At 32.6% G+C, this 72,089-nt stretch overlaps 3 protein-coding genes across 3 annotated transcripts; all 3 read right to left on the minus strand.

Moving 5' to 3' along the window:
- Positions 1–15,154: 15,154 nt before the first annotated feature.
- On the minus strand, positions 15,155–42,779 carry LOC127724932 (uncharacterized). The gene is made up of 6 exons (XM_052231934.1): positions 42,698–42,779; positions 42,055–42,246; positions 40,898–41,142; positions 39,719–39,974; positions 35,290–38,279; positions 15,155–15,821 (listed from the first exon to the last, which is right to left on the minus strand). Exons 1-6 carry the CDS (start codon positions 42,777–42,779, stop codon positions 15,426–15,428), a joined length of 4,161 nt encoding a protein of 1,386 aa, XP_052087894.1. The 3' UTR covers positions 15,155–15,425.
- Positions 42,780–50,811: 8,032 nt separating this feature from the next.
- On the minus strand, positions 50,812–52,098 carry LOC127724599 (ankyrin repeat domain-containing protein 50-like). The gene has a single exon (XM_052231618.1). The coding sequence runs from the start codon at positions 52,096–52,098 to the stop codon at positions 50,965–50,967; it is 1,134 nt and encodes a 377-aa protein (XP_052087578.1). The 3' UTR covers positions 50,812–50,964.
- A 47-nt stretch (positions 52,099–52,145) lies between these two features.
- LOC127724589 (uncharacterized) lies at positions 52,146–55,206 on the minus strand. Its single transcript, XM_052231607.1, has 2 exons — positions 54,955–55,206; positions 52,146–53,941 (listed from the first exon to the last, which is right to left on the minus strand). Exon 2 carries the CDS (start codon positions 53,835–53,837, stop codon positions 52,146–52,148), a length of 1,692 nt encoding a protein of 563 aa, XP_052087567.1. The 5' UTR covers positions 53,838–53,941; positions 54,955–55,206.
- Positions 55,207–72,089: the final 16,883 nt, after the last annotated feature.

Consider the following 72,089-nt stretch of genomic DNA (forward strand, 5'->3'; position numbering starts at 1 on the left):
ATGATTCAATATGGATTCAAAATTAAATTCGCGGAACTATATAGTGAATAAGGATACATCTACAAAATAAACGCAGAATGGAAACTTTTGTCTGGATCATAAAAATAAACGTGGGTGAAAAAACTGTCCAAATAGGTGCAATTTGGGTACCCTCACGTTAGTCAAGTTTAGAAGCAAAGTATACCTAACCAATGATTCGCAATTCATGAATCAAATTTTGGATTTTTGATACACCCTTGACTGCATGTCGAAAAAGTATCAGATAGCTTAGGACTTTTAGATAAACTCTCTAAAAATAGTTTTATACTGTAACTTACCGTATAATATATAGATATAAGAAGATGTGGTATGAATGCCAATGAGACAACTCTCCATCCAAGTCAAAATTTATAAAAGTAAACCATTATAGGTCACAGTACTGTCTTCAACACGGAGCCTTGGCTCACACCGAACAGTAAGCTATAAAGGGCCCCAAAAAATTACTAGTGTAAAACCATTCAAACGGGAAAACCAACGGTCTAATCTATATAAAAAACGAGAAACACTAATGAACCACATCAACAAACGACAACTACTGAACATCAGATTCCTGAATGCATTGTTTGTGACGTTGATTATTTGTTTCCGTAGAGTTGTATTAATGACGTCTATAAAGAATACAGGTTCACGGAATTTTTACGTGGTCCGCTTCAAATTCAAATTTGATGGATTTTAACCAAAATATTTCATTTTGTGGAACATTTGGAAGAGTTGCAGTATTAAGAGAACAACTATAAAGTAGCTATCTATCTATCTATATATATATCTATCTATCTATCTACCTTACATTGTCTCGAAATATAATATCGAGCGGGAAGATGAATACATTTTTTAGCAATGAACGAATCTCAATCTTTCTATCAAATCATCTTTGAAAAAAACCTTGAAGATGTGCATCTTAAACCTTGTGTCTCATTTGGAGAATAGTAGATCTTCAAATTATAAAACTGCAGGATGTTTTTGATTTACACATTGAAAAGTTTAGGAGACCGGGAAACTGTAAAAGAGGGAAAAGAGGATGGTCAGTAATATTGAGATGGACAATTAACCTCAAATGATAGAAATAACACTTTATTGAAGTACTCTTAATATAAAAATAAGGAGATGAGGTATGGATATAAGAAGATGTGGTATGAGTGCCAATGAGACAACCCTCCATCCAAGTCAAAATTTATAAAAGTAAATCATTATAGGTCAAAGTACGGTCTTCAACACAGAGCCTTGGCTAACACCGAACAGCAAGCTATAAAGGGCCCCAAAAATTACTAGTGTAAAACCATTCAAACGGGAAAACTAACGGTCTAATAATGTATAAAAAACGAGAAACGAGAAACACTTATGAACCACATCAACAAACGACAACTACTGAACATCAGATTCCTGACTTAGGACAGGTGTAAACAATTGCAGCGGGTTTAAACGTTTTAATGGTACCAAACCTTCACCCTTATCTGAGAAAATAGTGTAACATCACAACATAGAAAAACACACTATAAAATATCAATTGAAATGGCTTAACTCAATCAAAAGACATATTAACACCGGCGAACATACACTGAACAAATAAATTTGATCTATGATACAATGCAAATACAAAATAAATAAACTAAGGGAAGAATAATTAAAGTAACATGTTATACCGCTGTGAAATGTTAAACAATTTAAGAAAAACAATATACTTGAACAATAATATCAGCCATTTGCAATTACTTTAAACACAGGTAAATAAAAATAATTTTGTTGTTAGGTATACGTGTACAGTTCAGATAGAGAAAGGAAATATTTTTACAAAATAAATAATTTTGATGTTCATAGTACGAAGCATTACAATTAGTATCAACAGGTCATAAACAAGAAAGTACGATTTGAGAGTACTCGCAGTTACTGACAGCTAGTTAAAAGCCAAAAACAATTAAACAATTAATAATAAAAAATCATGCATCAGAGACTAAAATCAACTAAACACATCCCAGGGATTTAGTATTTTAACATCATGGACAGTCAAAGAAGACATGACTTGTGCAATGTCAAAAATAAATGTATCGACAGGCAGTAGGATAGTTAGGAGTTAACCTCTTTATAGATCAAAATGAACGTGTGTGTGTCTTTATACATCCCGTTTGAAAAGAATACAAATTTAGTTATGTTTTAATTTGCTGATGACAAAATCGATATTAGTGCCAATGTAAACTATATTCAAAGACAACATTGGTAAGATAACCTTTACTAATAAGTTTGTTTAAAGGTTGAACCAACTTCGATGAGTTTACACGGATCACATAGTGATTTCCGCGCTTTAAGTATCTGTTTTAACACTTTTTTCGCGCTTTATGGTCTGTTTTAACACTTTTTTTTGTTTCATAAGATTTCAATCCGGACATTTGAATCTTTTGCAAAACGTGAATAAACTATAATTGATAAGTAACATATTGATAATATATATCTTATTTATAGCATTAATCATATTAAAGGTACTATTGAATAGTTAGGTAAATGGCGATCTCAAAGATTTTATTTAGCATGCGACCTGCATTTCGGAATAAACCCCCAGATATATGTAACTTTTGATCTTTCCGAGATTTAGAAAATTAAATATCAAGAAAATAAGAGTACGAGTGTATATAATTCATTTAAATATGATTTAATGTTACTGTATTTCCCGTAAATGTAAAGTGGTGCAACCAAAATGATTATTATCCTTTTTTTTATTACTTTTTCGTATTCGTTTGGTTTATTCTTTATATATTTACATACGCCGTGCAGATCTGCTTTAAAAATCAAGACAAGACATGATACTATCACACGATATATTGTCATATGCATTGTTTTTTTTTTTATATCTAATATTATTTTTTAATGAGTGACTGCAGGTCAACGTCCAGTGGCTAAAATAACTTATATGTTGATGACCTGTAGTGTAGATACATTTACACACATGTCGCCTTAATCAAATACACTATTTATACTTTCGTCCTGGAGGAAAATGACAGCTTAAGTAATATTGATAGACGGATGCCAAGTGATGACTTGAGACCTACATGACATGTTAGCACATAGGAGACGACGAATGCCAAGTGACGCCCCTAACACATTGTATGTGATCCTGGATACTACTGTGCTTTATGATTACCTCAACACCTCTAACTTAAATTTGGAGATCCTCTTATATAATAGTTTCTTCAAGTGTTGCTCTTTAACCCTGGAACAGCTGGTGCCAAATTATACTCAACATAAACATGTACATGTATATACAACATGGGACCAAACGCTACAGTCTCTCAACTTGTCTTTAAGATGAAGAACCACAATTACTGACCATAAAAAAACCAGAACCAGACAAATGACTAAACCTGACGCAAGTACTTTGACAAATTGATAAGGCTGTTGATAACAAAGGCTTGATAAAGTTTCACTTTTATTATATAATATAAGTTTGCCCTTTGGGAGTCAGTATCTCAGCTGGGAAAATTTTGCTCCAGGCCCTGTCGAAGACACTTGGTATAGTGGGTAGCCAAGCCCCGTGGACATGGACACTCCGCCAATCAACTGGAACGCAGAGGGTTCCAAAAGGGGATGAAGCGATGCTTCATCTCGTAGCAGGGTGCTACGAAAAGGGGTTGAATTGACGGTGGAGAGATGAAAAGTAGTTAATTACTTGGGAATAAGAAGAGAAATTAACCAGTGGTGAATTTCGTAATGGTCATTTATTTATAAAACACCACTGGGTTGCTGAGAACTGTTCCCACATTCAGTGAACTATTGAAGGTGGTAGATTGGGGTGGATGGTGGGTGAAATTGAAAACTTATTCCTATTGAGTAAACGTCCTTTGTATTCAACAGCAAAATCAAAAGTGAGAAGCTGGCAGCCTGCAATTGTAATCTGAGAACCTAATCCTTGATATCAGACAGACCAAATTAGGCATGACCTTTGACCTTATAATGGAATCGACTGCCCCATCTCATGGAAGAAACCATCCCGTCTGAATAAACAACACTTATACTCTGCATAAGTTACAATTTATACTTTCGTCCTGGAGGAAAATGACAGCTTAAGTAATATTGATAGACGGATGCCAATTGATGACTTGAGACCTACATGACATGTTAGCACATAGGAGACGACGAATGCCAAGTGACGCCCCTAACACATTGTATGTGATCCTGGATACTACTGTGCTTTATGATTACCTCAAGACCTCTAACATAACTTTGGAGATCCTCTTATATAATAGTTTCTTCAAGTGTTGCTCTTTAACCCTGGAACAGCTGGTGCCAAATTATACTCAACATAAACATGTACATGTATATACAACATGGGACCAAACGCTACAGTCTCTCAACTTGTCTTTAAGATGAAGAACCACAATTACTGACCATAAAAAAACCAGAACCAGACAAATGACTAAACCTGACGCAAGTACTTTGACAAATTGATAAGGCTGTTGATAACAAAGGCTTGATAAAGTTTCACTTTTATTATATAATATAAGTTTGCCCTTTGGGAGTCAGTATCTCAGCTGGGAAAATTTTGCTCCAGGCCCTGTCGAAGACACTTGGTATAGTGGGTAGCCAAGCCCCGTGGACATGGACACTCCGCCAATCAACTGGAACGCAGAGGGTTCCAAAAGGGGATGAAGCGATGCTTCATCTCGTAGCAGGGTGCTACGAAAAGGGGTTGAATTGACGGTGGAGAGATGAAAAGTAGTTAATTACTTGGGAATAAGAAGAGAAATTAACCAGTGGTGAATTTCGTAATGGTCATTTATTTATAAAACACCACTGGGTTGCTGAGAACTGTTCCCACATTCAGTGAAATATTGAAGGTGGTAGATTGGGGTGGATGGTGGGTGAAATTGAAAACTTATTCCTATTGAGTAAACGTCCTTTGTATTCAACAGCAAAATCAAAAGTGAGAAGCTGGCAGCCTGCAATTGTAATCTGAGAACCTAATCCTTGATATCAGACAGACCAAATTAGGCATGACCTTTGACCTTATAATGGAATCGACTGCCCCATCTCATGGAAGAAACCATCCCGTCTGAATAAACAACACTTATACTCTGCATAAGTTACAATTTATACTTTCGTCCTGGAGGAAAATGACAGCTTAAGTAATATTGATAGACGGATGCCAAGTGATGACTTGAGACCTACATGACATGTTAGCACATAGGAGACGACGAATGCCAAGTGACGCCCCTAACACATTGTATGTGATCCTGGATACTACTGTGCTTTATGATTACCTCAAGACCTCTAACATAACTTTGGAGATCCTCTTATATAATAGTTTCTTCAAGTGTTGCTCTTTAACCCTGGAACAGCTGGTGCCAAATTATACTCAACATAAACATGTACATGTATATACAACATGGGACCAAACGCTACAGTCTCTCAACTTGTCTTTAAGATGAAGAACCACAATTACTGACCATAAAAAAACCAGAACCAGACAAATGACTAAACCTGACGCAAGTACTTTGACAAATTGATAAGGCTGTTGATAACAAAGGCTTGATAAAGTTTCACTTTTATTATATAATATAAGTTTGCCCTTTGGGAGTCAGTATCTCAGCTGGGAAAATTTTGCTCCAGGCCCTGTCGACGACACTTGGTATAGTGGGTAGCCAAGCCCCGTGGACATGGACACTCCGCCAATCAACTGGAACGCAGAGGGTTCCAAAAGGGGATGAAGCGATGCTTCATCTCGTAGCAGGGTGCTACGAAAAGGGGTTGAATTGACGGTGGAGAGATGAAAAGTAGTTAATTACTTGGGGATAAGAAGAGAAATTAACCAGTGGTGAATTTCGTAATGGTCCAAAGATCAGATGTGAAACAGCTGAGTGACCCCCAAGGAATTGAATAGGAGAGTGGTTGTAAGGGGATGGACTTAAAGTTTAACACCTTGGACACCTTCAATACTTCACTGATAATGAAAGATAGAAATAATAAAATATGTATTTAATCATATGAATCAGTTTTTAAAATGATAAAACAAACAAATACATGATATTTAAAATACTCAAATGTTTAATATCTACAGGTATGTATTGTACATGTGCAAATGTACACTATATGGTATAAAATAAGAATAAAAGCAAAAATTATTTTACACAGGATATGACGTAATGGATAGATACAAGAATCATGATGATAACTTTTGTTGTGCCTTTTTAATTACATTTTTACTAGTTCTAATATAGCGACAATAACTATTAGAATTCCATCTACCTAATGTTTTAATTAAGTGATCCTCAATATTAGATTTTCCAGCTGTTGTAGCAGCTCCAATTCGAAATGAATGTCCGTTAAAGGACTGAGGATAATATCCACAGATACCCAAAAGATGCTTTAACTTGCTGATGAAAAATTCTCTTTCTAGAGCTTTACCCGATTCGTCAATAAATAAAGCACTATTATTTTGAAATTTAAACATGGTTTTCCTTACAATCAAATAATCATGTAAAGCTTTAAATGGACAACAATCATGATTTAGCTTGTGAAGTTGAATATCAACACCCATCCTGAAAGGGTCAGTCTTAGACTGCTTTAAATGTAAAATAACATAGTCAGAATAAAACAAAGCATCAGATATACATAAATTGTTGTTACAATCAAATGATTTTGACCTGCGAATTGTAAACTCGCCACAGCGTAAGAAACCATAAAAAGCTACTGTAAAAGCAGTATATAACATCTGGTCAATAAAAGGTGAAAAAATTCCTTCTTTAAGCTTAACACATAAATGTTGAAGGATATCAAAAGTTATGGGTAAGCGATCTTTAATGATCGGTTTCTGTAATCGTTTAATAGAATTAAAAAACAAGGACAGTCTCCCTAAATTGTTACTAGAATTATTGAAAGGAGAACATATATTGTCCTTCAAGCAACTATGTCTAATTCCACATATGTATAGTTTAATTGTAGAGTACTGTAGTTTGAGATGTTGAAAGCAATGAGTAGCAAAATATATCAATAGATCTTCTGACACTGAATGAGGCTTGCTGTCAGTGACACTTATACCATTTAATAGCATAAATTTAAAAAAATGATTATAACCGGTCTCATATGACACTTTTGTCCCTTCAGAAATAGAATAATTCCATAATTTACTAACTGTTTCACTCAGTGCCACATTACTTCTGATGCACTTGGAACTATGCATGGACTCTGTTCTGCTTTTGGGGCCAGCTTGTGAAAACGGGTGATCTGTAAACGAGACAAAGCATCCGAAATTTGGTTTTTATAACCTGGAACATGTTTTGCACTAAAGTAAAAATTTATATTTAGCTGCACACCAAGTCAGCTGTCTCATCAATTTCATAATTTCTAGAGTTTTTGATCTCCCCTTTTTCACAATAGCTACCGTGGCCTCATTATCACACCAGAATAATATTCTTTTACAAGACCACTCTGGCCCCTAAAGCAGTGCTGCTACAACAATAGGATATAATTCTAAAAAAGCTATTGAAAGGTTGTTTGTCAATGATGGTAAATCCAAAGGCCAGGTTGAATAAAAGAATTTCCCCTGAAAATAGCCCCCAAATCCTATTGTTGACGCAGCGTCTGTAAATAATTCCATATCAAAGCTACTTGTAAATTCATTTTCATGAAACATAGTAATGCCATTCCAGTTTGACAAAAAACGTAACCAAAAATCGAAGTCTGTTCTACATTCTGTGCTTAAATGCACAAAATCAGACAAATCTTTAACTGTAGTTGACAAATTAATCAAATAAGAAACAAAAGACCTTCCAGGTAAAATAACCCTGGAAGCAAAATTTAAATGTCCCAATAACTGTAAAAGTTCTCTTTTTGTACAAGATGATTTGTGTAATATTTTGCGAATAAAATTGCATATCCTTTGCACTTTATTATCAGGTAATCTGGTTTCCATTTTTTGTGAGTCTAGTATGATACCCAAATATTCTAAACAAGTAGTAGGCCCAACTGTTTTATGACTAGCAATGGGAATGTTAAGCCGTTTAAATATTGTCATCATAATTGCCATTGTCCTCTCTCCATCTTTGTCGGGATGGTCAATTGTAAGAAATCATCTAATAAATGCAGGATATGCTGTACCTTATAGTTTTTCTCAGCAATATAACACACTGCTTGGGAGACAGTGTCAAAAATTTTAGGACTGGAACGGCATCCAAAGGTGAGCCTAACATAAAAATAATACATAGATTTCCACTTAAAACAAAACAGTGGCCACTGCGTAGGTTTGTAAGGACAAATTTTAAACGCATCGGATATGTCGTACTTGGATAGACTTGATTTTCTCCCACATTTTGAAATGATGCGGATAGCATCATCTATTTTCACATAAGACATAGAACAATCACTTTTGTCTATCATATCATTAACACTCATACATTCATCATTGTGTGGTGATGACAAATCTAAAATTAATCTTTTCTTATCAGAATATTTCCCCGTTGCTACCCCTAGAGGGCTTACTCTAAAACGAGGAAAAGGACTATGTTGAAATGGCCCATACACAAAACCTTTTTCACATTCGTTCTTTATCAAATCTGAAACAACTGTAGATTGCGACCTAGCCGAGTAACTATTTTTGCATACTTTGGTATCCCATGTATCGTATTTTACCATAGAATCGAAACCATTTCTTAATCCATTTATGAAATATGATCTGAAATTTATATCTGGATGATTCTGCAGCTCATGCTCAAGTTTTTCTATGTTGATAGGAGTTGATGCTTTCATCGAATAATCTTCCAAATGTACATGTAGTCATGATTTGTTATCAGGTTTAGTCTGAGTAACATCTTTGCTACTAGTGTTATTTTTGTAGGTTTGTGAATATTTTTGAGGAACATGAACATTGTGATGGTTTTGTCTATTACCTGTACATGTAGGTGCGGGGTGACCTGTAGATCTACAAGTTGAGCAAGCGTGAAGAAGGTTGCATGTTGTTCTGAAACAACCCCTGACATTATTATAATTGTTACATACTTCTTTGCCGTCGTAAAATACTCTACTACGACCTTGTTTATCAAGCTTGTTTGGCATGTTTGGTCTAACTGACCTGTTGTAACCTAAGTTGCTATCTACATGTATACCCTGATGATCAGAACACTGCAATGCACAAAATTCTGTGGCATGATCAACTTGATGACATAAGTTGCATGCATTTACTCTAATACCCCCACTAACTAGTGAAAGAATGTCACGGTCTCTTTTACTCCAATCAACCTTGATGTGTTTCTCTCTTAGGAGTGTAGCTGCCTTTGCAGAGAACAGCTTATGGTAGGTATAAAATTTTTCTCCATAAAATTTATGGATCTGAATCAAATCTGCTTCATATGCATCAAGCTCTTCACGTCTTTCGGGATATGACACACACATGATTCGCTTATATTTGCCAAAGGCCTGAATAAAATCTTGTATATTCAGGTTCCTGTTAAGACGGGGGTCAGGCTTGCTTGATAGATTAACTTTTATTTCATCAGCAGTGATACTGTGTGCTTGAGGGTTTTCGTAATTGGATATTAGCAATGAAGTGAGATTAATGTCCTTACCCTCAATAATATTTCTTTGAATATTGGGCGACACAATATCAACATTGGTGAAAGAATCCGATCGCACTCCATTTCTTGTTGAATCCATTTCGGCACTGTTATGGTGAGAAAACGGTAAGGCACTTGTCGACGGACTATAGCTGAAGTTGAGATATGCGGCGGTTCTTTGGGTTGTACCAGAAACTGGGATAAGCGGGACATCAGAAGCGTTTCTTTGTTCGTACCAATTAGCTAGATCGTAGGTCTTGGTGAAGGAATCCATTGTTGGTCTAATGTTGGAAACGGATGGTTGCATGCTTGCCATACACTGTGTAAACGTGTTAACCATTGTTGATGTAAACAAAGCGGCCATATTGTTTACATTGGAGTCCGCACGTACGTCGTTTCCGGTTACACTATCCATGCGCGGTGATGGGGCGGAACTTCTTTCATCTGTGGGCGGGTCTTGAAGTACTTCTCTCGGTTGCCTAATATGGTCATCCGCTGCGACGGTTGCACCTTCTCGAATTTCGTCAGTGCATAGGCGCTCCTTGTTGTCTAGATACAGTTGTTTAAGTACTGTTTTAGACCAGCTTTTTGGAATGTTAATTCCTAACTTCCGTAATTCGTCCCGAAATCTTGCACCTGTCCAATTTTCTGGATTTTCCATATCCCATTGCGAGCTTTGTGTTGCATTTTCTTCGTTGTGATATGGATGTTGTCTGTTTCTTGAACGACGGTTACGTCTGGTTGAAGAAGCCATGTTATTTACTGAAGTTTTTATAGCCGTAAAATTACGAAACTGTTTAATAAAACTGATTCAAGTTCTCAAATTTCGGGAAATAATAGTCCAATATTGAATGTCAAGAAGTGATTGGAAAGACGAATTTAAACTGCAATGAATATTATGTCCGAGATCACTAATTTACGATGAGGTTTTAAAGAATTGTCTACAGTTCTTCTGAATAATCGTAATCACACTTAGGAAGTAAAGTCGTGTAAAATACCTTGTGTCTCCAAGGCAGGAGAATGAAAATAAAGTTATATAAATCCGATTTCCAGTCCAGACAATCTTCCACAATAAAGTCTCAAGTTTAACAGCAGAAAATCAGTGTAATTAGTAAAACTGTAAAATGAAATTGAAAACTTATTCCTATTGAGTAAACGTCCTTTGTATTCAACAGCAAAATCAAAAGTGAGAAGCTGGCAGCCTGCAATTGTAATCTGAGAACCTAATCCTTGATATCAGACAGACCAAATTAGGCATGACCTTTGACCTTATAATGGAATCGACTGCCACATCTCATGGAAGAAACCATCCCGTCTAAATAAACAACACTTATACTCTGCATAAGTTACAATTAAAGGCACTGGCATAGTCAAATAGGAAACATTTGAAAAGAGAATTTTTACAATTAAAAAATAATTAACGTAATTTAGAATCAGATTTATATTGTAGATATTAATTTCTCACCACGCACAATACGTTTATGTCATAGTCCTTATACTTCGAACTTCATAGTCTTACGTTTACACTTTTCACAATAAACATATTATTTCTAGAACCATGTCTTTAGTTTCTCTAATAATAGATGAATAATTCAACTTAAAAACACGACGCGAATAAAAGTAGATGTTTGGGTAAAGGTAAATGACAAACCAACGACAAAAACAATAAATGACATCTAGAGGTTAACATTCAGTCTTCAACAAAAGACATGTGACCGAACTACAATAAATCAAGCTCTAAATATTTCTGAGTCTCCCTTTGAAAGTTGTGAAAACATTTACCAGAAGCAATCAAAGATCGACCATCGATACCCAAATTATCAAAATAACGAAAAACATTTAAAAGATGTGACGTACATCAACGACGTGTTTCCTCACATAGGACAGGCACATGAAAAGGTGGATGGGTAAAATAAGTGTTTCATCAGATCTCATCCCTCCTTTTGTAATCTCGATCAGTAGATTAACAATACGTACTTAAAAGAGCATAGCTTACCTTAGCTGTATTTGGCAAAAACTTTCGGAATTTTGTGTCCTCATTGCTCTTCTACTTCGTACTTTATTTGGCCTTTTTTAACTTTTTTTATCCGAGCGTCACTTATGAGTTTTCTGTAAACGAAACGCGCGTCTGGCGTACAGTTTTTAATCCTGGTTTGTATGATGATCAATACAGGAAATATCCACCACCCCCCTCCCCCCGGCATAGCAGGTAAAAAAAAATTGACAAAATGTTCGCTTTGTCAATGTATTAAAAACTCATGGGAAAATAGAATGGTTTGATTTTAGCCTACTGCATCGCCCTACACAGACTCAATCAATCGACTTCTCGAATTTATTTTAGCTTCTTTGTAAGCAACTTGGGTTCTTTTTAAATTTTTAACCCAACTCTTTTTTACCATGCCACAAAGCTATGATATGAATGACTGTATTTCCACTCTTCGAAATGATAAGTTTGAAGTTATTACGTTGTAAAATTATTCAATACTAATGCTACACTCCGGATAAAAATACCAGTTTTCATGCAGACGAACAACTTGAACTCAGTGAATATAATAAGGAGCAAATTAGATAATAAATCATTTATTTAAAAATTCAAATAATATAAATTGAGTTCTTTCTGCTTAATTTTGTCTTTACATTGTTTATCATCCATATTTAAAACCGACAATTCACAATATGAAACAAGAATAATAATATAAAGAAGACAGAAGTTTACAGATATATACACAAAAGAGACATGAAAAAATGTAAGCTTAATGCACGGTAGTAATACCATTTAAACCATCTATAAAGATAAAATCCAACTTGCCAATTTCCCTTATTTCATTCTCAGGGTAAAAATCGCAGTGTTGTTGAAACTTGCTGATTTGAATATTATAAGAATCTTCATATTGTTTCTAGAAGATGTTTTAATGATTAAACCCACGAAAATAAATGAATCCACAGTATACATAGATAAATGTTGAACACAACACATTACTGATAAAGGCAATTTTACGGAAGTTGCAACTTTCACATGTTTTCTAAAATTAAGATTTTGTACATCGAAACACACCCAATTACTAAACTGAATACTAGTAAAGTATATGAATGTCAACACAAGGCTTAATTTCGGATAGAATTTTGTTTTCTTTAATTTCCTTTTTACCTGTCTGGAAAAATACAGAGAATTTTCAAAAATCTTTCACAATGTCACTTTTAAACATATTGTACATTATCATTATACAATCAATACTATAAATATACTATAAAGAGTTCATAATTCGACTAAGGAAGACGAATTTAGTTTTGGCAATGTTTGTCCATGACGAGAAAGAGTAAGTTTTCATCGTCTGCCATATAATTCGTTAGAACATATGTCCATCAATTACAGAGAAACATGGTGCAAAATGTTCATTGAAGTTGTGTTTCAAACGTTTATCAGATTTTTGTACTTTCAATGGCACAAGAAAAGGGGATGAATCCTCGTTTCTTAATGGTGACAATTGCTACACTAAGTAGTTTATAGCGAAAATAAGAAAAAAAACCTCTTCCTCTAAAACATTTTTTTCGCGGATACGTTACAGAAATTTTCAGCAAACGTATTAAAATAGTGATTTGAATTTATTAGGGCATTTAGAAGAACATTATAGTGTAGTAATCAATTGCCTTTATCGGAAAATTGAGAGTATTTAAAAGAAATTTGATTTTATATTGACTTTAGCTCCATGCTTGTATACCGTTTCAAAGTATCCCTGTTATACACTTGTGATCAAGCATCTTGCTGATCAAGATCGTGCAAGCAGACAACTCACTACCAACAGATAATGATGATGAATGCCAGTAAATAACGTCGAGCGGCACATTAAATGCATAATCAGGACGATAAGATGTTAATGTTATACGAATGTTAACCCTGTTTTATAATAGACCGACACGCTGAGCCGGATTATTAACTTGCTAGTTGACAAGGTGACAGTCTACAGGAAGACATGTCACCCTACCCGGACACATTACCCTAACACCGAACCAACCAGTTTTTGTACTTACTCTCTTAATGCCGCGTGCTTAGCGGAGAAGCAGCAAATACCAATAAGGTCTTTTATTTGATCCGGCCTGGGTTTGAACCCACGACATCCCGTAGTCAAGGCTAACTCACTACAAATAGGCAAGACCTCCAACACAATACATATAACAATAAACTAAACATCAATATTGCCCGACATGGTACAGGCATATAATGTGGTGTGGTTAAACGACTTCAACACCCCCTTTGCAATGTAGACTATTTGCAGTAAATTCAAGCATAGTACATTCCACCCATACAGCTACAATCAGGGTGACCTCTGACGTGAATAAGGAAATATAAATGGCACATGATTTTAGAATGGTAAACATTTTCTCGCAATGTCAGGAGGCTTGGTTATGTTGCTTCAACTATTTACTTGAATTTTTTCGTTTTAATCTGTAAAAGACATGATGCACGATACAATAATTTAATTCGATCAAAATTGGAAAATTGACAAGTACAGACCTAACAATAAGAAATACATAAAAGAATGTAATGTAAAAGAAAACTGGTAATGCTAAAAGTACTAGTAGCAGAACAAAAATACAATAAAGTTCAAGAAGTCTTATTAAACAGAAAATCTTCTAATCCGTTGTTTAAGTAACGACATTATGGACGAATATTCATCAACATCCAATTCACTGTAAGTCTTTTTTCGAAATGCATATCGTCCATTCTCTAACATTAAAGCTGGCACCTCTCTGAACTCTTCTATGGGATTATTTTTCCATCTTTATTTTGTTTCCTTAAAAACAGATCTGTTTTGCTCAAATAACATTCTTGTGCGTTCCAAAAGAGACACACATTTGTGATCCCGAACATTGAACGAGTTGCATAAATCAAGTAATAATTTTATTTTTTTAGCTCGACTGGTCACACTTGCCTCATTAATAACATACTCTTATGAGTAAATGTCCCCTTTCAGTTTCTTGTCTACTGCATAATTCCAGCTTAATTAAATATTTTAAATCCTTTTCATCAGTGCCTCTAGAAATGAATGATAGAAGATACAAACGACGATTATTATAGTTCATATCTTCAGCTTTGCTAAACACATTTTTAAGGGAACTGGTCTCCGGGAATACTTCAAACTCACACAAGTCTACTAAATACTGAAATAAGTGATGGTATCAGTCTATTTTCTAATGATATAATTTGTTGTAATATTTCCGAATAATTCTTCCACAGAACTATTTGCATAGGTGTTACTCCACATCTGTGTTGCATTTTATAGTCTGCCCCATTTTGGAGAAAGAAGGCGGGAATTTCGAGTCTTCCTTTAAGCAATGCAAATTTGAGTGGAAATTCTTTACTAAATACTCTAGCATTGTTTACCACCAAAGTCTGAACTACATCGAAGTGCCCATTTTCTATTGATACTGAAAGAGGCGATTTGCCTTGTGTTGTACACAGGTTAACATCTCCACCGTTCTTTATCAAATATGAAACAATGTCTGAGTGACCCTTTTCCGTCGCTACAAACAGTGGTGATGTGTTGTGGTCATCGCAAAAATTTACATCTGCACCGTTTCTACAAAAATTTTTACTATGTCTATATAACCCCCTGCTGAAGCTTGAAATAAAGGTGTCATATTACAGAATCCAATTATGTTCACATCGGCGCCCTTTTGGACGAGAAAGTTAGCTATATCAGAACATCCATTCATTCCTGCGGTACACAATGGTGGTACATAGCCACTAATCATGAGAAGATTGGATAGACATTTATCTACGTCTTTCCTACCTTCAACTAAATATTTTACAATCTCATGATATATATTCCCTGATGCAGCATACACTAGAAACTAGTGATCAAAATCTGCCCCAGACCGTATCAATAGCTCTACAATTCGCAGACTACCAGATCTACATGCTGCAGTAAGCGGACTGGATGTTCTATGATGGTTAGCTCTAACGAAGTCGTCACACATATACATAGATGAAGCACTCATGTTCTCGGTTTTTACATACTTAAGTATTAGTTCAATTAAGCCAGGATCACCATAATGAACTGACAACAAGAGTAGCCGGGCTTGCTCTTCTATATTAGAACCGAATACTAAGTCAGTAGACTCGTTATTATCCTGAACATGATTAACAATTTCTTGTAAAGTCGAGTGTGTCCGTAATAGACAACCCAACTGATCACTCTGATTCTGTGAATGATGTAATTGCCGGTTTTGTCTTCCAGTTGTCTTTCGCTTTTATCAGTTAATAGTTCTAGTTCTTTTAGATACACACATCTTTCTTTCTCTTCATTATTTTCTTGGCAATATATCAAATGTTGACAGTTTCCTATACTTGGGGCTATAAACGTAATCTTAAAATCTTCGTACGGTTTCTTTCTCATCAGTTGAATGAACACATTCAGGAACGACTCATATTTTAGAGCCTTGTTCATAAAAACGTCAAACAGTTGTTGTGATTCCAGATCTAAAAAAAGTCTTTCAGCTAATAATAAATACTGACTTGCTTTAATGTTAATTTCTAGATTATCAATTGACGGATTCCCGAAAACAATAATTGTATTTGCTATAAAGTTAGCTGGCATATATTTCAATATCTGTTCTGGAGATTCCTGTCCATAGTGATATGCAACCGCTTCATAAATTGAATCGTGGTTGAATGAATTTTCATTTTCCATCTTATTTATATAAGTACCTTCAATATGAGACAAGGCATCTAAAATCTTTCTGTCTGCAGTTCCTTGATTTAATCCACAAGAGTTGTATATTCTTTTCTTTACATTTTTGGAAGGCAGATTTTCCTTTGACAGCTTTCTGTTGTTTACTAGACATAACACCAAAGATGCATATTGTGCGGTATTTGTCTTTTGTAGTTTGTTCATTTCTTCAAGTAGACATTCAAATGGCCTTGCAAAAAACTTTGAGCCAACCATTTGATATTTTACATTAACTGCAAATAATTGACACAAAAATGGAAACATTATTTTAACATTCGTTAGGGATAAGTTAATATAGAACTTCTTGTCGACGCCTGCCTTTGAACAATGGGTTGTAATGATTTTCATCTTTTCTAGTTCATTTAATTCATTGTTCATGCTTTCTAAGTCAACAATATTTTCGAAAACGAATGGTTTTAATACGATAGCCTCATTATATACCGTCTTTCGACAAGTGAACAAAAGCTTTGACTTTGTATAACTAATTGACCTGATAATGCTTTTCTCGCTTGAAACTATATTATTGAATCTCGTCATATATAGAGAAAAAAAACCTAAGATATCATCAATCAGGAATACTTGTCGAATATTACAGTTTCCATATCGTATGATTTCATCGTCTTTACATACAGGGACTACCTCCCATCCTAGCCTTTCGAACAGCAGTGCAATATGTCTTGCTGTTGCTGTTTTACCAGAACCAGGACTGCCGATAAATGTCACAATATGATGTTTGTTAGCCTTTTCATATGCTGCATTGTATCCCCGTGATTCGTCGCAGAATAGAATATCCTGTCTTTTCCAATCTTCCAATTCTATAAGCTGGCAGTTTAAAATAAAAAAAAAGAGTAAAAATAAACCAGCTATGCTGAATTCGTTGATGATTAAATGTATTTGTATTTGAATGACAAAAAATGTTATAAGAATTATTGAAGGTTTTTCCTTCACTAATGCAGAGAGGCAAAAAGCCTTCCGAACTTATTTAGTTTAAAAACTGATCCAACCTTTTAATTTCATTAACATATATTGTCTGCTTTTAAAATTTAAAAATTGACACCGACTTTGAGCTTAAAAAAAGCAATGAGACTATATATTTATTATTTACTTCGGATGTGACAAGGAACGTGTCGTTCATTTGTTTCTTCTATATCCTTTCTGCAGTAAATAACAGCATCTTTAATATCTTTTATTCCATCCTAGCAGGAAAACAGTTCATTTTGTAGTTCATAAATTTCCTCTTTCATTTTAGAAAGGTTCTGGCTCATACGATCAATTTCATTTTTCTGGGATCCAATAAAATGCCTGTATTGTAGAGCTGCAATCTCGGTTCGATAAGCGTCTTGACTCTATCTGTTTACAGCCTGAATGGAGATACATTACTTTTGAATAATATTTTAAGAATCGTATAAAACATAAGGTAAAAGCAGTTTTGTGTTTGTAGCAGGATATTTCTCTCTAAGGCATATTCACCGGACTTCTTTTTAACGTTACAAGTATGAACAATGTGTCCACTCTAGTGTTGTTTATTCGAATTTTATATGTAAAAGATATCTTGAGACTAGATACATGCTGGGCAAAGACATAATTGAAACAAAACACTACTGATTTAACGGTAATTCTATATACTCTATTTACAGATTTAAAAGAAATTTTTAGTAAATCATATTTCAAATAATAAAACAGTTTTAATAATGAATGTAGAGAAAAATAGCTAAACAATCTGTGAAATCACCTGTTTGACGTTCTTTGTTGAAGATTTAACCTTCAAACTTGCGTAAAAGTAAAAGTCGAACCCGTTATTTTCTTAAATAAAGAATCTACCGATTTAATTTAAAAAATAAAAAGTTTTGGCTTTTCAAATAAATAGTTTTAAAACAACTCAAATATTTGAATACCTTAGAAAGTTCGCTCAATTGGTTTTGATATTGTTTATTAGATATCTTGAATTCTGTATTATGTGCTATTCTGTTTCTATGATAACGGATTCTTTCTATGTCGTCTGCTTCGGATTTATCTCCAGATAACGGCGTTGATCCCCATCCTCTAGTTGGTCCAGCAATTTTGAGATTGAGAGTATTTCTGAATAGTTTATATAGTAAAGATGAGTCAAAGTCAGTACATTTAACTTGACCACCTGAAACTTATATATATAAAAAATAAGTAAAATAAAAAAAAGTATAAATAAAGTGTTTGTTTGTTGGTCTATTTGTAATTTTGGATATATTATTTGTTTGTATAATGGGCCCATTCTGACTGGACTTGACTGCGTACTTGTAAATCCAACCCAGCCATACGGACGACCAGCTTCGGCAAGAGTTTAACTGCCGGTCGGAAAAAGACCTGTAGGACCCATATTTCTATTCCACATCCATCTATTCGATTGTAAAAATACGTACGTTAAAGTTATAAAGGAATTTCTTATGATATGTAGTCATGGTGTATTGAAACAAATTAGGTAACCGTTAATACATGATATAAAGAAATTGAAAAAAAATCCTTAGATAAAGAGTAGAAAGATACGTCTCTAGAATATTTTTTTAATTTTTAAGTCAATATGAATGTTGTTTAAAAAAAAAAGTAAAATCACAAAAATACTGAAATCCGAGGAAAATTCAAGAAGGAAAGTCCCTTATCAAATGGCAATATCAAAAGCTCAAACACATCAAACGAATGTTTTTTTACGTAATGTTGTGAACGACCATAAATGCGTTAATTAAAGCAAATGTTGTTTTCATACTTCAACTGCTTTTGCTTTACATTTAAGAGCAATGGACGAACATAATTTTTTTTCTCTCTGGATGCACGCCTTATGTCTATTTAACTATTATCAAATATGAAAGAGAAACCAGAGAGAGGTAAATAATTAAAAAAAATGAAATGAACGCATTGCAGCAACATTAAGACTTTTGTTTTTTCTACGCTTTACACTACTATTCCCCATGCTCAATAGACCAGTTTCACATAAGCGACTTATCAACCCTGATCACGAAATCATATGCGCGTTTTAGTTTAAATCTCGCGATAATTAATGATATCATACGTGACAGGGGGCTATCCGATTGACTCTAATATTTTGCAACACAATATTAAATTAACCGATAATACACATCTCTCTCTTGGTGTGTGCGTGAGGCAGGTAAACAGATGATACCATCATACCAGTTCACAGTATTTTTGTCACGGAGATCGTAGTTATTTGAGAAGCTGTCACTTACATCATAGATATGATAGCTACTATATCTTTGGCAATTGCTGACATTAAACAATTGTATATTAAAAAATGTAACTGTATTATTATTGGTCCAAGATTATTGAATTTTAAGTTATTAATTATCGTTTATTTTATATATTCAAAATAAATAGTATGACCGTTTAAACAGAATACGAATATTCAAAATCTTATTGAGAAAAATATTAGAATAACATAAATTTAAAATAAGAAGATGTGGTATGATTACAAACGAGACAACTAGCCACCAGAGACCAAATGACAGAGATAAAAGCAACCATAGGTCACCATACGACCCGCAACAATGAGAAAAATCCATACTGAATAGTAAGCTATAAAAGGTCCCGACACAAAACAATTCAAACGAGAAAATAAGTCTTGTTGACGTAAAGAGTTCATAACAGTTGCATTTATAAATGAAATTTTTTTAAACAAAAGTACAAATCTTGCAGTTGCTATCTTTTGCTTACTATAGCTGTATGTCAGTTGGATTATTTGTGAAAAGAGAAAAATATTTCGTTAAAAAGAAAACAACCTATACATCAGAAAAACATTTAATAACAGTTCCGTTCCAGTATCGGTTCGACCTGTGTGAGTTACCGTAATCAATTCTCAGTTTTCTCAAATATATTTTTACATCTTGTTGTAACATATAAAAGAGGGACGAAAGATACCAGAGGGACAGTCAAACTCATAGATCGAAAACAAACTGACAACGCCATGGCCAAAAATAAAAAGACAAACAGACAAATAATAGTACAGATGACACAACATTGAAAACCAAAGACTAAGAAACACGAACCCCACCAAAAACTTAAGGGTGATCTCAGGTGCTCCAGAAGGGTAAGCAGATCCTCCTCCACATGTGGCACCCGTCGTGTTGCTTATGTTATTACAAATCCGGTAAATAATCTAATTCGGTATTTCACATTCGTGAAAAAGGAGGGTATTGTAGTTACGACATAAGGAACATATCCGATATCATCTGTGAAACGGTTATTCCATAACGGTCAACCAACTCGTGATGGCGTCCGTAAAATTTTACGAAGGGATGACTTCAACTTCACCATTTGGAACTCTTAGTTTAATCGCTTTCTTGTGAGCAGCAATCCTCTATCAAGGAAATCATGAAAGGAAACACAAGCCCGGGAATATCGTATCAATTGGGAGATATATACTCCGTATGCAGGCGCTGCTGGAATGTTGCTACATAGAAATGGAAAGTTCACAATTGGGAAGCTGAAATCATCTCTTTTGTCGTAAAATTTTGTTTTCAACCGACCCTCATTGTCAATTTCTAGATGTATAAGGGGTACGGTCTATAGTAAGGTTTAGTACCATAGACTCGAACTTTTAATCTTCTTTAAAACGAAAGCCAGTAATGTTATTGGGACTTTTGCGCGAAATTTTATGGGTACGAGGACCAGTTACTGGCAGTTAACTTAAGAATGTAGCTGCTTAATAATCGAAATTTCCACTTAAGGTATTATGGAAGTATAAACGGAAAATGATAGACTTTTTCCTTACATATACTTTGCCTAAGATGTAGTATATATTGTGATATGTTCAAAAACATATATAAAAAAACAATGATAGGTCACCGAGCTTGTTTTCAAGCTAACGGCTGTGAAAATATGAAACATTTTGTATGGATTATACCGAGAAAAGGCATTATATGCAAATTTAAAGGTAAACTATATGATAGAATTTTAAATTAAGATGTGAGAAGATATAGCTCTTATGAAATGCTTTCAGAATACCAAAAGAAAAAAATGGGTTCAGCGTGCGTTTTATCCTGCTAAAGCATACATGGCACATAACATAAAATAGAAAACTTTCCTGTAAATTGTAATAGACATTTACATTTATTTCAAATATTTCTGCTTCAGAGATATTTTTAGACGGTCATGACTATTAATATAAGGTAGTTTTAAAATACGTATTAGAATTAAGGTTTATCTTAAATTTTCAAACATCAGACATTTAAACAATGAATGCAATACCATATTAATTTCTAGGCCTACTTTGTCTAAGCAGTTGTTCAGTGCCAACGGCAAGAGTAATTTTCTACATATTTTCATCTTTTGCAAATTCTATATAATGCACATCTTAGCATAATTTGTGCCCAAATTTTCAAAATTTTATAAATAAAAGGATACATATAATAACATTTCAAATAAAAATTAAAAAAAAAAATTTTGTAAAAGAGACAGTACTCGTGGTATTGTCAAGGATTTGTTTAGGAGGACGTCTATATAAAAAATGTACTAGTAAAATCTTTGTTAACATTTTTAACATCTGTTTCTAGGGGAAAGGGGTGGGTGGGTGGGTGGGTGGGGGGGGGGGGGGGGGGGGTTAGAAAATGAATATCCTGGCCTAGTAAGAGCTAAAAATAAATAATTTTGCCTAAGGCACAAAATGCAGGAAATAAATGTGTACAAAAGTAAAAAAAAAATCGCGCAGCAAAAAGAAAAAGCATGCGTAGCATATGGGACATTTAATATTGACAGTATACTATTCCAAGGTAGCAACAGATGAAGATGAATATTCTTTCCGAAAAAATCCTTCTGGCTTCCGTCAGAATATCAAATGATCGTCCCCTTTGCATTAACTGAATGTAGAAAGGGATACGTTTTTATCAATTGTCACCTGGTGAGATTGTACAAGGTAAAACTATCATTCCACATGGCTAAGGTGTTAATTAATTAACTTTTTAATTTATGACCTTATATATAGATATAAAATGACCCGCGTTTATTTATCTAATTTAATCTTCCCGATAAGTGAACGACCTCAGCATGAATCCAAGCATTTCTTCGTGACAATTAAAGGTACAAAGTCAGGCGGCATATCAGATCGTCTATTACTGCAACCAACAACACAACAGTAGTCCGTGTTAAAATCTTTTAATGTGTAATTGTGAAAGTAATGAAGTTGCCTCGTCAATATATGATCATACATATATATTTTGATTCAAATGATGCTCGTGTTGCATGAACATGTAAACGCAAACACTTAATCAGGCGATTGTTTTTCCAGGTCTGCATCATGTGCATGGTCACTGCTTATCAAAAGTTAGCCCCCAGTTCATGAATTATCGGGAGTTATCGCGTGATTTCATAGTTTGGAAAATTAGGTCAGACATGCGCAGTTAAATGTGAAACTGGTGTATTGAAAGATTGACTTCACCATCTCATTGAACAGAGCTTTTTCTATGAAAATTGGAATCGTAGATACAAATTTCTTGTTTTGGGTTGTAATAATTCTTATTTTGTGAAGAACCACACTAAATCTACCAGAAAATATACTGAAGATGATATTATCAAAATGCTGGACTTATTGATCGACAATATATTTGTTGAGTTTGGAGGATTGATATTTTAACAGACAGTCGGTATTCCAATGGGTACTAATTGTGCACCCCTACTGGCCGATTTGTTTTTGTACTCGTATAAAGCAGAATTCATTCAGAACCTTCCAAAAGAAAAAAAGAAAAAGCACATTGCGAAATTATTTAATTTTACTTTATGATATATTAATGATGTCCTATCACTGAATAACCCATATTTCAGCCAATACTTATATCTCATATATCCCAGTGAACTTGAAATTAAGGATACTACTGATACTAGAAGGACTGCTTCATACCTTGATCTTTTCCTCAATATTGACACAGCTGGACGACTTCACACTAAAATCTATGACAAACGGGACGATTTCAACTTCCAAATTATCAATTTCCCATTTCTCAGCAGTAACATACCCTCTGCCAAATCGTATGGTGTTTTCATATCTCAGTTGATACGGTATGCTCGTGCATGTTCACACTATACTGACTTCATATACAGGAGTGTGTTCCTTACGCAGAAACTGCTCCAACAAAGTTATGAGGAGAAAAGATTAAAAATGACACTCCGTAAATTTTATGGACACCATCAAGAATTGGTTGATCCATACGATGTGTCTGTGTCTAAACTAACTAAGGACATTTTTACCACGTCTTAGATTGTGGTTAACCATTTACGTCGTCTGGTCTTTTAAGTACCGAACATGACCTATTCCCGAATATGACTGTTTTGCTGAGTGTGAATTCGCATTGCTATAAGACGTGTCACGGTATTTGTATATCTAACATTCATGTATTTAGTTATGATGTTGTATTTGTAATTCTGATCGGATATTGTTAAATGTCTTATCGTTTGTAGTTGTAATTCTAATTTTTTTTATTTTCTATTCGTATGTAAAAGTAAAGATATTTAATCACCAAGTTCATTTATAAGATTTTAGTTTAAAGCAACTATATGTATACGATTTTTACAGTTTGATTTAGAAGAAATACCGACATAGCTAGATAACAAATTAATTATCTAATTACTAACATAATTCTATATTAATATTCTTGTAATTGTTATAAATTACACCAGATAACATAATTACAAACTTATCTTGAATTATATAAAATTTTTAGAAATTTATCTGTGACGTCACCTTTGTGGCGTTGATCCAGTTGTTCGACAGACAGTTCGTGGTTATGTCGTGCTGTTGTTTTGTGCCGTCCTATGTTGTTTTACGTGTTTGTTGTTATTCTGTGGTTAGCATGTCGAAATGTACTATTGTATTGTTTATTTGTGTATTTCTCTGTCCTGAATGTTCTTGCATTTATTTGTACTGTATTCTTGTCATGTAATGTTGTCATTTTAGTGTTATATTTAACATTGCCATAAAAGCGCGAGGTTTGGCTAGCCACAAAACCAGGTTCAACCCACCATTTGTTCTTAAAATGTCCTGTACCAAGTCAGGAAAATGACAGTTGTTATTTTATAGTTCGTTTCTGTGTGTGTTGCATTGTCATTTGTTTTTGTTGCACTTCAGTGTTTCTGTTGTTTCGTTGTTTTCCTCTTATTAGTAGGGTGCCCAATGTCCAAAAAGTCCTCAAGTTAACGAGTTTAAGCTAACGGCTAACACACGGCTAATTTTTTGGCAAATTATAGGAAAATCATTATATTTTACAATTATGATTGTCGTCGTAAATTCCCATGGTCCCGATTTTCTGAATTTCGTGTTTTTATAGGGTGACCGCAGATACCGTATTGTACGGTAAAACTTTAACATGAAAAATAGAATTATTACACTCTTTGTTGGTGGATACAATTATACTTTAATATAGTTAATACATTAAATATATCATATAACAAAAGCGGGAAGTATTTCAGTGATTTAAATATACAGTCGAACCACGTTGTGTCGAACTCGGTTGTGTCGAAAGCTCGGATGAGTCGAAGTAATTTCTCGGTCCCGGTAAAATTCCCGTTTGATCAATGCATAATTACCTCTGATTAGTCGAACTCTGTTGAGTCGAATACTCGGTTAAGTCGAGTAGATATTATAGTCCCGTCGATGTAAAATTCATGTAAATTGACACCGATGACTCGAAGTTCGAAAGTAAGAATTTTCAAAAGATGCAGACCTAATGATAAAAATTCAAATCGAATGTATTTCTTATGTAACCTAATCATTTTCCTAAGAGAGTAAAGACTAAAATGTTACCCTAAATTTACCACATTTTCATCGAAAGCAAAATTATAACGTGTATCATCACGATAATTTTAACTCTGATTAAAGCAATAAGAAACGGTGCATGTGTGTCCCAGATTTCATATGTGAAACAAAAGTAGTTTTGAAGAAATTAGCAATGAAAAACACAAATTAAGTCAACATTTTGGCATTGATTAAACACGGATTATCCCGTGACATAATCATTTTGTTGCTTACACTATTAGGTCATTAACAAGGACACTGGTCACTCATTACATTTCTCATTTTTGCATGATGTGTGGTTGATTTATTTGTTTTGAATAAGCAACTTACTTTGTAAATTATTATTTTTCTTCGAAGGAATATTTTATTGTCTGTTTTTCAATACTTTAAACTTTTTATTGAAGAGATATTTTTGGTTATAATTGTAGTATAAGAATCAAATCGGTCGGTCGCCTTTCACATCCGGAATATGGCACATCAAGTCTATGTTATGGTCTTGTTATGTCATTGATTTTCAGTTCATATCAGGCCAAGTTATGATTTTGAAAAATACTCCTACCCTCCCTCCATTCGAAACCAAAAGGTCGTTCCCTTACTGAAAGCTAATGAAAGGACGCTATCAATTTATAGTCAGAGAAAAGTATGATCATGAACATCATTACCGTAAAAACTAGGATTATACTGGTACAGCATGTTTTACTAACCGACTGAATAATGTCGAAATTCTTAGACTCGGAAAGTTTTGTATACATTTTTATATCGGGGCCATTTATAGACGACCATACGGTATGAGTTTTTCTCATTGTTGGAGACCGGTCTTATAGCTGCATATAACTGCTTACTTCAGCATCTCCTTATATTTATATTATACTAGTATTACATAAAATTAACATTTAGTTACATGCAAATGATGAAAGGTCAGATGAACTCACATGTACACTTTGCTACCATCCTATACACCAAATATATTTGACCCACAGTCTATGGTACCTGCTCAGATAAAAACTTGACCACTAAAACGTAACCGTTACTTGTTCACTGCTCCATTACAGGAGGTCGAGGTCAAGTGAACCATGTATGATCGACATGCAGACTTGCAAGGATACCATTTATTAGTAACCAAATATAGTTATCCTAGAAGTCATGATAAAAGGGATGCGAAGGATACCAACGGGACATTCAAACTCACAAGTCAGACATTCACTAAACCACGAAAGTGAGGTCAAGGAAAATAATTATATGACAGACGGAAAATTCGTAACAAAATGGATCTATATACAAAGTATGATAATCCGATTCCTCTACCCTCTTATATTTGAAGATTTACAAATAGTTTACAGTGTTGCCGCCTCCAACATCAGATTGTATGCTGTATGCCTTGCATTCTGCGACTTCCTTCCCTTTATTTCTATCAAGCAAAGATATACTAAGACCTGCAAAGTCAATTCATCATACGTTAATATCACACCAGTTTTGGAACTAATTATAATTTAATGTGCTCCCACACTCACCAAAAGAAAACTGGATATTTTCCCAGAAAATCACCACAAACACCTTCTATCAAAAGACGGAAAAAACATTTTGGAAGGGCAACTTATAAATGTTAATATCTAAAAAAAAACATCTCTAGATATCAATTGTATCGAATCTTACGAAAAAAATCCGAATTTGGAAATTTTAATAGGTCAATGTCACTGTTGTCTAACAACTGAATGAAAATTGTAAATGTGCACCCTTAAGTAAAAATGTCAATTTCGAACCTTATTTGGCAACATAGATAACAAAATGGTCCTAAATATAGAGACTATAGTTATAATCCTTTGAATTATTTGAATTTATTTTGATATAATCACATAAATGTAGACACGACCAGCTGTCTAAACGTGACTCTGCGTTTTCCTTGAAATTTGAGCTTTGAATATGGACCCAAATTTAAGAAAATCGTGACCACTGTAGCAACGACAACATCAATATTTCGATGAGGCTTGTTCTCCCCTTTCCAATGATATCAAATAAAGCCGTGTGTTATTCCGTTAACCAAAATCGATAACATTATTTGACTGGGCACCCTACTATATAGTTGATGTGTTATTCTCGGTTTTAGTTTGTAACCCGGATTTGTTTTCTCTCAATCGATTTATGACTTTCGAACAGCGGTATACTACTGTTGCCTTTATTTATGGTCGTTCACAACATTATGTACTAAAATATTAAACATGTATACTATACAAAATTGATAGAAACCCACAATTAGTAGATAAATATGTTAAGACAATAAATACTTTACCGAAAAGAGTATGATTCTTTCATCTTTTTTGCTCCAAGGAAATATGCTATTTTTGCTTAAATGCGTTGTGAGTAATGATTTCGGAACATGTGTATCGAAGACAAATCGTAAAGCATTCGTCTCATGCTTCTGACTCAGTAAATAAATCCGGAGAAACTTTGTTTCTTTTTGATGCAACGGTTTAGAATTGTTTCCTGGAAAAAAATATTTATTAAAATAATAACCCTTTTAATTGATAGGTATTATGTTGTATTAGTTCACCGCTCTAAGCAGATAAGCGCCTCTCATCATAACTTCTTTAGAATAGGTTCCTTTTGATTGATCGTCAGGATGAATTTTCTGATCTTGTCCAATTATTAGTATATTCTTGTTTTTATATCTGTACCATACTATCAAACTTTTATTTCTTGTTCATTTTATATCATACAGTATTAATTCAATTCATCGTAATTGCTGTGTGTGCTGCCGGGTCGTGTAAGTTCAGTTACGAACTAGTTCAATCACAAACCATTCATAAAATTATGAGTCGCCGTTTTACTATTTATTACTTATTTTCTGATAAAAAAAATTTATTTCTTGATATCAGGAAATAAAGCATATTTTCAGAAATTCGAATTTTTGATATCAGAAAATATAAGTTATTTTTTTAAATCAAGAAATAGATTTCCTGATATCAAAAAATGATTTTGTGATATCAAAAACTCGAATTCCTGATATCAAAAAATCATTTTTTGATATCAGAAAATAAGAAATAAATGAATGAATGAAGGCTTCCTGTGTGTCAATAAAAGCATTCAAGCTCACCCATGAGCCCAAACATCAGGAAATATTTGAAATAATGTTTCCGGTATACCAATTGTTTTATTATGTAGAAGGTACCGCTACACGATATTGGTCATTTTACTTATGGCAAAGGGTCCATTGTTACAAACACAAAATGCTTATACATTTCAAGTTTTATAAACATGATTTAGACCTCAAAGTCTCTAGAAAACTGCTGTTTTAATAACAATATTTGAATAAAAAAACATGTACACTAAAAGTCTAATCTTCAGTTTGACGAAACTGAACGAGTACTGATCAAACTAAGTACGACATTCGAGTCCCATGCACTACAAGACAATATATTAAAGATTTTTGAAATTATTCTAAAATATAACATATTTACTTTTGCGTTGAACAATCCCTATTGGAGGAATTAGTCGACATTATAATTTACTAAATACTGGAAAATGTTTAAAAACACTTGACTTATTGAAAACAAATATTGATGTGTTCAAGATTTAGATACGATGGTTGGATGATATATTCAGGTTCAGCTGACGTAATATACGATCCTTTCGCCTTACATATCTAATACAATGCATGTAGCCACCTAAATTGAACATACAAATGTTCTCAAAATGAATTGTAACTTTCTTGACAGTCGTTTAGTACACAGACAAACGCTTCCAAAATAAAGGTATTTTAGAAATGAAAACGTACATCAAGCCTACTAAAACTTTTCAATGCTTCACAGAAAAGGCTCATATAAAATAAATGTATTTAAAGGATATATGCAAGACCATAGGCGGATCTAGGGGACCCAACCAAACATATCGTGGGAGAAATTTGGTTGATTATATAGGGAATCACTGAAGCATTACTGTAGACTAGTGGGCCCCTTTTTGTGGCAGTCAGTTGGCCCAATACTTTAAAAAGTTCTGGATCCGCTACTGAAGGCGAGGTATATAATAAATACTAGCAGTCTTTCAAAAAAACGTCTCGTCTATTTGTTGTTATTGGCTTTGAACTAGCTGTCAGTAACTAAGAATGTTTTCACATCTGTATTTTGTGTCTTTTAGTTGTTGTTACCCTCCCACGTCCGGTCTGCGTTTTTGTTAGCTGTGTTTTGTTCTTTGTATCAATCTGATGAGTAAAGACCTTTTCAACTGATTTTTATAGTTTGTTCTTACATTATGTTGTGATGTAACACCAATGTCCCAGGCCGCCACATTCTTAATGTGTCTGTCCCACGTCAGCAGCCTGTGGGTCAGTAATTGTCGTTGGTTCATGTCTGTCGTATTTGTTTTGTTATACTTTTTGTTATGAATTAGGCCGTAAGCCTTCTAAATTGAATTGTTTCATATTTTTCATGTCGGGACAATTTAAAGCCGCCTTTACGGTATTGGGTTTTCTCATTGTTGAAGGCCGAACTATTGCCTATAATTTCTTACATCCACTTCATTTGAACTTTGGTGGATAGTTGTCTCATTGGCAATAATACCACATCTCCTGATTTTGATACTAAACAGAACTAATTGACTTACTAAATTCGCAACATCATCAACGGGGAACAAACTTAAAACAATATTACCAAATACTTAAATTCACAAAAATCTAGCTGCACAAATCTGTTTCAGAGGAAACCAATAATTGCTTATATATGTAAAATTGTTGACTATAAACCTTAAATTAATTAATATGTGAGATACACAAACATACAAAACTTCTTATGACTAATGAAGCCGAACTCTGTGATATTCTTTCCTTAAACAAGACCGAAAAACAAGACCTAATGTTAGGGCTCATGGGTGAGCTCGAATGCTTTAATTGAAACACAGGGGGCAATCATTGATATTTTTCTTATCTCCTGATATCAAAAAATCATTTCTTGATATCAGGAATTCAAGTTTTTGATATCAGAAATCATTTTCTGATATCAGAAAATGTGTTTTTTGATATCAAATAATCGTCAGTATTATTTGATATCAGAAAATCTATTTTTTGATATCAGAAAATAGATTTCTTGATATCAAAAAATGATTTTCTGATATAAAAAAATCGAATTATTGATATCAAGAAATAAAGATTATTTTCTGATATCAAGAAATCGAATTCCTGATATCAAAAAAAGGGATTTCTTGATATCAAAAAATTGAATTCCTGATATCAAGAAATATTTTTTGATATCAGAAAATGAGGAATAAATAGTAAAACGGCGCCGCCTCATATAAAACAGCTTCAATCCTCTTGTATATTAGAAAATATAAGGTGCAAAATTTAATGAAATGACTCAGACTGTTGTCCTAAAAACAGAGTCTAAGTCTAATACATCATATCGCTTCATTGATAGTGTTCTAAGCTATTGACGTGAATTCATGATGTTTCACGCCGCGACTATGAGTATATCTAGTCCAAAACCATGTACCCTCATATAATATGACAAAGAGTCCGGTATGATCTTGTTCTGAGTATGCAATAGGAAATATTTGCTGTCGGACGTTCTGCAACGGCATATTTATTCACATATTCTTGGCTTAGTGGAGTTCAAGGATAACATGTTTTTGATAATATGTGAATAAATCATTTAAAATATTACACCTATTATTAAATAAAAGTTTTTATTGGAGTTGCAATCTTTTTAATTTTAAAAGGAAGTCTAGAGAACAATCATAATTCATAGTTAAAAAACACCAGCACCATGGCCAACCATATCATTGTAATTGCAAACTGAAAGATCTTACCTCTAAAATTCCATATACATAAACAAACTATAAGTATTCCCATTATTGCAGTGAAATAGTATTCAAACGTCATCTTCCCGTCCTTGATTGATTAAAAAACTAATAAGGAAATTATCAGACAAATTGTAATCAGAACTAAAACATCTTACTTTTCTCCATTATGTTGTATAAATAGGTATGTATAATGCAATTGGAAACTCTCAAACAGCATTTCCATTAAAAGTAATAGTCTCATTTGTAAATTATCAAATGTGTCCCAATCAAGATTTTATTATTTTGACTGGTAGTGGATTTGCCTAGCGTATAATGCATACTAAGAAGTGAATGATTACGCCGTCGCTGCACCAAACTAGCTCCTTTTGAAGTTTCTGCGATTCCCTTAATTTGTGATTTAATGAATTTAAAATGTTTGAGTATTAGTAAAATAATTTTGCCTTCAATTAATGACTACAAGAACGATATGTTAAATCTAGTACCCTCGACCTTGTGCAGTCAGCAGTCATCAATATAATCCTATCATTTGAATATTCTGATGGTTTTAAAGTAAAGAAATAAAATTCGTTTAAAAGAAATAAAACACGAACAACTTTACCCTGCTCTCAAATAATGGAAAAGTTGATGTAGCTAAATAATTAAAGATTTAAGCTATGCTTATATTCTTTCATACACACCTTATAGTATATGGAGCCAATGGATAAATGTTTTGTTTATTTGAGTCATATCATTTTCCAACAAAATATAATCCACCAAATTAACTTAAAACAGGGTGTTCTGTATTTGAAGGCATTATCACACTTGTTTGACTTGCTACGTTCTGGGCCTATGTTTGAATCGACCAAAGACAAAAACGTTTGAACTGCAAAACTGATAATTGCTAACATTTTGGAAGACACCCATTTTGGAATCAGTAGCAACATATTATAAGTTTAAAAAACTTTGATTGAATGGTTCATAAGATAATGTAAACACACAATACAATGTTCAAGTTTATAAAGGACCATCAACCTTAAACGGCACCAGTGAAAATCGTCATTAGAAAATTTTATTTTATTTTGTCATCAGATAGAACCAATCAAAATTTGAAAAAGGCCATTAGTAGAACGATGCATACGTTATGTCATAAAAACGACATTTTGTGCCATTTTCAGATCTTTCAATTGCCTGAATTCCATAAAAATTTATAAGTAAATCTTCAACATATAAAACTTTATTTCGTCATAGTTAACAAAATATCATAATTTGAAAAACACTGGTTGAATGGTTCTTTACAAGCTATTGGACGTAATCTGTTTGCTGTTCATTTGGAAAACCCGGTTTAAACAAACAACTATGGAAGTTGCAAATCTAATGTGGATCTCTATCAATATTAGCAAATTCTATATAAAAGATCCATGCAAAAGTAATAGATGGATACGTTTAAAAGCATTAATTTGCGTCTTTCGTGCTTTTTATGAATGATTCTGTCTATTATCTGTTTTGCGTAGATCTAATAACACATTAAAGGGAACATTCAACAAATGCAATCGTCGTTGCTTTTTTGATACGCAAGTTGTTAAAGTGTTGTTTTTATTGAAATTATACTTTTGATTTGTAATTAAATTGCTACGTACCGCCTTTAATGGACTATCAGTTTCAACGAATGGCATCTACACAGAGGCTTGTGCGTCACTGTTTGCATTTACATCATTTACGTTGGTTGTTAGTTTACAGTTCATTAAATTATGAACTTGTTCTAAATCTTAGGTTGCTGCATTTGTACTAAGTCAAATATGATTGTTGACCGGTTGTAACTTGTCCGTTGATGTCTACTCTCGAATGTTTTGTATTTGGTTTCCCCCACTATTTTTCTCAAGTGTTCCTGATGAACACTATTTCAGAAAAACATTTTATTTGCGCAAGAAAATTAATATTATGTTTTCTTTTTAATCACGAATCCCATTCGTTCGACACATTTCATTTTCTATGTGATTCAATTGTGCTACGAAATTTAATAATAAAATTACCATAATTTCCATTACTCTTATTTCATGTATTTACATACATATTTTATATTTCTATTCAAACGGATTATGTTATGAATCTATCATATCAAATCATTGATTGAAAATTTGATATATTTTAAGTATTATTCAATTGAAAGTGTGCAGTCAACTTATGAGAAGGTAACAATGACCATATTTTATGCTCTTTATTATTGTTTTTAATATATACACGAATACAGGATAAAGTTAGATAAATCAACTAAGAGGCTCAAAGGAGCCTAAGTCGCTCACCTGATATTTTTATTTACAATTGATGAATAAATCAATGCAACTGTTATACTTTTGCTTTAGTTTCAGAGATATTAGCCAAAAACTGCATTTCACCCCTATGTTCTATATTAAGCCATGTCTGCTATGTTGGTTGGCAAGCAGGGTCATCGGACACAATTTTTAAACTAGATACCCTAATGATGATTGTGGCCAAGTTTGGTTAAATTTGTCTCAGTTGTTTCAGAAGAAAAGACTTTTGCAAACGATGTCAAAAATTTACCAAAAATTGTTAAAAATTGACTATCAAGGGCTTTAACTCCTTATGGTTCAATTGACCATTTTGGTCATGTTGACTTATTTGTAGATCTTACTTTGCTGAACGTTATTGCTGTTTACAGTTTATCTCTATGTATAACAATATTCAAGATAGTTACCAAAAACTACAAAATTTCCTTAAAATTACCAATTCAGGGGCAGCAACCAAACAACTGGTTGTCCGATTTGCCTGAACATTCAAGGGTAGATAGATCTTGACCTGATAAACAGTTTTACCATTGCCAGATTTGCTGTCAATGCTCAGGTTTCAGAGATATAAGCAAAAATCTACATTTTACCCCTATATTCTATTTTAAGCCATGGCGGCCATCTTGGTTGGCAGGCTAATTCATCGGACACACTTTTCAAACTACATACCTCAATGTTATTTGTGGCCAAGTTTGGATAAATTTGGCTTAGTAGTTTCAGAGGAGAAGATTTTTGTAAAAGTTAACGACGAACGACAGACGACGGGCGACGGACGACGACTGACGAAGGGCGCCAAGTGATGAGAAAAGCTCACTTGGCCCTTTTGGGCCATGTGAGCTAAAAAGATATATATGATGTATGACGTTTGATAAATGATCCCTTTTTAAATATATATATAAAATTACAGACAGAAAATACATAGATTATTAGGATTTATTGTCATCCGTCGTCGCACATATCTAACAGGTCAACGGATAATGACTACACAAATTGTTTCTTTATACATGCAAACAATCATTGAAATTTCAAAAGCATTACGCACACACACTTTGCAGTAACATTTCTAAGGGTTATAACTAAAGTAAAAATAGTACAGTGATGAGTTTTGATCATATCAAAGACATATGATGAACATTTCATTAAAATACAACAAGGAACGTAGAGTTTGATGCCTATACGATAACAGTTGAACTTGTTTATTTTAAATCCAACCGATATATATCTATAACAAGTTACATCTACCTGATTTTAAAACACGTATGAGACATTGTAAATGTAAAGCATATGATAAAAATATCCAGCAGGTAATATAGGCATCAGAGCGCTTGGAATTCAATGCATTCTACAATTCTAAATACACGTACAAAATTCTTGTAAAAAAGTTGATCTACACTAACTTTCCTATGCACTATTGCTGGTATAACAAAACAACAATGCGTTGTTGCAATATCACCTGAAATATTATTTTTTTTTATTTAATTTGCCTTTCCATGCAGCGTAATTGTCAGCGGGAATCCGGTCGGAAATATTTGCTGACAAAAACCTTTGATGATGTAAATTTAGAAGTATAGGCGTGAAATCCCATAATCAAAACACATGCATGTCCAGAACGCCCATTCTTATTGTTGAATTACTCTGATTAGCGAACCCGTCCAAGATATTGTTAATATAACTTTTTATAAATATGTAATAACATTCAGTGAGAAACGAAAGTGTTACAGCGCCTACAAGGCAATTTTTGATGTAAATAACATAATTCCTGCCAAACAGGTGATATCAACTGCATTTCGGATTTGTCCTAGATAAAGCTAATAGAAAATTTCGGTTATGCTTTCATATAAATTCAAGAATTGTGGGTAACGAAATCTCATAAAACAAGAACGGAAGATCGGACACTGTTACCTTTTCGATATAAACTTTTGAATCAAAATGTTTTATTAAGTCAAAAAACATTTTCGTTCCATGTCCAAGTAGTAAAAGTTGTATTTTGTAGATGTGTTAGTATTAGTTTAAGTAGAAGTAGTGTAGTAGTAAAAGTAGGACCAGAAATAGCAACATCATTAATCAAAGATGTTGCTGTCGTATAAGAAGTAGTTGTAGCAGAAGCTGACACTGAAAGATGTCGATGGCAAAGAATAGGGTCACTATTAAATAGATAATCGTCTTGTTCTTTGTTTTAGTAAAGACATAATGGAAGAATATTCCTCGACTTCAAAATGATAGTCAGTCAGATTCTTCATCGGAATTGAATTAGGTCTACTGCCTAGCGTCTGGCTCAATGTCTTACAGAACATCTCTGTAGGATTATTTTTCCACTTAAATTCAATCCTGCCCAACACAGTTTTCTTTTTGTCTAAGATAGTTATTGTGTGTTTTAAAAGAAATACATATACTTGATTCCGAACATGAGATGATATGCCAACGTCAAGCAATGATTTGACTTTTTCAACACGTTTGGTCACGTCTATATTAGTTATTATTATAAAAAATAAGAGTGCCTGTTCTTTTTCAGCATCATAATTACTACCTAATCCAAGCTCATATAAATGTTTTAAGTAATCTTCATCAGCACATTTACAAATGAATGTAAGAAGGGCCTCACTATAATTGATATATATCCGTCCTTCAGCTTCGCTGTACATATTTGTACTGGAAATGGTTTCCGGGAATACCTTAAAATCGTGCATATCTACTAGCAGCTCATATAATAACCAGTTGCCGCTATATGGTGTTGGTCCTTTTTCATTTTCAAGGGATATAATCTGTTGCAGTATTTCTGTATGATTCTTCCAGAGAGCAAGTTGTAAAGACGTTACTCCATATTCATTTTGCATGTTATAATCTGCCCCATTTTGTATAAGATAGGTAGTTATTTCGACATTTCCTTGCATTAATGCAAAAGTGAGTGGTAATATGTTACCGGTTACCTGGGTATTTATTCTACAATTATTGTTAATCAATATTTGAACGACTTCAAAATGTCCAGTTTCAATTGATGCTAAAAGCGGTGATCTACCGTACATGTCACATAAGTTAATATCACTATCACTTTTAACCAAATACGAAACAATGTCTGAATGGCCTGCTTTCGAGGCAGTAAATAGTGGTGATTTGTTACGGTAATCGCAAAAGTTGACATCTGCGCCGTTTTCTACAAGGATTTTTACAATGTCTTTGAAACCCCCGCTTGAAGCTTCAAATAAAGGTGTCCTTTTAGAGAACATATCCTTATTCACGTCGGCACCGTTTTGTACAAGACAGTTAGCTATAGCAGAATATCCATACGCTGATGCTATATATAAGGGTGGTGCACTGGCATCTGTGATAGAAACACTGGGTTTAAAAGCGTTGACATCTGCTCCGTTTTCAGCTAAGTATTTAACAATATCATTATATCCATTCTCTGTTGCAACACTCAACGGAAATTCGTGATACTCACAACAGTTGACATTTACACCAGACTGTACTAATAGTTTTACAATTTGCAAATTACCATAGTGACATGCTGCATTAAGAGGATCGAGAGTCCTATGATAATTTTCATTAAGGTAGTCGGTGTCAGACATATACATAGGTGTAGCGCCTATGCTCTTTGTTTTCACATACTTTATTATTAGTTCCATCAAACATGGATCGCCATTGTAAACGGACAATAACAGTAATCTGGCTTGTTCTTCTATATTTGAACCGAACACGATGTCAGTAGAATCGTTATGATCATGAACATGCTCAACAATTTCTTGTAATAGGCAAGTGTGTCCGTAATAAACCACCCAACTGATCAATCTGATTGTATGAGTGACGTCATTGCCGTGTACGCCGTTATTCTGTTCTCGTACCCTTTTATCTGTTAATAGTTCTCTCCTTATTGTTTCATCACGATACATATCCTCATACGTTCTTCCCGCTTTGTCTTCGTAATCTACCATATGTTCACAATTACCAGTGCTTGGAGTTAAAAATGTAATCTTAAAGGCCTCGTACGATTTCTTTCTTATCAACTGAAAGAACACACTAAGGAATGACTGATATTTAAGTGCCTTGTTCATAAAAACGTCAAACAGTTTGTCTGATTCTAGATCTAAATAAAGTCTTTCAGCTAATTTAAAAAAGTCTCTTTCTTTTATCATAATGTTTAAATCATCGAATGAATTATTGGCTATAAAGTTACTTGGCATGAACTCCAATATGTGTTCTGGAAATTCCTGTCCATAGTGGTATGCAACAGTTTCGTAAATTGAATTATGGATAAATGAATATTCGTTTTCAAACTTCACTACAAAAGTATCTTTAATATTAGATAAGGCATCGAATATCTTTCTATCTGCTGTTCCTCGATCTAATCCACAAGCGTTGTAAATCCTTTTCTTAATTTGCTTTGAAGGCATATTGTTAATTGACAATTGTTTGTTGTTGACTAGACATAACACCAAAGATGCATATTGTGCGGTATTTGTCTTATGTAGTTTGCTCATTTCTCCAAGTAAAATTTCAAATGGCATTGCAAAAAACTTTGAGCCAATCATTTGGTATTTTACATTAACTGCAAATAGTTGACACAAAAATGGAAACATTAATTTAGCATTCGTTAGAGATAAGTTTGTATAGGCCTTTTCGTCGACGGCTGCCATTGAACAATGTGTTTTAATGATTTTCATCTTCTCTAGTTCATTCAATTCATTGTTCATGCTTTCTAAGTCAACTATATTTTCGAAAACGAATGGTTTTAATACGATAGCCTCATTATATACCGTCTTTCGACAAGTAAGCAAAAGCTTTGACTTACTATTACTAAGTGACCTAATAATGCTTTTCTCGCTTGAAGCGACATTATTAAATCTCGTCATATCTAAAGCAAAAACACCTAAGATATCATCTAACACGAACACTTGTCGAATATTACAGTTTCCATATCTTATGATTTCCTCTTCTTTACACACAGGAACAACCTCCCAACCAAGCCTTTCGAATAGTAGTGCTATATGTCTTGCTGTCGCAGTTTTACCAGAACCAGGACCGCCAATGAATGTTACAGTGTTATGTTTATTAGCCTCTACATATGCTGCTTTGTATCCCCGTGTTTCGTCGCAGAATAAAATATCATGTCTTTTCCAGTCTTCCAATAATGTAAGTTGGCATTCTTAAAAATAAAAAAAAGTTTGATTTTTTTTTTATTGTTTACAATACTTTATACCTTGAATTTGAATGAAACCCAAATGTTAAGAGAAGAGTTTAAGGTCGTTCGAGCAGTTTGTTTCTGTGAAAATGTGTGTAAAGAATAGGAATGTCCGATCTAAAACGCAAACTCCGATTTTAGAATAAACCTAACCTAACCTCCCCTGACTCCAAATTAAAAAGGTTTATTAAGAAAAAGTATACTTTAAACAATTTCCGGTTCACAAACGAACAATTCTGGTGTTAGATAATTGACTACTGATTCCTACTATATATGTTTTCTATGCATTTTCACATAAAAAAGGAGAATTATTTTTTTTCTAGTTATAAATGTTTTTTCCTGTGCTATATTTTTATTTGTTACTGATTTAAACATATCTATGAATTCTAGGTATACTGTTTGAAATAAGGGAGATAACTTGCTTTTCCTCTTAACAAAATTGCGCTTCTGATGTTCTACGGTTTTAAAATTATGATAGATATACTTCTTTTAAGGGAAACAACTCTAAACTTCCTGTCTTTGGTAGTGAAAATTGGAAAGCTTTTTGTACTTACTGTAGCCTTTTCTAAAAGCGGGACGAAAGATACCAGAGGGACAGTCAAACTCATAGATCGAAAACAAACTGAAAACGTCATGGCCAAAAATAAAAAGACAAACAGACAAATAATAGTACAGATGACACAACATAGAAAACTAAAGACTAAGCAACACGAACCCCACCAAAAACCGGGGGTGATCTCAGGTGCTCCGGAAGGGTAAGCAGATCCTGCTCCACATGTAGCACCCGTCGAGTTGCTTATGTTATTACAAATCCGGTAAATAGTCTAATTCGGTAAGTCACATTCGTGAAAAGGGAAGGGTATTGTAGTTACGACATAAGGAACATATCCGATATCATCTGTGAAACGGTTATTCCATAACGGTCAACCAACTCGTGATGGCGTCCGTAAAATTTACGAAGGGATGACTTCAACTTCACCATTTGGAACTCTTGGTTTAATAGCTTCCTTGTGAGCAGCAATCCTCTATCAAGGAAATCATGATAGGAAACACAAGCCCGGGAATATCGTAAAGCAGACGAATACATGAAGCGAGATGTTTTCAAAAGACCCGAAATCAATCTATAAAATTACTTTTTTGGTTATCTGAAATGTGCCTGTATCGGTCTTTCATGTATATAAACATTACCTGATATCATATATTTCATTTTTAGAAATAGCAATCACTGTCTCATTTTCTTTGGGTATAACCTACTCACTCGAAGAATTAAGGTTCCAGTGTTAAATGTATGAAAAGTCTATTAAAAATCTTTTTCAATTGATTGTGTCTCAAAAACAATGAACATGAAATTCTTTTAAAATGTTTCTTAATTTGAAACATAGCAGCGAAAATCATTAACTTACTTCTAATGTGACGAGGAATATGTCGTTCATTTATATCGTCTATATCCTTTCTGGAATGAATAACAGCATCTTGAATTTCTGTTATTTCATCCTGACAGGTAAACAGTTCATTTTGAAGTTCATACACCTCATCTTTCATCTTCGAAATATTCCTTTGCATACTTGCTATTTCATTTTTCTGGGATCCATTAAACTGAGTGCATTCTAGTGCTGTAATCTCAGTTTTCAAAGTTTCTTGACTCAATCTGTTAACAGCCTAAATTAAATTATACTACTTATAAATAAAATTTTATGTCTTCCATGATTAGGAATCTTATGCTATATTAGATCAGAAGCGTTTCCGTTTGTTCTTTTGTGCCATGTGATAATTTACTTTAAGGCGTATTCACCGGACAACGTTTTAACTATAATATTTAAACGTTCAAATATGAACAACGTGTCCACTAAAGTGCTGTTTATTCAAATGTATATGTATATTTATATGCATTTTAAATCATTGGAACATACTTTACTCTGTAATTTAAAAACGCAAAGGTCTATATTAAAAAGAAATGACGGAAGAGTAAATGAATTGTTGTCTCATTGGCAATCCTACCACATGTTCGTATTTCTATTTTTGTAATCTGTCAAACTAATAAACATTGCAAGGTAATTTAAAGGGAAGTCAAACACTAACCTTAAAATGTACAACTGTACTACTGAAAAGTCTAGCTGTTGTTAATGTTTTACTCAAGTAACTGATATTCATATAGTTATTTTGCATAAAAGCAATATCCAATTTTAACAAAAGTTGTAGTGTTTAGCATTATAAAAAAACTCAGATACGAATCAAAATTCATTGATGAACACTTGATTGCTGTGTATTGTTTTGTTGCCTGTTTTACATTATGGTAATCATATATAGGTATGTGCAGAAAATCGTATGCTCTTTCGTGATCTAAATATTTAAAGGTACGATATTTCATAGATATTATCATACAATCCGTTTGAACGAGTTATTGTGCATGTTGGGAAGACAGAATTCTGCACTTACATGGTTTTGGATTTACTAGTATATAGATTATAATGGATTATACTTTTGGTCGGGTAGTTGTCTCTTTGATACACTCCCCATTCATTTTCAATTTTAGTTTTGGTTTTTCAAACAAATAATTTTGAACAACTACTATACTAGAATACCTGAGAAAGTTCGTTCCATTGATCCTGATATTGTTTATTTGATATTTTGAATTCTGTATTATGTGCTATTTTGTTTCTATAGCTACGAATTCTTTCTATGTCGTCTGCTTCGGATTTATCTCCAGATAACGGCGTTGATCCCCATCCTCTCGTTGGTGCAGCAATTTTGTGATTAAGAGTATTCCTAATAAGTTTATATAGCAAAGATGAGTCAAAGTCAGTACTTTTAACTTGGCCACCTGAAACTTATATATGAAATAGAAATAAAATAGAAAAAAAAGATAGATAAAGTCTATTTGCCTGCTCTTTGGTCGGGTTGCTGTCTCTTTGACATATTTCCCTTTTCCATTCTCAATTTTATTTGGGAATTGTCGATATATTTGTTGCACATAATAATCGCATGCAAGGTAGAAAACGGTCCTATTTGAACACAAATGGAAAAATATGTAATTTAATTTGATTGCAATAATAGTTTAATGTTTGTTTTCTTAAAGAATTACACTAGTAACTGAACTTAATATAACAAGGTAAAACGAAAATACAAAGAGATTTCTTCTATTCGTTGGTATAAAATACGTAAGTTAATGTACGATACAAATGATGATCAAGACAGAAATTTCAAATGATGTGTAATCATGATATTTTGATACAAATGTGGCAACCGTGATATACAAATACACATGAAATTGTTAAATCTTATTATCATCCGATTGGTAAAATTAAAATGGCTTTCATATTTCTTATGTAATAGTCAATCCTTGGAAGAAGAGTAGTAAGATACGTCTCAAGAATATTTTGTAAATTTTCAAGTCAATATTAGAATAGTTAAAAACACACGGCTTGTTTTATGTACTGCTAGTTATTTTCCCAGAATCCTCCTGTGCTCTTGCTTTACATTTTATAGCTTTGAACGAAAATCCGTTTGTTTCTTTCTGGATGCCTTATGCATATCAAACTATAATAAGAAATTAATGAACATGAAACCAAAGAAAGGCAACCTAAGGAATGATACAATATACAGTATGTTATAAAGAAATTTACGTATTTATGCTCGTTCACAACATTACGTACTGACGTATTAAACATATATACGATACCGAATTGAAAATAAAACACAACTAGTATAGAAAAATAATGATCAGATAATAAATGATTACCAGGAAAAAGTATGATGCTTTCATCTTTTCTCCAATAAAATGTGCTATATTTGCCCAAATGCGTTGTGAGTAATGATTTCGGAACATGTGTATCAAAGACATATCTTAAGGCATCCGTCGCATGCTTCTGACTCAGTAAATAAATCCGGAGAAAATTTGCTTCTTCTTGAGGCAACAGTTTTGAAATGTTTCCTGGAAAAAATAATTATTGAAATAATATTCCTTTAATAGGTATTATGTAGTAATAGTAATCACCGCTCCTAGCAGATGAGCACCTCTTTTCATTATTTGTTTAGAGAAGGATCATTTTGTTTGATGGTCAGGGTGAAGTTTCTGTGTCTAGTCCAAAACAATATATGCAATATGAAATATTTAGTTCATGATCCCGAGCTCAGCAATGGCTTATTTATTCATCTTTTCGTGACTAAGTGGAGTTCAAGGATTTAATGTTTTCGATTCAACTTGTGAATCAATTGTTGAAAATATTACACCTCTGATTAAATAAAAACGTTTTATTTATTTGAGTTGCTATCTTTTGACTCTTAAAAAGGAAGTCCAACCATAACGCAATAAAAAAAAAAAAAATAAAACCCAAACTAAACACCATTGTCAACCATGGTATCTGCAAACTAAAAGATCTTACCTCTAAACTTCCATATACATATACATACAATACTTATTCCTAGTATTGCAGTGAAAAAGATTTTCCTGTCTGTATACTCCATGATTAATTCATACCTAAGGAGGAAATTATTATCATGGTAAATTCAATCATAAATAAACAAGACAAATCGTAATCAAAACTAAAAAATATTAATTTTCTCCATAATGTTGTATACATAGGTATGTATATTGCAATTGAAAACTCTTAAAGAGCATGCACATGCAATATCGTCTCCATGATTTGTAAATTCATCAAATGTGTCCTAATCAAGATTTTGATATTTTGACTTTTAGTGAATCGCATGGCGAATGATGAATACAAAGAAGTGAACGATTAAACCGCCACTGCACCAAAGTTGACACTTTTGAAGTTTCTGTAATTCCCTCAGATTTTTTCTGTACCCTAATTTGGTGACTTTATTATATTGACGTTTTGGTACACTAATGTTGCCTTTATTTAATGACCCCACGAATAATATATTAAATCTAATTCCCTTGACCTTGTGCAGTCAGCAGTCATCTCATATAATCCTATCAATCGAATATTCTGATGTTTTAAACATTTTTTTAAAGCAGTTAAAGAGGAACAACGTTACACAGTGTTAAAGTAAAAAAAAGGTAATGCAGCTAAATAATTTAAGATTTGAGATATACTCATATTTCTTCATTCACACATTATAGTATATGGAGCTTATGATTTAATGTTTTGTTAATTTAAAGGGGCATTAGCTACAACATATATATAAAAAAAATAAAATTTGATTTTTTTTGTTTCATCATTAATGAAAAGGAAATAGTGAAATAAAAATTCGCTTTTAGCAGCCAGTATGGTTCAATTTTGTCAAAATTAGCTAAAAAACATTGCAGATGAATTATTCACTTCCAAGTGAATACTAGTAATTCAACCTCATTGAATCCGTATTCGTGTGAACTTCAATTTAACCCCTTAGCTAGAGATTGATAACGCATGAATCGTGCATGCTGAGTTATTTAAATGAAAAGAATGTCAACATTGAAAGTAAAACAAAGGTAAATCATTTGATTGACTGATTCCATCCACAAAAATCATTTGTATACAGGTAAAAACGATGATTAACATATATTTTTAATCTATAAAAGGAAATTAAACAGACATAGAAAAATCAAATAGCACGAGTCGAGTTTCTATTTATATCCATATTTATGTTTATATTGCTTAATAGGCCATCGGAGGTATTCGGAGGTCAACTTGATAGTTATTTAGATGGCGTCAAGACTAAAATACACACAAAACAAAGCTACATATTAACGAGCTCATGCCCTGTAAATTGATTATTTTAGTCTTTTTATAATTTCGAAAAATGTTTTACATTGTTATAAATCAAATATGAGAATTTGAGTGAAATCGGTGAACATGATTTCGACAGCTAGTGCCCCTTTAAGTCAGATCATTTTCAAACACAACATAAGACGCAAAATTGACTTCAAACCGGGTATTCTGTATTTTGAAGACGTTATCAGACTTGTTCGCCTTGCGCTACGTTGTGAGCCTATGTTTGAGTAAACCAGAGAGCAAAAAATTGCTTATATTTTGGAAGACCTGCATTTTGTTATCTGTAGCAACATATTATAAGTTAAAAAAACTTTGATTGAATGGTTCATAAGACAATGTATGGAAAAGACACACAGTACAATGTTCAAATCTATAAAGGGCCATAAACCTTAAACGACACCAGTGAAAAACACCAGTGAAAATCGTCATTAGAAGATTTGACTTTCATTTTGTCATCAGTTAAAACATATCAAAATTTGAGAAGAACATTATCTGAAAGGTTCATAATTTATGTCATTAAACGACATTTTGTGCCATTTTCAGATCTATCAATTGCCCGAATCCCTTAAAGATTAATACGAATTCTCAATATATAATACTTTATTTCGTCATAGTTAACACAATATCATAATTTGAAAAGCACTGGTCAAATGGTTCTTTACAAGCTATTGAACGTACACTGTTTGCAGTCCCTTCGGAAAACCCGGTTAAAACAAATACTAGTAATTATGGAAGGTGGAACTCATTTAGTAAATTTTATAAGAAAATCAATACAAAGGCAAAAGATGAATATGCTGAAAGCATTAATTTGCGTCCCTCTTTCTCTATATAAATGATTATGTCTATTATATTTTTTGCTTAGATCTACTCAAACATTAACAGGAAATCTGTCAATATATAATATCTTTTATAAAATATCTACTACAAACTTACCACCATTCCATTACAAAACTCTTATTTCATGTATTTACATACACAGTTTATATTTCTATTCAAAAGTGTATGTTATGAATCTATTATATTAAATCATTGATTGGTAATTTGATACGTTTAGCATTATTCCGTTAAACGTGTGCAGTTAAGTTTTGAAAAGGTGACAATGGATATATTTTTAGCTGTATATCATATGTTTTGGTATTGATATAGATCAATTTTAAAATGAACACTTTTAAACTATGACATGTTTTCTTTATATTTGTAAAAATGCAACACTGTGTGACAATGGATAATAGCTCTTACCTATTATCAAAACCATATCTTGATCCTCCTTGCATGAACTACTGATAGTTGTTAATATTCATAAAGTCAATTCAGAATTATGAGAAACAAGTCAGCACAACTGAGCTAAAACAAAAAAGATATACAGCAACAAATGACAACATCTGAATAATAAGCTCCTTTTTTACGCTAGATAATCGTATCTTACGTTTTTGCAATGTTTAAAAACCACATATCGTGCTGGGCTTCGAAAATGTCGTATATGACTTTTTTGGCTTAAATTACTTTTTGTCACAAATCATTTTGGCGGAAGGGAATCATTAATATTCCAAAATAGCATACAGTTAGACCAATCAAAACATTTGAAATAAGACATGTTACAAAATTTCCAATCTCAGTTGTTTGTAAAGTTTGCTTCAAAATGTTGTATGTAAACTTGAAATTTGTTGTATAATGGCTTTTGGAATCAAATAATTGTACATTTCTTTATTTTTTCGAACATAAATTAAGTTTTGGGGTAATCCAGAAATGTCAAAGTTTTTATTTCACTGCCATTTACAAAAATTGTCAAGTTCACATACGACAATTTGGAAGCATGCATTTCGACAAAATTTTAAAAGCCTGTTTTTGAGAATGTTTTTTTTAAATTAGTAATTTACAACATTTTGGAAGCCCAGCGACGATATACTGTTTGTATTAACTTTTATCCATCATTTATGGAGGTATTCAACTTACCGTCATGTCTCTGATAATATGATTTTTATTCAAATTCATCCGTAAATACATAAATCCAAACTCAGTATAGATTCTTATTTAACGTAATGTTGATCATTATTGATTTAACTTGTGTAATCATCACATATAACGATTGCATTGAATCTAATTATAATTAGATATTGATTGCGTTTTGTGAACGTGAATCAATTAAAATATTACCATTTCGAAATATGATCTCCGTTTTTCTTCATATTCATATAACGCATAACTATTTAATCAATCAAATGCATTCATATATATATTTAGGATAAACAGTAAGTGTTTAGGAAACTCCCTAAATTAATAATCATTTGTTATGTTGTACAATATGTTCATAACTGTTTTTGGATCTTCTTGTTTATGGCATTGTATACATGTACCTTTATATCACCTTTATCAATCATAGATAAAGTACACATTTTTATTTAAGATTTAACATTCACAAGCCTAGTACAAGCAGACATGAAAAATTTCGAGGAAACAAATGAAGAATTATGTGACAAAATAAACTTCCAATCGATCCATTATTGTAATATGATAAAAAAAATAATTATTTTGATTGAATGCACAAATTTGATAACTGTCTGATTCTAATAGAATTATGACGACCCAACCTATCGGTTTTATAAATCAAAATATATGTTATCCTCAAAAGCTAACAAAACCTTTAAACAGACTTATTAAGAAGGGATATAGTTACGATACTGTTGTCAGGTCATTAAAGATTGCATATTTTGGCTTTAATATTGATTCACTTATAGGGTCTTTGCATCGGAATTAACACATTTATTCTAAAACCAGTTGTTGGCATGACACAGGTTATGTTCTTCTCATATATTGTATGACGGTATAATACTAAACCCCTAACAGGAGGGATTGTGCCTGATATTCATATGATGAAGACATAATCTTTCAATCAGTTTAATTGAGGTCTGGAGCTGGCATGTCAGTAACTGCTAGTAGTCTGTTGTTATTTATGTATTATTGTCATTTTGTTTATTTTCTTTTGTTTCCTTTTTTGACATCGGACTCGGACTTCTCTTATACTGAGTTTTACTGTGCGTACTGTTGTGCGTTTGTTTTTCTACATTGGCTAGAGGTATAGGGGGAGGGTTGAGATCTCAAAAACATGTTTAACCCCGCCGCATTTTTGCGCCTGTCCCAAGTCAGGAGCCTCTGGCCTTTGTTAGTCTTGTATCATTTTTAATTTTAGTTTCCTGTGTATAATTTGGAGTTTAGTATGACGTCCATTATCACTGAACTAGTATACTTATTCGTTTAGGGGCCAGCTGAAGGACGCATCCGGGTGCGGTAGTTTCTCGCTGCATTGAAGACCCATTGGTGGCATTTGGCTGTTGTCTGCTCTATGGTCGGATTGTTGTCTCTTTGACATTCCCCATTTCCATTCTCAATTTTATATCATTTCACGGGGAAAGTTGTTAATAACAAGAGGAAAACATATAATTAACTACCAATTGTTAAGAGATCAATTGCAGGTCTTTCCACCCAAAACGATTTATTTTGATACGAAAATATTGAATCCAGTTTAAAACGTCATTTCCAGTGTCAATTGATATCTTATTGTATGCTGATTCAAAAAAATATATGATTTCTATACACTTTTGTTTGAAATAAGGAATAAATTGTTTCTTCTGGTCTTATAAATGTCGCTTCCGGTGATAGTTTACCTGACACAGATTCCAAAAAAAAATATGGTTCTATATATTTGTACATTAAATAACAAGAAGTCGAAAATTAGCTGCTTCTGGTTTACATAAGGTCATTTCCGGTTGGAGTTGTCAAGATCATATGGCTTGCAACCTAAATAAAAAAATCCCCTGGCTTTATCACGTATACATATAAAGAAAAAGCAAAGGTTAAAATCTAGAACATCAAATATATCTATGACCTTGACCTCAATTTCAAGTTCATTAAGCAAGGACCTTAAAGCAAAAGTCCCTTAGTCATTATTATATATTGTTAATGAGTTAAATCACCATACGTTGCGTATTTACATGACGATACCGGTATATGGGTATTTAGTCGGATCTTAACCGGAAATTGTGATAATATTAAAAAACCAAAACAGATAAAAATTATAAACAATGTCAAAATGTTCTGGCTTTAATTCAATCTGTATTTGGGTAAATTGATGCAAGCATACGATCTGTATTGCGTCTTATACCATGAGAGGCAAATAATCTTAAACTGATATATTATATTACTGTGTAAACACAATTTGTGAAAGTCAAGTAGTTCGAGCATTTTTCTGAGTAAGTTGTAAAACAGTTTCAAACAAATATTCTTTCCTGGGGATTAGCATTCATTAGTCATCACTATCCTAACAACTTTTTGTTATATTGATAATTTAGAATCTTCATTGAAGGTGGAACACAAATGCGGTGTTAATCAATGCGTTATTGGATCTCTTGAACAGGTTCATAATTATTTTTATATTTTAATATATTATTTAGTTACATACAGAATGCAAGATATTAGAACACTGTCCATACCAGCCTTGCATGAGAAATTGCGGTAGTTCTTAACCCCCTCAGCCAAAAGATACTATAACAGTGCATTTGCCTGAAATAGATACATGATACTGTCTTTTTATAATATGAGGTAAAACAATCAGGTGAATAACACACGTGTTAATAGACACCTGTAGTCATTCTGCTGTCAAGGGTACACTGTTTTAAATTGTGTCCACATCATCTAACCTACAACAGCATTGATCCTGCTACTTGTAAAATCATTCATTCTTTATATATGGCGCACATAATTATGTCAGAAATGAAATGAAGCAGACAAATTGTCTAAATATAGTTGCATTAATTGATTCATTAAAGACAAATACATGTATGCTAAGACACCCCTAACACAGACACACACAAGCTACACATACGCACAAACTGAAAAGCAGAACAACAACCACCACTTTATTCCAGAAACTTCAAACTTATGTCAAATGCTGTAGCGAGATATTTTGATTAGAACCTTCAATTAACGTTAAAACAGTTTTCCACTAAAAATGAATGTTACTTTATTCAATTATAAGGACCTAGCTACCCATACCTACTATTTTTTTTTTGACATTATGAATTTTGATGACAACAGATAAACATTCTACCAAACGTGTAATATTGAATATAAGAGGGAATACAACTCCCATTTAATATCAACGTTCCCTTTCAACCAAAATTTATGTGTAACGACCTGTCCCACCAAGAAATAAATAAGGATATGTTGTTAATATCTTTTACGGTTTAAAAAAAAAATGGAAAATAAGTCAAAATCACAATTTAGAATATGACATTGACCTTTAAACTTGATCTAATTTTCTTATTTTTGGACAAGGGACATCAAATCAAAAGACCCCACGACTCTATAACGTATGGTTTGTCATTCCTAAAACGGTTAACGTTTTCTACCATTTTATGATTCGGTGATTCTAATAATTCACATTGACATCACATGTGTGCCATGTAGAATTTCGGGAACATTCTGTATTGGTCGAAACAATTCGCAAAATGTATATTTGCATTTTGCAATAAATAATGTTACGTTTACCAAACATTTGAATCGCGACCAAATGTTTGGAAAGTCAACTACATAAAACGTGAACATAACAACCGTTTTAGCTAAACGAAACAGCCATTATTAATGGTCAACTATACCTGATGATTTGTCAATGCTGTCTGTGACTAAAATTAAATGCGCAAAAAACAACAATCTTTCAACTTCTTGAATCATGGTTACCATGGAGACTGAAAATCTAACAACAGTGATACTGACCTAGCTGTAGGAATTAACCTACGTTAAATGTGTTGCGCAAGCAACCATTTCAAGTACGTTTGTGACTAAACACTTGTAAACAATAAGATAACAATAACAGCAATATTCGACCCTATTACAGATAGCTGCAGAATCCAGCAACCGATTTATCCAAACAAATACACGTATAAACAACAAAAACCATAATATTGTCTGAATAGCCTGACTTGAGACAGGCAGACAAGTCATATTTTTTTTGTTTTGTATGTTTAAAATATATTTATGAATTTACATTACATGCATTATGAGATACGAGGCGTGAAAATACTACCTATTATTTATACAATTAACTTCATGTTTACAAACAAGTACTAAAATAACGACTATAGATGGAGCAAGATCTGATACCCTAACTGAGCACCTGAAATCACCAACGACTTTATTAGGGTTCGTGTTGCTCAATCTAGTTTTTATGTTTTGTTTTGTGTACTGTTAATGTTGATACGGTTTCCATTTTTGCCACAGATTGTTTTCGACTTATGAAACGCCCATATAACATATATGAACGACTTGCAACTTTGCTAAGATTAGTTCAAATCTTGAAGTAGGTTTGATGTGATACCCAACTTTTATATAATAGGTCTATCCGTGATTCGACTTTTGGGATAAATAGCATAAGCAAAAATCATACAATAAATTAATTCTACAGTGAAACTGTATCGTTTAAAAAATGTTGAATTGTATTTTATAACAAGTTTTTGAAAGCAGATCAACTTTTAAAAAAGTGCATTTTGATTGTGGTAACTTGCAATTGACCGTCAGTTATCTGTTTGAAAACGAAAACAAAGTCATTACCATATACAAAAACTCAGCAACATTCTTTATTAGATATGAGAACGCGATGTTGTCGTTGGTTGCCTTTTTCACAATTGCCCTTTTCATTCTGTGTTATTATATTTAATCATGCTGCAGTTGCTAACTGTTTCAAATTTTGTAGTTTTGAGTTGAATGATTGATTGATTCTTAGCTAGAGCCAAATATTTTATGCATATTCAAGACGAAAACAATTTAACAATAAATCAAATAGGTAGATTTTTAAAAGAAGATCGATCTGCATGAAAATCGGAAATTGTGACTCTTTTTGGACAAAAAGATAAAATATCGACGAATAAGACGATGAGATTTCTTCACACAGAAAATCTTCTAATCCGTTGTTTAAGGAAAAACATTATGAACCAATATTCCTCAACATCCCGTTTGCTTACAGTCTTATTTCCAGCTTTGTCTAATAATGAAACAGCCTTCAGACATTCTCTAAATACCTCGTTAGGGTAATTTTCCCATCTATATTTACTTTCCTTCAAAAGAGTTTTGTTTTGTTCAAATAACTTTCTTGTGCATTCTAAAAGTGACACAGAGTTATAATCCCGAACATTGGATGATTTGCATAAGTCAAACAATGATTTGACCTTTTCAACACGTTTATTCACGCCTGATTTAGTTATAGCATATTCTAGGAGTAAATGTTTCTTTTTATTATCTAGTTTACTTCCTAAACCAAGCTTAACTAAATGTTTTATACCATCTTCATCAGTATCTTTAGAAATAAACGACAGAAGAGGCAAATTGTGATTTCTATTTATACTGCAACTTGTGTCTTGGAATACTTCAAAATCGAACAAGTCAACCAACAGCTGAAATAATTGAAAGTTTCCGATGAATGGTTTTCGTCTATTTTCTAATGATACAATCTGTAGTAATATTTCAGAATAATTTTTCCACAGAGCAATTTGCATAGTTGTTACTCCACCTTCATTTTTCATTTTATAATCGGCCCCATTTTGGAGAAGAAAGTTAGCAATTTCGACTCTCCCTTTCATTAATGTAATCATGAAGGGTAATCTTTCACCTGATAATTGGTTATTTACTTCAGCATTATTGTTCAGCAAAGTCTTCAATACATTCACGTGACCATTTTCTACTGATGCTAAAAGGGGCGATGTGCCATGTTCGTCACATATGTTAACATCTCCACCGTTCTTTATCAAATACGAAACAACGTCTGAATGACCTTCTTTAGACGCAACGCACAATGGTGATTCGTTATGGTTATCACACAAATTCACATCTGCCCCACTTTCTACAAGGATTTTTACGATTTCTATAAAACCCCCATATGAAGCTTGGAATAAAGGTGTCATATTACTGTATCCAGTAATGTCCACGTCAGCGCCGTTTTGGACGAGACAGCTAACTATATCAGAATATCCTTGTATTGCTGCGATGTACAAGGAGGGTACACAACCACTTATCATATACATATTTGGTATATTTTTATTTACGTCTGCACCATTTTGAACTGAATATTTTACGATTTCATAATATCCATTCTCTGATGCAACATTAATATAGGAAATTCGTAATCGAAATCAGCCAAATTCACATCAGCACCAGCTCTAACTAACAGTTCTACAATCTTAAAATTATTAAACTGACATGCTGCAGTGAGAGGACTAAGCGTTCTATGATGATTAGCTTCAAGAAAATCGTCATCCATATACATTGATGTAGAGTTTATGCTCTTCTTCTTTACATACTTCAGAATTGTTTCAATTAAACCTGGATCGCCATTGTAAACTGACAACACAAGTAACCTAGCTTGTTCTTCTGTGCTTGAACCAAAAACCAAATCAGTCGACTCGTTATGATCATGCACATGCCTCACAATTTCTTGTAAAAGTCGAATGTGCCCGAAATAAACAACCCAACTGATAACTAGAATTCTATGAATGTTGTAACGCAAATTTTTGTCTTCAAATTCGCCTTCTCTTTTATCAGTTAAAAGCGCTCTTTTGAAGGTTTCATCATAATAAGTAGACCCAGCTTCTTCTTCATGGTCCTTATCTTTTTCCTGGGTATTAATCAAATGATCGCAGTCACCAAAGAAAGAAAACTTATGACCTAAAAATGTCTTTTTAAAGTCGTTATACGGTTTCTTCTTCATTAATTGTATGAACACATCTAGAAATGGCTCATATTTTAAAGCCTTGTTCATAAAAACATCGAACAATTGATTTGATTCAAGATCTGAATAAATACGTTCAGCTAAGTTTGAAAAATATTTTTCTGTAATCTTAATGCTCAACTCATCAAATGAAGAGTTCCCGAATACAATTACCTTACTTGATATAAAGTCACTTGGCATATACTCCAATATTTGTTCAGGGAAGACCTGGCCATAGTGAAAAGCGATTGCTTCGTAAATTGAATCATGTATAAACGAATATTCACTTTCTATCAGCACTACGTATGTTCCTTCAATATGAGATAAGGCATCGATTATCTTTCTGTCTGCAGTTCCTCGATCTAATCCGCAAGAGTTGTAAATTCTTTTCTTTACATTTTTGAAAGGCAGGTTTTCCTTTGACAGCTTTCTATTGTTTACTAGACATAATACCAAAGACACATATTGTGCGGTGTTTGTTTTTTGAAGTTTACTCATTTCTTCAAGTAAATAATCAAAGGGCCTTTCAAAAAAATCTGAGCCAAACATTTGATATTTTACATTAGCTGCAAACAATTGACACAAAAATGGAAACATTATTTTGGCAGACGTTAGCGATAAGTTGATATAGAGCTTCTTATCGATACCTGCTTTTAAACAGTGGTTTGTCAAAATTTGTATTTTCTCTAGTTCATTTAAGTCATTGGTCTTGCTTTCCAAGTCAACAATATGTTTTAAAACGAATGGTTTTAATCCGATAGCTTCATTATATACCGTCTTTCGACAAGTAAACACAATCTTTGATCTGTTATTAATAGAATTGAGAATAGTTTTCTTACATGAGACTATATTATTTAATCTGCTCAGATCTAGAGCAAAACTCCCTAAGACATCATCTAATAAAAACACTTGTCGAATATTACCGTTTCCATATCGTACAATTTCATCCTCATTATAAACAGGGATAACCTCCCATCCCAACCTTTCGAACAGTAGTGCAATATGTCTTCCAGTCGCTGTTTTACCAGAACCAGGACCGCCGATAAAAGTCACCATAATTTGTTTGTTTACCTCTTCATAAGCCTCTTTGTATCCACGTGTTTAATTGCAGAACACAATATCATGCATTTTCCAATCTTTTAGTATTCTAAGTTGGCCTTCTTAAATTAAACAAAACAAAGTCATGCTTGATTTCAAAATTATTCTGTTTAATATTCAAAACATGTATTTTTTTAAACGGAATAAGACATTATATATGTAACATCCAATGCATTAAACGGATATTTACTGCTTGCAAAAGTATGAATTATTCTTTATACTAAGGACTTTCCTATCCCAGGCATATATAACCTTAGCCGTATTTGGCACAACTTTTCGGAATTTTGGATCATCAATGCTCTTCCACTTTATACTTTTTTTGGCTTTCTTACTTTTTTGATATGAGCGTCACTGATGAGTCTTATGAAGACGAAACGCGCGTCTGGCTTTTTAACTTATAAGCCTGGTACCTTTGATAAATATTAGTACGTCGAAATGTACTATTGTATTGTTTATTGTTGTATTTTTCTGTCCTGAACGTTCTTGCATTTATTTGTACCGTAGTCCTGTCATGTAATGTTGTCATTATAGTGTTATATTTAACATTGCCACAAAAGTAGATTCAACCCACCATTTGTACCAAGTCAGGAAAACGGCAGTTGTTATCTTATAGTTCGTTTCTGTGTGTGTTGCATAGCCGTTTGTTTTTTGTTGCACTTCAGTGTTTCTGTTGTTTCGTTGTTTTCCTCTTATAGTTGACGCGTTTCCCTCGGATTTAGTTTGTAACTCGGATTTGTTTTCTCTCAATCGATTTATGACTTTCGAACAGCAGTATACAACTGTTGCCTTTATTAATACCTCTCATAGCGTGGTTCATTGATTGTTGAACAGCATTTATCTCCATTTAAAACACTGTTTGCGTTAAGAAATTTGTCTTAAGTTCTCATTTTAATACTGACTTCTTAGTTCCAAAATGAAAAGCAATCGTTAATTGATATAGCAAAGCTGATTCGACCACTCCATATGATACATTTATTTAAGAAATAATTATTACCGGCCCTAAATATGTTGATAGTAATTTTTTACCTACATGAACCTGTTAAAATATCATTAAGACTTTGAATTCAACACTTACCTCGTATATGATCAGGAATATGCATATTTCTGGTCTCGTCTATATCCGTTCTGTAGTAAAAAACCGCATCTTTAATGTCTTTTATTTCATCCTGAAAGCCAATCATATCATTTTGTAATTGATACACCTCATCTTTAATTTTACAGATATTCTTCCTCATATTTTTCATTTCATTTGTTTGGGATCCAATAAATTGCTTGCATTCTAGTGCTGATATCTCAGGTTTCATTGCTCCTTGACTAACTCTGTTGATAGCCTAGATATAAAAAGATAAATTTGATATGACAAATTGAACCAGAAATACTTTTTAATGAATGGTAACAGCTTTTACAGATAGTTATGTTCGTGGAAGGCTATATCATTATGAATAATTTTTACCGCCAGACTTAAGCGCCACTTTTGGGCTATTTCGTTGCGGCCAGTTTTTTTTTTTGGTGGAGGAAGCCGGAGTGCCCAGAGAAAACCTCCGACCTTCGATTAGAAAACTGATTGGAGTCGAGTGCACCCTCATGAGCGGAGTTCGAACTCAAAACCTCATTGTTGACTGGTTAGTGATTCCAATAGTAGAACTAGTTAGACCACTTGGCCACCGAGGCCCCTCAAAAACTAAAAAAGCATTAGCAAGACACTTATGAAATTTAGCAGAATTGATGTTATCAATATGTAGATGTATAATTGATAATTTGGATTGAAATCGAAGCACTGTTTTAAAGCACTAATCGTGGTAAAATAAAAACCCAAAAAGAATGTGAATGATACTAACCAACTTTTGCACAGCTGTTGTGTATAATATTAAGATATGTATGATATATACGTGCAAATTAATTGTTGATATATTGTCATACAAGTGAGAGGTTTAGCTACGTATAAAACAGGTTTAAATCAACATTTTCTACATTAGAGTGTGTTTGAGCTTTTGATTTTGGTATTATTATGATTAATATTATAACCCAATGTTGACTGCAGTACCCCTGTTTTTGACATTTTTATTATGTCTGTTTGTTTTGTTCATACATGTACATCGTCAATATAATATTATTTTATGCTTGATTCCAGGTGTAAAAATACTAGTGTTTAGTTAGAAATATCATACATGTATATTTTGATAAATAATTCAAATTTGTTAGCTCGGTTTTTAACGAAAAAAAAAAAAAAAAAATATTTTAATAATTATTCCATATTGATTAAAAGAATTTTTCCGAATTTTGAAAGAACAATTGAGGTAAAAACACCCTATTTAAAAGGAAATAAATACAGAAATAAGTCATAGTGAGCTAGAGTTATAGGAAACTGATATTTACTTCCAACATTTTCTCAATTTTTTCTTGTCAAATTTTCAGAAAATGGAAAGCCTATTACATGTTGTACTTATTTTATATCAATTTTAGTACAAATATTCTATGACTAACACTTAGATGCGCAGGCGGGGTCCTTCCTATCAATTTTTCTAAAAAAAATTTTTTTTTATCTATTTACAGGATTAAGTCAGGCCCCTAAAATTGACCCAGTCTTTCATTTTAAAGAAAAAATATTTATAATAATTCGTTCACCATACTTATCAAGTTATTAAATGCTATGAGTTTAAACGAAATTATGTTAAGAGTAAATAAAAGTAAATTCTTAATATGCTAGTAAACCTGAGAAAGGTCTTTCCATTGATCTTGAAATTTTTGATCATTGATCTTCAATTCTGTATTATGTGCTATTGAATTTCTGTAGTAACGGATTCTTTCTATGTCGTCTGAAATCAGTTGATCACCAGATAATGGTTTTTGTCCCCATCCTCTTGTTGGTGGAGGTATTTTATGGTTAAATGTATTCCTGATTAGTTTGTACAGCAAACTAAAGTCAAAGTCAATACTATTAGCAGATCCACCTGAAACTATAATATAACAGTTAAATCTAAAGCAAATAGGAACGGAATTTCAAACATTATGTAAATCTAGAAATTAAGTATCACAGGAATCACTTGAACAATATATCAACTGATCGAACGAATGGATACTTTCTCTTCTGACTAAGTGAAGCCTCTTCCAATACCGGGAGCGGTAAACAAGAATCAATAGAATGTTAATAAACTGAATAGCTAAATTTAGCAGGATTTTGAATCAATTTACACTCTATCTGACTCTTAGTGTTCTGTATTCAAGTTTTTCATGTGATTAAATAAAAAATAAAAAAGGAGATGTGGTACTATTGCCAATGAGACAACTTCTCTCCAGGAATTTAACTGATGTAGAAGATTAGCAACTTTATGTCATTTTTCGGCTTTCACCAATAAGCACAACCCATACCATATACCACATATCAAACTATAAAAGCTTCCCAAGTATATTTGCCCATGTGACTTTCAACGACTTTGTTCGTCTTATTTTAACAGTATTTAAGAAAAAACCACTATGTAGAAAAAAACATATTGTTTTGTATAGAAAGCTTGTAAACGAGCTTGGTTATTGTATTTGATCGAACTATAATTTAAAGAACCTTAGACCTTTTGTAAATATTGTATTGAAAAATATGAGTACGTTAGTAAATGAAAATGTTAAACACAGTAAAAATATATTTTGAAAAGAAAGGTAAACACTTCATTCTACAATTAGTCGTTACCTCTTTGTAAAAAAATATTGACAAATTGGAAACAAAGTGAGACATTTTCAAATTGAACTTTCTGGCATTAAACCGTTTCCCCCTCTTATTTACAGTAAATCTAATACAAATCATAGCATCACAGAAAGGAAAGAAGCCAAGATAGGTAAAAAATCGTACTCAAAAGGTTAAGACTGATTTATGATTGACAACATATTTGTTACGTTTGGAGGACGTTTTTTTCATCAAACTATCGGCATTCCCATTGGAACCAATTGTGCCCCTCTTCTTGCCGACTTGTTCCTTTGTTATAATGAGGCTGACTTCATACAGGAACTTCTAAGGAAGTAAAAAAAGAAGTTAGCATTATACTTTAACTTTTCTTTCCACTATATAGATGATGTTCTCTCACTAAATAATTCAAAATTTGGTGACTGAGTTGAAGGCGTCTATCCCATCGAAGTAGAGATAAAGGATACAACAGAAACACTTTAGTCTGCCTCATATCTTGACTTAATTTGACCTGTTGATACTATTTGTAATGCTTTTTTGTTGTTTAATGTTAACATGTATCTGGTCTATATACCAGCTTTGATTGTTTGGAATTACTATAAATTTTCACTACTTCGTACTATAAACATTAAAACTATTTCCTTTCTCCTTTTATACTGTATATAATTTAGTGTAGATAAGTTTTCATTAGTGGGCAGACCTTTATTATTTATTCATCGGGATTTTACCCATTTTCCTATGTAAGGCAAGTTGGCAGGAGTAAATTTAGCGTGATTTAACCCTTTTTCATAAGTGTGTCGAGTTGGTAAACCCGAGGATTTGTATAGTAATCTATACAAATCCTTGGTTAACCAGTGTGTGGCATTTTTTTTTAAAGTGGGGCGAGTTGGTAAACAAGAGTGAGGGCGATTTTTAAAAAAGTGGGGCGAGTTTGTGAAAAAGTGGGGCGATTTGGTGTTGGGAGATTTGCCAGTGGGGCGAGTTGTCTTGCTTCCATATACATCACACTTCCGGCTCCTGTACATAAAGAACACGAAGTTTTATCGAGCATCTATTTTATAGTTTTATTGTTGATATTCACCCTACATTTACGAAGTCTTAGAATAGTTTTATTGATATACAAGAGATTTCTTGGTATTCCTAAACGGAAGATTATACAGACAGAAGAAGAAGTATACTTAACAACAAAATTATTTTCATTTACCGGTGTATAATATGACGTATTTTTTTCAAAGTTGATGCTTTTCTGAAATTGTTTAACATTTCATAGCGGTATAATGTTTTTACTTTAATTATTCATCCCTTATTTTTATTAACTTTGTATTTACATTGTATCATAGATCTAATTTATTCGTTTATTGTGTGTTAATTTGTGTTACTACGTTTTTTGCTTGAGTTAAGCCATTCCAATTGATATTTTATAGTGTGTCTTTCTATGTTGTGATGTTGCACTATTGTTTCAGACAAGGGAGAAGGTTTAGTAGCATTAAAACGTTTAATCCCCCTGCAATTGTTTGCACCTGTCCTAAGTCAGGAATCTGATGTTCAGTAGTTGTCGTTTGTTTATGTGGTTCATAAGTGTTTCTCGTTTCTCGTTTTTTATATAGATTAGACCGTTGGTTTTCCCGTTTGAATGGTTTTACACTAGTATTTTTTTAGGACCCTTTATAGCTTGCTGTTTGGTGTGAGCCAAGGCTCCGTGTTGAAGACCGTACCTTGACCTATAATGGTTTACTTTTATAAATTTTGACTTGGATGGAGAGTTGTCTCATTGGCACTCATACCACATCTTTCTATATCTATTTACATCTAGAAATTGACAATGAGGGTTGACCGTTATTGAATATCCGTTTCACAGATGAAATCGGATATGTTCCTTATGTCGTAACTACAATCCCGTTCCCTTTTCACGAATGTGACCTACCGAATTAGACTATTTACGACAAAAGAGATGATTTCAGCTTCCCAATTGTGAACTTTCCATTGCTATGTAGCAACATAACAGCAGTGACTGAATACAGAGTATATATCTCCCAATTGATACGGTATTCCCGGGCTTGTATTTCCTATCATGATTTCCTTGATAGAGGGTTGCTGCTCACAAGGAAGCTATCAAACCTAGAGTTCCAAATGGTGAAGTTAAAATCATCCCATCGTAAATGTTATGGATGCCATCACGAGTTGGTTGACCGTTATGGAATATCTGTTTCACAGATGATATCGGATTTGTTCCTCATGTCGTAACTACAATCCCGTTTCTTTTTCACGAATGTGACCTACCGAACTAGACTATTTACCGGGTTTATAATAACATGAGCAACACGACGGGTGTCACATGTGAAACAGGATTTGCCACCCCTTCTAGGGCACCTGAAATCACCCCCAGTTTTTGATGTTGCTTCGTCTTTAGTTTTCTATGATGTGTCTTGTGTACTATTATTTGTCTGTTTGTCTTTTTCTTTTTTAGCCATGACATTGTAAGTTTATTTTCGATCTATGAGTTTGACTGTCCCTCTGGTATCTTTCGCTCCTCTTTTATAAATAGAATACCACTTGACATGAACTAACATATTTACGTTCATTCCCGTTTGAACGTAAAACAATCGTGTTTAGGAAAAATACAGACATGAGTAATAACACAACTAAAACACTATAGCATACAACTTAAATGTTGTGACACCTACCTGGAAAAAGTATATTTTTTTCATTTTTATTTAATTCTAAACTCCGAAATGTGCCTACATGCGTTGTGAGTGTTGAGTTCGGAACATGTTTAACAAAAATCAACCTCACAGCATCAGCTGCATGCTTCTGGCACAGTAGGTAGATTTTAAGAAAATTGACTTCTTCTGAGGTCAACGACTCTGAGACATTTCCTAAAATAAAAAAAAATATTATGATCACTGATTCCTTTCGTCTATACGTTCATTCGTCCGATATCATTTTGTGCCCGTAAGTATGTTCTCAACTTACTCTTTGCAGTGGATTTTTGGGTAACTTTTAAACATGTAAAAGAAGATCGTGCATATGATGACTGCAGCAATCTGATCCACTTGTACTGTGGATTCATTATTATTCGTTGGATACCAATTTCCCTGGTTTTTCGTGGGTACAGGTGATCCACGAATTCAAATGTTAAACGGATTACTCTTTTTCTATGAATCTATAGTAATTGCAGCTACCGACAAACCTAAAAGGTTTGATGCATCTCTACCTTAAATGATATGAGAGCTAATGACAGGAATGAATCCAAATAGCGTCTTTTCTTATAATATCATTTAAGGCATTCCAATTATTGCTGAATAAATGTTATGTGTTTTTATTTACAGTACAACCTGTGACTTCCTCTTAGTTATGTCGACCCTCTTGTATGGTCACCAGCGAATAGTGGCCATTTATTGGGGTATTCAATCTTGAGATGTTGGTCATTTATTGGGGTCACCTGTTGAAATCTATCGGGGTTGAAGTTTTTAGCTTGTATGTTTCATTAAGATTTACCTGTACAGGTAACTCAGGTTTCTTCTCAAATTGACATATCACCTTTTCTTTAAAATGTAGAATAGAATGTTGTTTTAGTCTTTGTTAATTCATATCATTTGTTGATTTTTCTGTCTTTATATATACATATTTTCCTTTTTTTTATAATGTTTTTTTTTTATTTTTTATTTGTTTTTTTTTTTTTTGCTTCTTATTCTTTTAATTTCTTCTTGGAAATAATTTTTAGTAGAAATGACAAAAACTCAAAGATAAGTAAAGTTATTGACTAGCATTTGAAAACATAACAGAGAATCCTTGAAATTATTTTTACAGTAAAAAAAAAGTTATTGTACATGATGTACATTGTATTCAATTGTTTGTTTGTATTATTAAATGAATTATTATTAATTATAACTTATAATCATGCAAATGATATGTTTAAAGGAACCATGAAGCAAGTAATTTAATAAGCCTGTTTCTTAACTAATTAAAATTATCAATGTCATGAATATCAATCCTTTTACAATAAACTTTGTTAACAAAGTTGTACAATCTATTTTAATGATTATTATTCAGGAAAACTAAAAATATCATTATATGGCATGTATGGTATATGAATAAACTAGTTTTGTTTATCTTCTATATTTTTCCAAATCTCCAAACTGGAGTTGTGCATGAAGAATCACTAGAGACTTAAATTTTTCAAATGGCTACCTAGTTATCATCAAATTTTGATATATGCTAATCATAATGAAAAATGTTCTTATCTCTATATTGATCTGAACATGGAAGTAATATTTAAAAGGAATAACAACGACTAATTAGCATGTATTAATGGCATGCAGAGCTCTGTACTAAAGTCATATGATTTTATCCAATTATAGTCTCAGCGGCAAGACCCCTTTGGTTACTATCTGTGATACCGCGGTTGTAAAATGACATCTGGAATTTCTTATCAGTCACGTGATTTTATCGAGTACGGTAATTATAAAGCACCTGTGTGAAATCCTAGTTTATTAATTAACAAGGTGGTGCTGTATCATATTAAACTTCTACCTTCCAAAAAAAATCGAATGATGTAAAAAACTTGAAAAACGGACGAGAATTGTGTACACTACAGCAGTTAAACATAGAAAATTGTATTTATTTTTGCATATTTTTGCTTTTTGCCGTTCGTATTAAACTCATCCAAAAGTATTTTCCGATTAAAAGCGGATCCCGAGTAAAACAGGTAATACCGACGAAGCGATCAGGTTTCACATGATGTTTAACAAAATAATGAAGACAAATGAAGACATAGATTGTTTTACTGTTGAAATGTGCAAAGTTTATCGAGATTTAAAAAAAGGATATTTACTTTCAAGTATTTTAAATTTATGTATATGTAATAAATGTCATTGATTACATTATTGAGACTGGAAACTAAAATCGGGATAATAAGTTCGTAAATATCTATTTTAAAAAAGTGTTTTAATACAGTTAATATAACACGCTACGGCCAAAAAAAAAAAAAAAAATACAAAATGAGCTTGACCCTATCTGCCTAACCGCATATTCATTTATACAAATTAGTTTAAAGAATAAAAACGTTTGTGAATATTTTAATTGACTGGTTTACACGCATGACTTGGATTATTCATATTTAATAAAAGGGGGTCCAAACATATTTTTTGTACAATCATATTCTTAATTATTTAAGAAATGGGGTCTTAACTGTCTGTAAATATTAATATTGAAAACGAGTCACCCATGTTCTCCAGTTTCTAAGACCAAAATAAACAGAAATAGGAAAATTATACTAAAATCAACATTGAACGAATTACTCTAGTCGGCAGCGTACATCAGCGGAATGTAACGAGTGGACTATTCGGGTTACTTCGCACGTATATACGACAACAACTTGTCTGTTGGTAATTTTCCGTGAACACGAAAACGACCAAAAAGTGTCAGTGATTTGATCGATCACATGCGGTGAATCAACTACCATTTCATATCGTAAACTGATTAACGAGTAAACGAAAGATAGGCGGTAACGCAGATGAAACCTTTGAACTGGCGTTGTTGTTATTCCTCTCAATATTACTTCCATGATCTGAATAAAGTAAATCTTATGAAAAGAAATTATTTAAAGAAAAAATTGTCTTGCTTTTTGAAACAATTGTAAACTTATCAAATATGTTATCTTCAGTTTGGCTAATTTTGTCAGTTAACAGGCAAAACTTGTCTCCAGAAAAAATAAAGTACACTTCTATATAGATTGTGACATTTTTATGGTCTATTAATTAAATCACTGTTTGTTCTGTGCATTATATTGTCGAAACTGCAGGACTGGCATATGCATGATACATATTCTTGGTATACATTTGCAAAGAATATTTCACTCAACTCAGGCCTTTTAGATAAAGTTAATAATTGCAGGGACTTGAATGAATTAGATTCATTAAAGCCCTTGATAAAAAAAAATGAATTTTTAAAAAAAAAAAGAATATTTTTTAAAATAAAATAAAAACTTATGATGAAAACAGTAAACTCAAATGCTTCACTCAGTAAAGAATTAGTGGTCATGATTTAGAAATTGAAAATGGTGGATAAAAATTACTATAAACATGATAAAGGATAGAATTGTTTGTAAAATTAATATAACAACTTAGAGATAATCTATTTGAAAATTGTTTACCTTCTCATAATGATGTCTCCGACCAGTTTATGAATAAAATCTTGAATCTTATGAATAAAATCTTAACCACGAACAAAAAGTAAAAGAAATGCTAAACCTCTATAACATAGAACATGTTTAAAATATTGGCTCCTTTATAAAAGATAAGTCATTAGAACTTAGGGCAAAACCTAATATTTTTTTTCCATGTGTTTTGATTTCTTACAAAATTGTTATTTCTTTGCTTTATAATGATTGTTTTTGGGTTTTTTTTTTGTCAGAAACTTGATTAAATTGTAATATGTTTATATGACAACAAAAATATTATCAAATTTTTCTGTAATGAATATTTTGAATATACATGTATTTATTCAATAGAGAAATAATGAATCGCCTAAATTTAACTTAGAATAAGTCATAAAGATCATCTTAAACATTTGTTAAACCATGTTAAATGCAGTAAGTACTATATACAATTTTGATTTTAGAAAATTAATTTGAGAAACACCTTTTCAATGGAAAAAAGGCAGGCATTGTAAAAGTTTGCATTATATTAGATGATGATATTCATTTATACATTTATTATTCATTTGCCAAAAAATACATGTAAAAAATAACTTAAATTGATAGAATTATTTAAAAGGTATAACATCAAAACAAACAGTCATGAGAACATTTTTACAAAAAAAAGTTAGGAAGCTATATGTTCAACTAGTTTTATTATTTCATTTTATTTTTAGAATTTTCTTGTCATAATCACAGTTATTAAATTTGACAAACACATATATTTTACCTGAGACACTTTACCTGTAAGTTATATAATTTTAACACTTCAATGCAGTCAGGATTTCCCTTTATCCTTGACTAGTTTTTTATTAATACCTTGTGTATTAATTAAGCAACGGGAGGTATAATGATGGACATTTAGGGCCATCATGGTGACCATAATATTTATGGCCACCACTAATAATATAATGTCACAGTTAGAACTGTATGTAAGACATTTAATTAAATAGACATTACGTTGCTACGTTAACAGATTATTTATTTTCAGTTAGTAGTTACATCTTAAAAAAAACTGTTGCCGTAGCAACGGAAAAAACGTAATGGCTTCATTTGTAAGAATATGTGCATTGTTTCACCTACCTGTAAACTTCCATTTATAATTGTAGACAAACAGTATTCCCAATATTGCAGTAACAACTATTTCAAAAATCATCGTTCTATGTATATACGCCTAGATCATGTTCATGCCTAAAAGTAAATAATGTTCCTTGAAATAGTTATCCTTAATAATTGAAGGAATTCACCATTGCAGAAGAATCTAAAGAACTGTTTCCTCTTATTTCAGTGTTCGTACAAAAAAATAAAAAGTCACGTTATTGGTTTAATTTCCTTTGTTAAGGTCGTTTGGTGCACATTGCTATGTTTTGGTGTACTTTTTAGACAATAATACCCACTATGCATTAGATTCTGAAACAACGAGCGAAAAGTGCGAGCAAAACTCATAAATTTAAAGCATTCTCCTTGAAATTCTATTGACATATACAAATAAAGAGACGTGGTATGATTGCCGTAGAGAAAAATAACAAACTCATGACAGTGTTCTGAATATCAAAGTTTGACTTAAATTGAGTCAATGGTTTAAGGCTTTAAACTGAAGTAGATGTCTTGTATAGATATGGCTAAAATCATATATTGGAACCTTTATAATCCTTCATAAAATAAAAGGCGCTATTTGGTTATGTATGGAAAAAAGAAATACAGTTAGACATTAAGTCGCTTGACATCGTTTGCTCTCATAGAAAATATAAGATTGTTTAAAAAAATGATAAATAGATATCATAAATACTAGTATACTAGAATGCGTTACAGAATAAAGGATATACATTGTATCAATAAGAATTTTCTAATGTGTTATACATGTTACAGCACTCCTATGTTTATTTAGGAAAAGTTTTGAAAACATTGTGTTTGGAGACGTAACGGATACATTGATTAAGAACTACTAGAAGACGTTGCGGAAATACAATGCCTATTCCTTGTCTTGTGTAGGATAAAAACCATTAAAATTATACGGACCAAGAATTTAAATCGGAGGTAAGGAATGTCATCTGAAGATGTCATAAAAATACTGCTGTGGTCAGATCTTTGGATTAATGAGAATTGCCTTAAAAGACGCTCACTCTTTTGCCAGGAAATAAAAAAAGCCGATATTTATTTCTTAGGAAACATCAATACGTTCAAATTAAAAAGCAAGAGGCAAATTTGTATATTGAATACGAGACAAATAATTTAATGAAGTGTCCATGAAATCCAGTAAGATGCTGATATGATATGCCAGTCCCCTGGTTCAGATTTTAGAATTTTTCTGAAAATTAGCCAAAGCAAAAGATTCCACTGGAAGAACCACGAGTTGCAATGAGTCTATGAAAATTTAAATTCAATTCAGACACTTGTTTCAAAGTAACGTATGATGGACAAAATGATTTTTTTATTCGCCGTTGATAGAACACTTTAGTTTGTAATTCCTTTTAGGTTTTTTGTCCCGATTGTGAAAATTGATAAAAAAAAATCAACATAGAATCATGGAGGACCTATATAAGCGATGCTTATTTTGCATTTTGCATATTGTCCATGCGTTCCAATCAGAAAATACACTTTTTCATACATTGGTAATAATTTGGTGAATATAATTTTTCTTTTATGTTCGATTGGTAATGTCTGTGTACCTTATAAAAAAAGTTAAATCACAAAAATACTGAACTCCGAGGAAAATTCAAAACGGAAAGTCCCTAATCAAATGGCAAAATCAAAAGATAAAACACATCAAACGAATGGACAACAACTGTCATATTCCTGACTTGGTACAGTCATTTTCTTATGTAGAAAATGGTTGATTGAACCTGGTTTTAAAGCGCTAAACCTCTCACTTGTATGACAGTCGCATCAAATTTCATTATATTGACAACGATGTGTGAACAAAACAAACACAATAGGTAAAAATGTCACAAATTGGGATACAACAGCAACACGAATCCCACTAAAACACTGGGGGTGATCTCAGGTGCTCCGGAAGGGTAAGCAGATCTTGCTCTACATGTTGCACCCGTCGTGTTGCTCATGTTAATACAAAGCCGGTAAATAATCTAATTCGGTAGGTCACATTCGTGAAAAGGGAACGGAATTGTATTTACGACATAAGGAACATATCTGATATCATCTGTGAAACGGATATTCCATAATGGTCAACCAATTCGTGATGGCGTCCGTAAAATTTACGAAGTGATGATTTCAAAGGTCACAAATGGGAAGCTGAAATAATCTCTTTTGTCGTAAAGTTTTATTTTTAACCTACCCTCATTGTCAATTTTCAGATGTAAGTAAAGATATAATTAGTTATCAAAGATACCAGGATATAAGGCAGACTTAACTGTATCTGTTGTATCCTTTATCTCTTCAAAACGGAAGTCCTTAATCGAATGAAAAAATCAAAAGCTCAAACACATCAAACGAATGGATAACAATTGTCATATTCCTGACTTGGTACAGACATTTTCTTATGTAGAAAATGGTGGATTGAACCTGGTTTTATAGCGCTAAACCTCTTACTTGTATGACAGTCGCATCAATTTGATGGTGTTTCCCCTTTCACTTGTACTGTGTTGTGGTCAAATGACAGATGTCATGGTTTTGGTCATTGCATACGGAAATACTGTCGGTCAATAAAACGTTAAGGCAATACTTGAAACGCATTATATTTTTTTTAAACATCACTTCACGGACAAAACAATTATGAACGTTGAGTAACTGGTTGGTGTATTTAATCTCAATCATAGAAAAAAAACAACATTATGACGAAGTGTAGTTATGTTTAATTAAGTATGAATTCGATCACACCCCTGATTTGAACTTGAAATCCGTATGTAAAAACTCAGCACAGACACCAGGCTCATTATGTTCTGCGTGATATGTCTAATCAAGATTCAGGAGCTTGTTTTTTTTCTCGGAAAATACCAAAAGGATGATCAAATTTATTATTCGAAGACAAATTGACAACGCAATTCGAAGAAACGAGAAAAAAAAATCAAAAGGAAAATAATAATTTTACAAAAACCAACATAGAAAACTAAAGACTGAACAAACGAACCACACTAAAATCAGATGCTCCAGATAGGTTAAAATATTTCTCAATGAATTGGCAAATTGCCCGCATAAATAGTCTCTTTATTCATTGTTAAACAAAAGAACTGTTTGACATGCATTTTACAAATCTCAATTTGTTTATTCAACTTATTCTATGGCGTTATTAATTTTTAGAATACATCTTAAAGTAATTTCTCCGTCAAAACGTTTGATATTAAAAACCGCTCTTCTAATTTCTATTCAAATGGTTTATAAACTTTTTTATATCTTTTCAAACTTATTCATTGATTTGTATATAAAACTTTCCATTGAACTTCATCATATAAAACGGTAAATATAACTAATTATGAATATTGATTTCTAGTGACGCAATTCAATTCATGCATTTGCAATGTTAAAAACATCCTTTTACAAAGGTTTATTTGTGTTTTTCGTATGTGTTCTACATAAGAAAATCCCTGTACCAAGTCAGGAATGTGACAGATATTTACCATTCGTATAGTATGTTTGAGCTTTTGATTTAGAAATGTCGTAAAAGACTTTTCGTTGCGGTTTTCCTTAGAGTTTCGGTATTTATGTAAGTTTACGTTAAACATGTATACATTTATTTTGGTATGTTTTGTAATCGCGGAATGAAATGATGATTCTTGTCGCACAAGTACGGTACCTCGGATTGTTGACTTTTGAAATCAACTTATTGCACAGTACGGTCTTGATATCTATGTAAAATTTCCGGTTTATTAGATAAGTACGTGTTTTCAAACTAATATTGCCACGAACGAATGGTTTGAAACATTGGTAAACTAATGTCACCTTAATTTTGTATTCTTCCATATGTTTTTCTCGAGTGTGATTAGTTGGAACTAAGTGCGCTGTTTGCAATGCTTTATGTTTATAAATTATTATTCTTTCTTATAACAAATTTTAAGAAAGCTGGAATCAATATTATAAGAAAGTTGGAATGAATATTATAAAAAAATTGGTATCAATATTATAAGAAAGTTGGAATGAATATTATAAAAAAATTGGTATCAATATTATAAGAAAGTTGGTATCAGTAGTAGTCCTTTGTTAATTTAGGTATCATTGTCATTTTGCTTTGTTTCTTTTGTAACCTATTCTGACATTGGACTCGGACTTCTTTTAAACTGATTTATACTCTGTGTATACCGTGTGTTTCTTTATTCTACATTGGTTAGAGGTATAGGTGGAGGTTTGAGACCTCACAAAACATGTTTAACCCCGCCGCATTTTTGCGCCTGTCCCACGTCAGGAACCTCTGGCCTTTGTTAGTCTTGTTTGTTTTTTAATTTTAGTTCATTTATGTTGTGGAGTTAAGTATGACGTCCATTTTCACTGAACTAGTACACGTTTTTATTTAGGGTCCAGCTGAGGCCCAACTCCGGGCGCGGGATTTTCGCGCTGCATTGAAGACCCATTGGTGGCTTTCTGCTGTTTTCTGCTCTTTGGTCGGGTTGTTGTCTCTTTGACATAATCCCCATTTCCATTCTCAATTTTATTATCAATATTTTATTAAAGTTAGTATCAATATTATAACAAAGTTGGTATTAATATCATAAAAAAATTGGTATGAATATTATATTAAAGTTAGTATTAATATTATAAAAAAGTTGGTATCGTTATTATATAAAAGTTGGTATCATTATTTAATGAAAGTTGGTATTAATATTATACGAAAGTTGGTACCATTATTTAATGAAAGTTGGTATCAATATTACATGAAAGTTGGAATCAATAGTATAAGAACGTTAGGACCAACATTAAATTAAAGTTTGTACCAATATTATAAAAAAGTTGGTACCACAATTATATGAAAGTTGGTTTCAATATTTTAAGAAAGTTGGTATCAATATTACTTATGTTCCAGTAAATTGTGCTGTGAGTTAAAAAAATGAATTATTTCTTACCACCATTATTCTGTAAATATTCTATATATTCATATCCAAACGGTTTATTACAAGTAACCTGATATGCTTAACATAATCAATATAATTTGTACAGTCTCCATACCGATATAAATACAAGTTACTTTATATTGAGTTTTGTTGTTGACTTAAACCTATTCAACCATTACATGAGATACTTATAAATATATTATAATCAGTATTTCTTTACGTTCTTTGTATATTTATTCTATTCATAAATATGTAGTCTTATTAAATGAACGTAAAAGTATGGACCATTACATGCAACAAATAATAATAAAATGCGGTCTTTTCTGCTTTCTGCTTTGATGTTAATGATCGATCACCACTTTTACAACTGACACTATCTAATATCATGACCATTTAGGATATTTATTTGAAACTATCTTATTATTAACCCTGGTTGATTTGTCTGCCAGAGTTGTTTTTATTATTGACATATAACCAACACATCATCTAATTACAGGATGGAGAAAAAAGTCGAAACTGAAGCGTCACTAAATGTTCCTTCAAACAGAAGGTTTAATGAGGAGTTTGTTTTATATTTTTTCTATTTTCAATGGACGGTATATATAGATATCCTTTAAAATCAAATCTGCCGCCAAAAAAAAAAACCCCAATTAAACAGACAAAACCAAAAACAAAGACCTAAAGCCGAAAATTAATCAAAAATATCAAAATAATAAATAGTAATAATCAGCTCGTTTATCCACTATGATCCCTTGAATCCGACCTAGTCTTCTTAAAACTTTGTTTGCTTTTTATAACAAAATATCAACAAATTCAAAACACACCAAGAGGATTACAGTTTACAGAACACGGGTTCAAATTATTAAATTAACAATAGACCTATTTATATCGGTTACGAAAATTCAAATCCTTCGTTATGAACGCTTTTGTATTGCCAAGTTTAACTAGATACTTATTTATAATCATTGATAAACTCGAGGGTTTTTTAAATTAACGGAAGGTTTTTTTTTCTTCAAGTTTACTGGTTCTTTGAAGGGTTTAGTTTCTTGATTGTTTCATCCAGGTTAAGGGTTTTTATGCTTTCCACGATGCAATACATACGATATTCAATTGTACTTTTTAAAATGCTTATAACATAGTTATAGTTATAATACATGGTAAAAATCAAACTACAAAAAGCCAAGAGGGCATATGTAAGACAGAGGGCCGTATACCTTAAGGCGGATATAGATCATTGAAAGGCATACATGTATTCATGTATAGGTTATTTAATTATATCGGGAGTGCAATAGTTGGGATAAAGAAAGACTCATCATAGATAGCACGATTAAAATTTTGTATAGCAGACGCGTGTGTCGTCTACGGAAGACTCATCAGTGATTCTCCAATTAAAAAATTAAAAAAGGCGAAATAGAGTACGAAGTTGAACAGCAAGTGTAAGTTGAAGAACGTAAATATGTTTCATTGTAGCATCTATATGATATAGTAAATAGGGGAAATTAGGAATTACACGTAATTACCAAAATTTAGGAATTACATGTAATTCCTGATGCACATAGTTATAACAAGTAATTCCAAAATCTGCCCAGTAATTACCAGAAATAACTATTTTTTAAATGAACTTTTACACCTATTTACTAAAAAGTAAAATACCAAAAATGCCTAACTCCAAGGAAAATTCAAAAGCTTAAACACATCAAACAAACTGTTAAAACAATGTTGTAAAATATTAAACTGATCATCCTAAAATAAACCTTTGTAACACGTTATAAATTTCATGCGACCGAAGCGCTTTTCTGGATTTACCTTCACCAGGAACCCTCAACTGTCTTAGAAACATTTGTTGAAAATGGCAAATAAAAAAATTTTGAATTGTACAATGAAAACGGGATAGAGTCTTAATGCCAAAGAGAAGCTGGAAAATATAATCAGCCGATGGAACATTTTGGTTGAAAATGAAACAACAAAACAGACAATTACAGAGGATTACAAGCAGACCTCTCATTGGTTGAGATATTGATACCACAAGCTCAAAGTACTCCGAAGAAGATCACGCTCCATATGAGGTGCATAGCTTTCAATTTGAATGCAACAAATGTTCTGCGTATTTTCAGAAGATTCAACAGTACAGGTCTGTTACGACATTTGTATCCGTACAGAATGTATTCAACGGGAACATTATGCAAGTGGCCCAAAGCAACCAAATTTTGCAATCTGTCGGAGATAAAATTACTATTCCCGTTCCTAGTGTCGATAGAGGATAAAACTGCGGATTCAAGAAATCTTTTGTGTCTAGTTATGGAACATGATCAAACAAATGACCAATTCAAACTCTGCTCAAA

The sequence above is a fragment of the Mytilus californianus genome, unplaced genomic scaffold, assembly GCF_021869535.1.
Source record: "Mytilus californianus isolate M0D057914Y unplaced genomic scaffold, xbMytCali1.0.p SCAF_14, whole genome shotgun sequence".
In the NCBI taxonomy this organism is placed as follows: Eukaryota; Metazoa; Mollusca; class Bivalvia; order Mytilida; family Mytilidae; genus Mytilus; species Mytilus californianus.

Coding starts and splice junctions, on each gene's coding strand:
- LOC127724932 (XM_052231934.1), bottom strand. CDS start 42,779: ATGGAGTATACAGACAGGAAAATCTTTTTCACTGCAATACTAGGAATA. Junction 42,247..42,697: donor ATGTATATGGAAGTTTAGAG/GTAAGATCTTTT, acceptor TATTTTTTCCAG/GAAACATTTCAAAACTGTTG. Junction 39,975..40,897: donor AATGGAACGAACTTTCTCAG/GTATTCTAGTAT, acceptor AATTTAATTTAG/GCTGTTAACAGATTGAGTCA.
- LOC127724599 (XM_052231618.1), bottom strand. CDS start 52,098: ATGTATATGATAAGTGGTTGTGTACCCTCCTTGTACATCGCAGCAATA.
- LOC127724589 (XM_052231607.1), bottom strand. CDS start 53,837: ATGGTGACTTTTATCGGCGGTCCTGGTTCTGGTAAAACAGCGACTGGA.